Source organism: Malus domestica, chromosome 05 (genome assembly GCF_042453785.1).
Source record: "Malus domestica chromosome 05, GDT2T_hap1".
Taxonomy (NCBI): domain Eukaryota; kingdom Viridiplantae; phylum Streptophyta; class Magnoliopsida; order Rosales; family Rosaceae; genus Malus; species Malus domestica.
The window spans coordinates 29,204,153-29,275,017 of record NC_091665.1 but is presented as its reverse complement, the minus strand read 5'-3'; the positions used below and the strand labels follow the sequence as shown (position 1 = coordinate 29,275,017).

The 70,865-nt window shown below is 38.4% G+C and overlaps 7 protein-coding genes and 1 long non-coding RNA gene across 9 annotated transcripts; 2 read left to right on the top strand and 6 right to left on the bottom strand.

The window, feature by feature from the left end:
- Window positions 1-8,662: 8,662 nt before the first annotated feature.
- Window positions 8,663-11,054, bottom strand: LOC103435867 (cytochrome P450 CYP82J17-like). The gene is made up of 2 exons (XM_070822541.1): window positions 10,002-11,054; window positions 8,663-9,431 (listed from the first exon to the last, which is right to left on the bottom strand). The coding sequence occupies exons 1-2, from the start codon at window positions 10,947-10,949 to the stop codon at window positions 8,805-8,807; spliced, it is 1,575 nt and encodes a 524-aa protein (XP_070678642.1). The 5' UTR covers window positions 10,950-11,054; the 3' UTR covers window positions 8,663-8,804.
- A 6,419-nt stretch (window positions 11,055-17,473) lies between these two features.
- On the bottom strand, window positions 17,474-20,063 carry LOC103435868 (cytochrome P450 CYP82J17-like). The gene is made up of 2 exons (XM_008374293.4): window positions 18,869-20,063; window positions 17,474-18,223 (listed from the first exon to the last, which is right to left on the bottom strand). The coding sequence occupies exons 1-2, from the start codon at window positions 19,814-19,816 to the stop codon at window positions 17,597-17,599; spliced, it is 1,575 nt and encodes a 524-aa protein (XP_008372515.3). The 5' UTR covers window positions 19,817-20,063; the 3' UTR covers window positions 17,474-17,596.
- A 297-nt stretch (window positions 20,064-20,360) lies between these two features.
- LOC103435987 (nicotine N-demethylase CYP82E3-like) lies at window positions 20,361-21,594 on the bottom strand. The gene is made up of 2 exons (XM_008374414.3): window positions 21,581-21,594; window positions 20,361-20,964 (listed from the first exon to the last, which is right to left on the bottom strand). Exons 1-2 carry the CDS (start codon window positions 21,592-21,594, stop codon window positions 20,361-20,363), a joined length of 618 nt encoding a protein of 205 aa, XP_008372636.3.
- A 21,625-nt stretch (window positions 21,595-43,219) lies between these two features.
- Window positions 43,220-45,503, bottom strand: LOC103435869 (dimethylnonatriene synthase-like). Its single transcript, XM_008374294.4, has 2 exons — window positions 44,464-45,503; window positions 43,220-44,115 (listed from the first exon to the last, which is right to left on the bottom strand). Exons 1-2 carry the CDS (start codon window positions 45,448-45,450, stop codon window positions 43,483-43,485), a joined length of 1,620 nt encoding a protein of 539 aa, XP_008372516.3. The 5' UTR covers window positions 45,451-45,503; the 3' UTR covers window positions 43,220-43,482.
- Window positions 45,504-49,992: 4,489 nt separating this feature from the next.
- LOC103435871 (uncharacterized) lies at window positions 49,993-53,353 on the top strand. Its single transcript, XR_011581461.1, has 7 exons — window positions 49,993-50,267; window positions 51,098-51,137; window positions 51,227-51,271; window positions 51,892-51,966; window positions 52,120-52,234; window positions 52,401-52,760; window positions 53,054-53,353. It is a non-coding gene; the product is annotated as an uncharacterized lncRNA (long non-coding RNA).
- Window positions 53,236-54,614, bottom strand: LOC103435870 (uncharacterized). The gene is made up of 3 exons (XM_008374295.4): window positions 54,036-54,614; window positions 53,644-53,777; window positions 53,236-53,500 (listed from the first exon to the last, which is right to left on the bottom strand). The coding sequence occupies exons 1-3, from the start codon at window positions 54,317-54,319 to the stop codon at window positions 53,448-53,450; spliced, it is 471 nt and encodes a 156-aa protein (XP_008372517.3). The 5' UTR covers window positions 54,320-54,614; the 3' UTR covers window positions 53,236-53,447.
- Window positions 54,615-60,140: 5,526 nt separating this feature from the next.
- Window positions 60,141-63,729, top strand: LOC103435873 (GTP cyclohydrolase 1). The gene is made up of 2 exons (XM_008374302.4): window positions 60,141-61,126; window positions 62,192-63,729. Exons 1-2 carry the CDS (start codon window positions 60,913-60,915, stop codon window positions 63,358-63,360), a joined length of 1,383 nt encoding a protein of 460 aa, XP_008372524.3. The 5' UTR covers window positions 60,141-60,912; the 3' UTR covers window positions 63,361-63,729.
- A 66-nt stretch (window positions 63,730-63,795) lies between these two features.
- On the bottom strand, window positions 63,796-66,983 carry LOC103435872 (uncharacterized). Of its 2 annotated transcripts, none has more exons than XM_008374300.4 (9): window positions 66,694-66,983; window positions 66,523-66,592; window positions 66,041-66,259; window positions 65,515-65,696; window positions 65,243-65,417; window positions 64,938-65,149; window positions 64,705-64,830; window positions 64,526-64,620; window positions 63,796-64,417 (listed from the first exon to the last, which is right to left on the bottom strand). In XM_008374300.4, exons 1-9 carry the CDS (start codon window positions 66,812-66,814, stop codon window positions 64,022-64,024), a joined length of 1,596 nt encoding a protein of 531 aa, XP_008372522.3. In that variant the 5' UTR covers window positions 66,815-66,983; the 3' UTR covers window positions 63,796-64,021. The 2 variants fall into 2 exon arrangements, with proteins under 2 accessions (XP_008372522.3, XP_008372523.3); XM_008374301.4 differs by having other exon boundaries at window positions 64,526-64,617.
- Window positions 66,984-70,865: the final 3,882 nt, after the last annotated feature.

The following is a 70,865-nucleotide window of genomic DNA, read 5'->3' as shown; positions in this document are numbered from 1 at the left end:
GGGTTCTAGAGCCTGAAGACAAGGCTGCTAGTCTGGCGAAGTTCACGGACCGTCGGCGCCGGGTTCGGTCATGGTGATTATATTTGTAAGAGTATAAGCATGCTGAACTGGCTCCAAACTATACGGACACAAGTACTCAAAAGAGATATATGTCTTGATGGTGAATGTGGTTCGGCCATCAGAATGCCGAACTCTAAAACTTACTTGTGAATATCCAATCATAAAACAACTCGACGTTCAATGCGCCGAGCCCAGTAATGTGTAACACCTCACTTCGCCGAGAAGGCTAATGCGATGACCTCTGCCAATAGGGATTTGAAAATCCTTCTCGACCGAAACTTGGATAATTAATCATTAGCCTTGACGCAGTGCTGTTTATCCAAACTGAAAGTGCTCTGTGGTCAGCTGATTCTATGACAACAGTGTTGTTTATCCAAACTGAAGGTGTTCGCCGGTTGCCTTCACAGTGCTGTTTATCCAAAATGAAGATGTGTCAACCAAAAAGAAAATAAAAATCTCAAGGTTGTTGAGAGGTTTTGCGTAGAGCGAGAGTTTGTGTAAGGCAGTTTGTGTGTTGAGTTGGAGAGCCTTAGAATGATGCAACCCCTTTTTATTTATAGCAGCCAATCTTATCATGGCCGAACCATAACTATACTCAGATTAGGATTCCTTAACCTAATCCACCAGGTCTCGACCAATCCTGCCTCCATTAGGGCTTTGAACCAACCTCTTTATCCAGCCACATTCACCTCTTAAATCTCAGCATCCTCATCCTATTAAGACTTTTTGTTATACTAGGATTCGAATTCGACTTACCCCATCAATCCGCCTCATACTAGGACTCGGCCGGACTTAACCAAGCAGCCCATAATAACTAAAATTCGCGATGATTCTAGAAACATACTGCCAGGTCGAGAATAACTCCTAACTCGGCCCACACCAATATTTTGGGCCCAAATAGTTTGTCAATTTGAATTTAGCTAAATTGGTTAGAGCAAAATGGTTATTGTCGCACACAAATTCAAATATCTTTCCAAGTACCTTTAAATGAATTCAATGTGGAATATGATTTGTATTTTTTTTTGTTTTTTATTTTAACACTACCGCCCATCTAAGTTCACCTGAATTTCTATCTACACATTTGTTACCAAATTGTCATTAAACGCCAACACACCACACCCACCATTTTGACAGTTTTCCAGTTTGGGTCTGATTCAATTCATCTGGTTCTTTTGGAGGCTTTGCGTTGATGGAACTTCGAAATATTGCAGCTTTGATTTGAGCGAGGAGGCTTCTAGTTTATTCCTTTGGCTAGAAAATTGATTGTGGGTTTTTGTGTTTTGCAAGTTGGTATATGATTCTTCTGAGAAAATTATCTAGGTAGAACCAAATGGGATCCATCAGTGATAAAACATCTAACTTTTGTTTTAACAAAGCAACTTGAAGTAATCACCCCCGGAGTATATCATAGCGTTGATTGTTGGACTTATATAGCCCTATGGTTTAGTTGATTGTTGGAATGTTGCTGCAAGGCGGACATGCACACATAGCTATTCCATTTTCAATTTCAGGTTTTTATTTTCCCGGTCGGATGTTGTTGCTTAAGAATAAGATAGGGTTTTCTATTTCTTTCCGTTAATTTAAAGATATGTCTTCCCTAGCCAGTCTTGTGCTACGGTTGTCTCCTTGCTTTTTCTGTAAGGTTTTTATCTCATCTCTCAAAGTTGTCAACGGCGTTTTACCAGCGTATAATTTAGCTGGATGAATGGATCTTCTTTCCATGTCCTCTGGTGTGAATTGTTATTCTAGCGAAGAAACCGCTTACCAAGACTTTTGATATGAAAGACTTAGGTGAAGCATCTTTTGTTTTAGGCATTGAGATAACAAGAGACAGGAAAAGAAAGCTTCTGGGGCTGTCACAAAAGTCTTTCATAGACAAAGTTTTGAAGAGATTTAACATGCAAGGCTGCTCAAAAGGTGAAGTGCCAATAGGACAGGGTGACAGACTTAACAAAGATCAATGCCCTAATAACAATTTAGAAAGGCAAAGCATGAAAAATAAACCTTATGCATCACTTGTGGGGAGCTTAATGTATTTTCAAGTGTGCACTAGGCCTAATATAGCCTTTTCAATTAGTGTGTTGGAGAGATTTCAGTCTAATCCCAGTGAACAACATTGGGTGGTAGCTAAGAAAGTGATGAGGTTCCTTTGGATATACAGATTTTGATTTTGCAGGGTGTCTAGATGATCGAAGATCTACTAGTGGCTATATATTTTTCTTGGAAGGAGAAGCAGTATCATGAAGAAGTGCCAAGCAAAAGACACTAGCTACATCTACAATGCAAGCATAATATATAGCATGTTTTGAAGCTATGGAGCAAGGAATGCTGTTGAAAAACATTATATCTTTTTTAAGTATTGGTTTGGTACTAAGGTGCTTTTATAAAAAGTGGGTATCAAAAAAGTTAAGCTCAAAAAGGTGTTTGGTAAATACTTGAAAACAGCTTATTTTCACAGTTTTGGGTGAAAAAAGCTGAAAACGTGAAGCAGCAAAAATGAGCTTATTCCCACAACACATCAGAAGTAATTTTTTTTCAAAGCACAACAATACCAAACCATGCTCCTTTTTTTAACTTTTTCAAGATTTTGCTTAACATACTTGTTAATGTTATCTAAATACTTAAGTGTTGTATTCCAAGAACAACTCAGCACTTTTATATACATACTTGTTAATGTTATCTAAATTCTTTGACTAGCAGATTACCTTAATTGATCTACTGTGAGAACAATTCAGCAATGTTGTATTCCAAGAACAACAAAAGGTCATCTGCGACTCGATTAATGGATGTAAAGTATCTGTCAGTCAAAGATAATGTAAGAGCTGGGGTTGTATCTATTGAACATATTGATAAAACCTTGATGATAGCTGATCCTCTTACAAAGCCATTAGCAGTAGGAGTTTTCAAAGAACATGTGGCAAAAATAGGAATCCTTGAATCTCTTAAGTCAGCGGAAACGTGGGCGTAAAAGATAGTATGTTTTTCAAGCTCTTTCAGTTTGTTGTTTCATGTTTAAGTTCTCTTTATAAATGAATATGTATGAACATATGTCAGTAATGTTGATTCAAAGAATGCTGGTTTTGGTCTGTGGTATTTGGCTCATTTATATACACATATACATATATATATATATATATACACACACACATATACATATATATGCAAACGTGTATTATAAATGTCAAGGGAGCGAATGACTGAGTACCAATAAGGTTGATAAATAAGGGCATGATAAAAACTCTCATTTTCCAGAATGTATGTGTATAGCATTATGTGATGGACAAAGAAAATTGTGATTTTAGAGTGCTTGTGCTAAAAGGAAGTACAAGATTTTCTGAAGTTCGATTTTACAAGTCAATCATGACAAATGTGTTAGGAAATGATTAATTATGTATTAACTCATGTGATCACTAAGGAACTGAACCTTATTATGAGTTGGTGGTAATTTTTTTTTTGTTGGTCAAATGATTGATTTTGTTAATTAGATTAGATGTTAGATGGTGGTAATTGAATGTAATTAGTAAAGTCTAAAGTGGGAGAATGTTGGAACTTAGTTTGGACTCTACCAATTTTAAATAAGTTAATTATCCTATATGATATAAGAGTTCAGTTAAGAGTTAGTGACTGTATTAATTCTATCTCCTTTAAAGTGGGATCTTAAGGAATACGTGATGGAAACGTGGAACAACCCATGATTGCAAGTTAAGCACGATACTTGCAGTTACTGAAACTGCTATCCTTAATGGATGGATGCAGTTATACGAGTGAGTATGTACATATATACTTGGTCCCTGCTTAAGGAATGTACGAGTTCCATTTGTGACAATTCTAGACCCATTACTAGTAGTGAAAGTAAGGCTTTCCATTGAGCAGAAGATCGAGTGTTAGAGAAACTTGAACCCTTGCAATAGCTTCTTCAGGTACAAACCAAACATAAACGCAGCACCATAATATTGTACTTTTACGATTGCATGGATCTGAAACCTTTGTAGTATTAACTCTAGGTCTTAATAGTTTTACACCCATTCCTTCAGTCATGTCCACCGACAAGTCTAATGGTGTAGCCAATTCAAACCCTTGAAGCAATCTTCCAATTGTCAATTGCATATCTTGCAACGCAAATTTAAAACCTGGACATGACCGTCTTCCAGACCAAAATGGAATAAACTAGATCGAAATGCTGGCCAGAAGCATCAATGCTTACTTGGGTTGTAAGAAACCTATCTGGACAAAACACATCAGGATGTAACCACACACTTGGGTCTCTATGCAATTTCCACAAATTCACAAGCAATTGTGTGTTAAAGTCCCACATCGGTGGGGATAAAGGAAACCAATGGATTTAAATAGGATTACCCCACTCTAATTAATATAGAGGCCTTTTGTGGTAAAACTCCACACCTGACGGATTGGGCATGTGTTAAAATTGGGGACAATATCGGTGTCGTTAGAATGGGGCCTCCCGGGTCTGTTGACTAAAAAATTTCAACATGGTATCAGAGCCCATGGTTATGGACCCGTGCAAACCAAAGGTTGTCACAATGAAATGTGGGCTTGGAAACAAGCTTGGACTCTTAACATAAAGTTGGCCTCTGAGTTCTAAGAGTCATTTCCTGAAAAAGATTGAAAACAAGTTTGGACTCCATTGGAGCCGATTTCTGAGTTTCAATTGCCGATGTGTGGATCAACAAGCTTGGACTCTTAACATAGAGTCGGCCTCTGAGTTCTAAGAGTCATTTCTTGAAAAATATTGAAAACAAGTTTGGACTCCATTGGAGCCGATCTTTGAGTTTCAATTGCCGATGTATGGATTTTCACGTGTGAATCAATAAATAGGGTTACACATGAGAGGGCTGTGTGCTTGTCACAAGGAAGTGAAGTGTTGGCTTGGAAACAAGTTTGGACTCTTAATATAGAGTTGGCCTTTAAGTTCTAAGAGTCATTTCCTGAAAAATATTGAAAACAATTTTGGACTTTATTAGAGTTGATCTCTGAGTTTCTGTGAGATCTCACATCGCCCGGGGGAAAGGAGGTGATGTGCCTTATATGTACATACCCACCTCCCTATAGTAAGACGCGTTTTGGGTGGAAACCCAAGAACAAATCCGTGAGGGCGTGGCTCAAAGCAAACAATATCTTGCTATGCAGACTGGGATGTGACAATTTGGTATTAGAGCCACTTCTCGACCGGAAGTGTGCTGAAAAGGGTGTTGAGCCCCAAAAGGGGGTGGATTGTGAGATCACACATCGCCCAGGGGAAGGGAGGTGATGTCCCTTATATGTACATGGCCACCTCCCTATAGTAAGATGCGTTTTGGGTGGAAACCCAAGAACAAATCTGTGAGGGCGTGGCCCAAAACGGACAATATCTTGATGTGTGGACTAGGATATGATAGTTTCAATTGTCGATGTGTGGATCCCCACGTGTGAACCACTAAATGGGGTTACACGTGAGGGAGATAGAGTGTTAAAGTAAACAAGTTTGGACTTCATTGGAGTCGATCTCTGAATTTCAATTGCGATGTGTGGATCTCCACATGTGAACCACTAAATGGGGTTACACGTGAGGGAGAGTCTTAAAGTCCCACATCGGTGGGGATAAAGGAAACCAATAGGTTTAAATAGGATTACCCCATTCTAACTAATACTGAGGCTTTTTGTGATAAAACCACACACCTGACGAAATTGGCAAATGGTAAAGTTGGGGACAATATCGATGTCGTTAAAGTGGGCCCCCAGCCTGTTGATCCAAAAAATTTCAACATTGTGTGCCCTTTGGAATGTGAAAGTCGTAGACATTGAAGTCTTCAATTGCTTCGTGCACAACTGAGAGTGGTGCTGGGGGATAAAGGTTGAAGTGTTTCTTTGACTATGGCCAACCCATTTGTAGACTTTGTGGTCTCTTTCTTCTTGAGTACTCTTCAAAACATGCTTATGGTTTTTTTTTTTTTTTTTTTTTTTTTTTTTTGGAAAGAACGCTAGCTTAGTGGTTAGATGTTAGATTAGTAAGGTGACGAGATTCGAACCCAAGCAGAGATGCAATGGTATAACTCTTTTCCACCACTGTGATACAAGGCCATTTGCCATGCTTATGGTTTAATAGTAAAAAAAGGGTCCATGTTAAGCTGATTGATATGGTTTTTGAACCAGCTAACATTAGATTATGCAAAATGAAAGAGATGATAATTGTGAACAATTAACAAAGTGTTGAAATTTTCCTATGACCCTATAAATTTATAAAGATGGAGATTTTTGCATTCTTATAATTGGAGTATGTATTATAGGGTAAAAGATAGTGTCGAATTATCAAAGAGACAGGCTAAAGGCTCACTTCCAACAACACCGATATTATCCCCAACTTGGTAATTACCACCCGCACAACCCTTCAGGTGTGGGGTTTTATCACAAAATGTCTCGGTGTTAGTTAGAGTGAGACCCTACACGTGGGGTTAAAGTACTCACCATTATCGCGCGATAGGCAAATGACCTACCATCCACGTGCGGGGCTAGGGGGACCCATCATCCACTCAGGGGGCCAAGGGACCCACCCATCATGTGGCAGTACATTACGAGCCCGCTTCCTGGCTTTGATAACATGTCTAATTATCAGAGAGATGGGCCAAAGACCCACTTCTAACAACACCAAAACTGTCCTCAACTTGGTAATTACCACCTACACAATCCGTCAGGTGTGAGGTTTTATCACAAAAGGCCTCAGTGTTAATTAGAGTGGGATTAAGATATTTAAACTATTACTTTTTGTTTTTCTACCACCAATGTGGGATTCATAATACCCTTGTGTGAAATGAAAAAAAAACAACTAAAATGGACTATATGTCTTGTCCTCTGTTGATGAATTTGGGTATAACTCGTTAAATTGGACAACAATCCAAGTATCCAACACATTGTGGCTAAAATATCTCGGGTAGAAGGATGAGATTCTATGGAACTGGACTAGAATAATCCTTTCTTCTTCCTTTTCCAAGACAAAGACTCCAGTCCAAGTCACCAAATGAAGGTATGGACTTAACTTTATGTTTGGATGAGGGTTTTTTTGACTTAGTAACTAAACATACACTACAAGAAGACTACCAATAAAGTACTCAAACACTACAAACTTTATTACTACAACATTACAAATGTATTAGAAGACTCTAAACAAGGGACTTTCAAAATGACACTTTCTAATGAGTCATTTGAAAATTCTATCATATGTATTACACATTTAGTCACTTGCAAGTTTCTTCATCTATTTTTTTTGGTGGATTCTTTAAAAGTTTAGTCTAATTTTTTTTGTGCATTTTTTTGCACATTTGAAAATTCTCTTATACATATACGGTATACATCATACACACACACACACACACACACACACACACACACACACACACACACAGAGATGATAACAATGAGTTCATCAATTGACCTAGGTGTTCGCGTTTTTTTTAAGAGCAAGGTATAAATTTTGATTAGTTTTTTGTTTTTTTTTATTAGTTTGAGCAGCAGAAGTGCATACCAAACAAGATTTTGGCTTTAAAAATTTTAAATCAAAATATGAATTTTAGAACGAAAAAAAATCAGAATTATGAATTGTGTTTTCAAGTAAGTTATCGAACGAGCCTTCATAGATCCATGAGATCTCTTTGGATATGTGTGGATGTTTCCATAACTCCATTTTTTGGTGAAAAGGTAAAATTTGTGCTTGGATCGATTTACGAATATAAGTACTCGACGTTTTGCCGTTGGGTATGCAAATTTGTGGTACATGGACCTACGACAAGGAGATACTTTGCTTATCTAACACGTAATAGAAGAAAATTGAGCAAAATTACCTTTATTTTCTTTAGATGTGCATTTGTACAGATTATGCAAGCTCTGTATCTTGTTGGGTCCTATTGGGGGCACTGAATTTCAATGTAAATAAGATCCTACTAATAATTTGTTATCGGTTCTAATGAGTTCGGTTACAATGTTAAAATGATGAGATTGTTCATTGTTACATGGGCTTGGTCCTCCAAGGCCTGTTAGAGCTCTCTTCAACCTGCTCATATCTAGATCAATTGATTTCGTGAGTTGGGTTACAATGTTAAAATGATGAGATTGTTCATTGTTCTGGATTTTCTGTTATATAAGACCTTCCAAACATTTATTTGTGTGCCAAAACCTTTTTGTTACAAATTCTTCTAAAGTATGGAAAGAGAAATTCGTATGTGTGCCAAAACTTTTAAAGTGTGTTTCATTGTTATTCCAAATATGAATTTGTCCATTATTATGAATGAAAATTCCCCTTTCACAATTAAAAAAAAGTGATATTCATAAATTATACTCGTGATGCATTACATTACAGCCATATAAAAAATAAGGAACTTTAACGAAAAGCTTCCGGTACTGTTCACTTTAACGAAAAACCACATTTTTTCACTAAAATGTCAATCATGGTATTATTCACTTTACCCTTTATTTTGTTCTTATCGTTAAAATTCAAAGTTTTCAAGCCATTTTCATTAGTTTTCCTTAAAAAATAAGGGAAAAAATAAGGATCAAAACACTAATTTTTTTCTTCATCTCATATACTACCAAATTACTACTATTAACAAAAGAGTTTTATAGAGGCAGTTGCGTGTACCCTACTATGGGACCTATATTCATTGATGGTTTTCACATGATAAGATATAAATATCACTCGCAAACAGACACAACGTTAAGAGTCTACAATTACATAGCATACAATCACAATCCAATGCCTATCTTTCATAGAATTGACTGGGCAAGCGTGGAGTTAGCACAACTTCAAGTGAAGTTGCCTTTGGCATAGTAATACCTAGTCCTTCAGCCATGTCCACAGGCATGTCCAATGGAGTGGCCAATTCAAACCCTTGAATCAATCTACCAAGAGTCAAGTGGATAACTTGCATTGCGAATGTGAGACCTGGACAAGATCTTCTTCCAGATCCAAATGGAATGAACTCAAAATGTTGACCAGAGACATCAGTGCTTGCTTGGGTTGTAAGAAACCTATCTGGGCAAAACACTTCAGGGTCTGACCACACAGATGGGTCTCTATGCAATTTCCACAAATTCGCAAATAAACGTGTGCCCTTTGGAATGTGAAAGCCACAAACTTGGCAATCTTCAATTGCTTCATGTGGGACTGAGAGTGGGGCTGGAGGGTATAGACGTAAGGTTTCCTTGACAATGGCTTGGAGGTAAGTTAGGTCTTTGATATCAGTGTCTTCAACCCATCTCTCTGTGCCAACTTGTAGGTTTATCTTTTCTTGTGCATGCTTCAAAATATGCCTATTGTTTAATAATAAAGAGAGGATCCACGTCAAGCTGGTCGCTGTGGTGTCTGAGCCTGCTAAGATCAGATTCTGCAACATAAAAAACTATAAGTGGTGAACAACAGAACGGAGTGTTCCAGCTTGCAAACATGCATGCACTTCTAGTTAGGGATCATAATAAGAAAAACGCTTGGATCTTTATATCTCACGAGTCATTCTTTCCGACAGATAATTACAATTTAACAAGTGTGCATAAACTTTTTTTTTTTGTAGTTTTAGTGAATTACTTTTGTACATGTGTGAGACTGTAATTTGTAAATAAGAAAGAAATTATTTATACATAAGAAACTAAACAATATACTCCTAACAAAGTAAATTGGGTGGAGACTTTTTTTTAATAAGCTTGTTATGAGTAGCTTGCTTGCTATTTGTGCTTAACTCACATTTTTTTTTTGTCAAACTTAACTCACACTTACTAGACAAGAGTACTATACACCAGTCACTAAAAAAAGGATAAAAAAATTACTGAAAAAACACTAACTTGTAGGTACGGGAAAATGACTTCTTACATGTTAGAGCTGAGTAATGTTCTAATGAATTTACCAACGTATGCTAAAGAGATCTAGATCTAGAGATAAAGTCTCAATTAAAAGAACATACCTGCGATGTTGCCTTGATGATAGTTTCACGACTATGACCAAGCACAGTATTGTCCTCAATCACAGAAAGCATGACATCAATGAAGTCAAGCTTGTCCCTTGAGTCAATTTCCTCCCTTGCATTCTTATGTTCTTCAATCCAACTTGCCATTAGAGAATCAAAATCCTTCCCGATACGCTTCATATTCTTCACTTGCCCCATTAGATCAATCCAATCCGGAAACCCAATTACATCAGAAACAACTGGTTTCCCAGCCACACACATAAACTCCTTCACCATTTCCCGAATCCTCTTATTTTCTCCCTCATTATCTGAGTCATTTCCCACTTTACCCCAATCAAAATATCTCTTCCCAGCAATCATTTGAGTAATTACATTCAAAGTCAGGTGCTCAATCCACTCGCTAATCACCACCTTGCTTTGACCATTTTCCCCTTTTGTTTTGCAAATTTCGTACAACCCTTTGATAAAAGAATCAACCTCAGAGATTTGGACATGTTTTAGTGTCTGAAGCCTGCGGCTAGAGAGCAACTCAACGATGGCCATTTTTCTCATGTTACGCCAATACGTGCCGTATTGTGAGAACCCTAAAGCTGCATAATTGTAACCAAGGTACCTTCCTTGTGCCGACTTTGATCTCGTTGCGAAAGCAATGTCGTTTTTGGTGAAGCATTCCTTGACTGCATCATAGTTGCTGATCACAAGTGCAGGGTGCTTGCCAAGCTGTATGGTGAAGATTGGACCGTACTTGTCAGCCATGGATGCTAGGGTTCTGCAAAGTGGGTTTTCGCCTCCAAGTTTGTGGAGGTGTCCTATGATTGGAAGGGCACCTGATGGTTGTGGGGCTAGCATGCCCTTGGTTTTGTGACTTTGGATTTTTACCCTCCATAGATACAGAACAAAGAGTAAAATCCCTACAATTGCTAGAAGATGAGAAGGAAAATCCATAACGTGCCGCTGCTGGCTATGGTGACAATTAGTGCTCAAAATATATTGTGCATAAAAGTTGAACTTTCAATTTATTCATGGTTTGTAGATGGGGAAATCGTTGTATCATCATCACACAAGTTAAAATGATACAAGTCTATTGTTGGCCCCATTAATTAAGCATTCAAATGTTTTTGTATTGACTAAAGTTTCTAGTACTCATCTACTACGCAAGATATTTGATTTGAGTATATGGACATTTTCAATCCGTGTGGGTTGAAAATTCAGCAGAAGTTTGTTTTTTCCCCAAAAAACTTTGGAGTCGTTAGAATCAGTAATGGATCCAAGAAATATTATTTGAGTGGTTAGTAAGAATAGCACGCTCAACATGCAAATTTTTTTGAACAGAATAACATGCCAATTGACATTCCATTAAGTTTTGGTAGGTCTAAAGTCATTTGTCAAGTCATATTGCACTTTTATCGACATATGTCAATAAATTCTGAGCAAACATGTCAATTAATTTCAATAGCTTCCTAGCGAACATGACAACCTATGTTGACTGGGCTAATCGATAGATGTCTATAGGAACGCATACAAAGGTATACGACTAACAACTACGTTGCCGAGCAGTTAGAAAACAGCTTCTCATATTTTAAAAAAGGGCACCCAGTTTTTCCATAGAAGATTCCCTTGCCCAAGTGAATCCGCCCCTGGTTAGAATTATAATCTTCGACGCAAATCCTTCCACGCAACTGGAAATTTCTTTTCAATGCATAATTAAATATTTACCATGAATAGAAAAGTGAGTAGGTGGAGTGACCTACAGAAAACTTCAACTTTTACATTTGTGAATGATTAAGGGTTGATTCATGGAGAAGCAACCTATTTAAAACCATTATAATTTGTTTTACCACTTCTGCCTTTTGATGCATGACTTTTGCTGGGTATCACGTAATGAATTTGGATTGAACTCGTTATTAATGAAAGACGGATTTAAGATCTTCTATTTACAAGTGAATATAAACACCACTAGATCGTAGTATATCGCTTTATATATATTGTAATGCAAGATTTGGAATTCTGACATTCAAATGGGATTGTGTCGTTGCATGAGACATCCATGATTACGTACCATATGTTGGAAAATTTAAAATATTATTATAATATTAAATTTATTAATTGAATTGAAATTAGAAGTTGAGCCTTTTGGTAGAAATATGTCTCTTCATGAATAGTCACAAATTATCTAAAGAGGCATCTCAAATTCTATACATAAGGAAGCTCCCCATAATCTTAAACAACTTTTCATTATACATACATATATTGCATTAAATATTAGAGGGTCTCATGGAGTCATACGAGAGAATATTCAACACAACCGTGATTCATTGGAGGCTTATGATTTGAAGTGCTACTATTACAAGGACATGATTGTTGTATTTTGGGAGACAAGCCCCGATCAACTATGAACACCGCAGTGGGACATAAACTTATCTTAAGGACAGAGTGTCCAACACTTACCTCGACCGTATTTTCAGGTTTTTCTAATCTATTATGTTATGTTCATTTAAAATTGGTTATTCATGTGCATGCATTACTTTGATATGTAATTGCATGATTTTTTTTAATTTTTTATTATTATTTATTTTTGATATAATTTAATATAGTAATTAGGCCCTAATTTTTCCAACCCCATATGCGGTGCCATCACAATTCGCAACCTATCCATGTTCATAGAATTCAAAGCAGTATCCGCCAGAAAGTCTAATGGTGTTGCCAATTCAAACCCTTGAAGCAATCTTCCAACTGTCAAGTGCATAACTTGCAAGCAAATGTAAAACCTGGACATGACCGTCTTTTAGACCAAAATGCAATAAACTCGAAATGCTGACCAGAAGCATCAATGCTGGCTTGGGTTGTAAGAAACCTATATGGACAAAACACATCAAGGTCTAACCACACACTTGGGTCTCTATGCAATTTCACAAATTCACAAGCAATTGTGCCCTTTGGAATGAGAAAGTCGTAGACATTGCGGTCTTCAATTGCTTCGTGCGGAATTGAGAAAGGTGATGAGGGATAAAATGAAGTGTTTGTTTGACTATGGCTTGGACGTAAACCAAGTTTTTGATATCAGTATCTTTAACCCATGTCTCCTTGCCGACTTTGTGGTCTATCTCTTCTTGGACACGCTTCAAAACATGCTCATGGTTTAATAGTAAGGAGAGTGTCCATGTTAAGCTGATTGATATGGTTCCTGAACCAGCAAAATGACTCTAGTCCAAGTCAAAGACAGACTCTAATCCAAGTCACCAAATAAAGGTATGGACTTACCTTATGTTTGGATGAGGAACTTTGACTTAGTAACTAAAACTACACTACAAGAAGACTACCAATGAAATACTCAAACACCACAAACTTTATTACTACAACATTACAATTGTATTAGAAGACACTAAACAAGGGACTTTTAAAATGACACCTTTCCAAGGAGTTATTTGAAAATTCTCTGGTATGCTTGAACATTTAGTCACTTTCAAGTCTCTTCATCTAATTTTTTTGGTGCATTCTTGAGAAATTTAGTCCAATTTTTTGGTACATTTGAAGAGAGAGAGAGAGAGAGAGAGAGAGAGAGAGAGAGAGAGAGAGGTTCCTAGTTCTACGATTTTATAAATTTAAAAAAATATGAATTTACGAAAATGCTCTAGAGGTGAGGGTATTGTAATAGATTTCGAATACTTGGCTTGAATCCTCTAATCAGCTTCTTTGTCTTCTTTTCTTCAAGCAAAGATTGAGAAAATAGGTAAAGTTTGGTAAACCAGCCACATACTTAGCAACTATATCCATGCCTTGCTCGATAGTAGCGAACTCCGCCTCAAGTTCGTCTCGAAAAGACTTGGGAATGTATTGCTCGTAAAATGCCGTCTGAAAACACTCCCAAGTAATGGATCCCCCGGCTGCCACTAACTCAGCCACCCACGGATCAGTAGAACCATGGAATGAATGAGGCTTGTGAGTGCGAAACTCTCTATACAAAGACTTCCCACTAGTAGAAGTCGCACGAATGTGAGCTTGCATAAGCTGAGCCAAATCCTCAATAGTCCAAAAAACACCATTGGGTCCACCATAGTCGTGGCTAGCCTTCTGATTAGTACTAAGAGCTACGTCATCATTAGGAACATTATCCCTAATCGATTGGGTAAAACCATGTGGAGTTGTCATTGTACGTCTGAAGAATAAAAGAATTTAGCGTAAGCGAATAAATAAGACTCAGGACGAACCCACACTACTTACGTAAAGGTCTAACTACCCATAACCTACCCAAGGTTTCCTCACTCTAAGGTAAAGGTATAGACATATAATACCTAAGCTCTGATACCACCAAAAGTTGTCATGCCTCAATCCCGACATACGTCCAGGATCGACACGTGACGTTAGACTGTAGGGGGATGCCAAGAAATACAAATTGAAATACTAAACTGAAAATAACAATAATTACATCAGTTTAAGGTAAAGTATAAAGGTAATCTAACACTCTAAGCTCTCTGAACTTTGTCTGCTACCCCAAAGCTCCTTATATCTAATAATACATGCACAATCGCCCGTACACCATCGGAATGGTGCACCGGGCAAACAACAACCCGGATAAGCTACGAAGCTCGTGTGAGGGACAATAATTCGACGTGTGTGATATTAAAAACCAACCATCGATTCGGTTTATAAATGTCAAATCTAAAATCATATTTTATAATATCATAATCAAGTCATTGAATATCCTGAAAGAATCACCCAGACATCCAACGGCTTGTCTGAAACAAGTCACAAAAGCTCACAACCATAAACTCATACAACACAATGAAAAGTAGGGATATAGCAACACAGTTCGGCTGAAGCCTACATCTCTGAAGCTATCTCAATCCAAACTCAATCCGAAGAATCAACAAAGCAATTAACCGAGTTCCGGACCTCTCAACAGAACCATAATACCAAACGGGATTCCGGACCACTCAACAAAATCCAACCAAGATACTATTCCGGACCATTCAACGGAATCGCGGAGTAGAAGGGATTTTGAACATCTCAACGGAATCCAAGTTAATACGATTCCGGACCACTCAACGGAATCGCAGAGTACAATGCATATCTAACCACTTAATGAAATCCAAGCTGGTTATGATTCCAGACCATTCAACGAAATCATGGATCACGAGGGATTTCGAACCACTCAACTGGATCCAGATAGAGTAGGGAACTGGACCACTTAACTAAACCCCACTGGAAACCCAGTTCCGGATCATTCATGGAACCGAGTGGAAGGCCAACAACCATAATGTACAATGACTTAAAGAAACGAGACAAGGCACAAGTTACTCAATTTACAAAAGCTCAACAAAACAAGAAATGGAACAAAGCACAAGGTACACAAATACTAAATTTGGAACAAATCAATGAAGTGGGAAATGAAACAATATCGAAGCAAAAAATCCCCATCACAATGGGTTAACGGTCCACTACTAGCCCTCACATTTTATCACAACATGCCAATCATACAAATCAAACCATATCTCAAATATACACGTTAAATCTCATTTCATAAACATAAATAGATGGCTAAGTATTAAAAATAACAATTCAATAGAAAACATATTTATAAAACCAAGTCATATCCACACAGGATAACAATTACGAAAATAGGGTAATCACCAATATCACATATATTAAAGTCACTCACTTGGAGTCTGCGCTAACGCACCCTAGCACAAAAATTGAGACGGCTTGCACTATCGTAGCCTAAAACAAAGTACAAGTCCACATTTAGATTTCCTTCGATAATTCACATACTCAAGAACTCCCATATGTCCCCCACAACAACATTTAATGAGAATCAAACTGTCGTTCAAAGGTAGGGTCCATGATTCTACGTTACTTGCTCCGTAAGATCCAACCACTATATTTTTAATTCGTAAGTTCCTAAGGTCCTTAAATATTACGTACTATAATGTATCAAAGTTTGGTAACAATCCAACGGTTGGATCATTGATTGCTATAATGTTTGAGTGGTGGACCTTAACGAAATTTTGCCGGATTCTGCAGATTTTGCAGATTTTCTGGGCAATCTTTAGAACTCCATATCTCACTTGTGTCTCCCCCAAATTCGATCCATAATATACCAAAACGAAGCTAGAGAAGTTTAGAACAAGATTATACTCGCTTGAAGCCTAAATGGTGGTCAGAGGTGGCCAGAAAATGGCCTGAAATATGGCTGTCCGTGGGAAAACTGGTAACTCGCCGGAATTTCTAGGCAAACTTTAATCGTCCATAACTTTGTCAATACTAAACAAAATTGAGTGATTCAAAAACAAAAATCATAGCTTGGAACGAGAGGAATAGTTTGGCCGGAAAATGGTCTGGAAGGTTACGGGTTCGCTGGAAACTGGGCAAACTTTAAATCGTTATAACTTTCTCATTTTCAACCAAATCACACGATCTAAACATGAAAATTCATCTACATATCATGAGGAGTCGATTTATACCTGTTTTGAGTCCAAAAGATGGCTGAAAATTATTTGAATCACGCCTAGAAGTCTTGGCCGAAAACCTTGTTCTTCGAACTCATGTTTCAGGTTCATTTTCAAGGAAAAAAAAATCACAACGAAGTTTATGGTGGTGAGGACATGCAGATAATGGTGGTTTTGGTGTTCAACAAGCCAAAATTTTGGTGATGATGGTGGTTTGTTTCACAGGAAGAAAGGGAGAGCCGAGAGAGAGTGAGAGAACTCTAAAGATAGAAGAGAGAATGATAGAGAAAATGGAGAGAGAGAGTTCTAGAATTTTTAGGTGCCCACGTGGCACTCACCCAATGATTAAACAAAAATATCACATGTCCAATTAATTATCAATTTACCAAAATATCTTCGACATTAAAAACCTCATAAAATCTTTGTTATAATTCTAAATCACATTTTGTTTGCGCCCACGCGTCATATCGATGAGTACTATCCAAATATATAAAGATAAGTGGAAAAATACGTAGGGGTCAAATACGTCGTAAATATAAAAACGTCGCAATTAAGAATACAAAATATGGAATACGTAATTTTAAACAGTGAAATCCGGAAACAGGATTTCACATGGTGGGTCCTATTGTGGCACAAAATTTCAATGTACATAAGATCTTGGTAATAATTTGTTATCGGCTCTAATGAGTTGGGTTACAATGTTAAGACGTTTCAAACATTTATTTGTGTGCCAAAACCTTTTTGTTACAAATTCTTCGAAAGTATGGGAAGAGAAATTCGTATGTGTGCCAAAACCTTTAAAGTGTGTTTCATTGTTATTCCGATATGTATTTGTCCATTGTTCTGAATGAAAATCCCTTTTTCACAATAAAAAAAAAATGTGATATTCATAAATTATACTAGTGATGTATCACATTATAGCCATATAAAAAATAAGTAAAAAATTAGGATCAAAACACTAAACTTTTTTAGTCATCTCATATACTACCAAATTACTACTTTTAACAAAAGAGTTTTATAGAGGTGTACCCTACACGGGGCTTTTTTTTATTAATGGTTTTCACATGATAAGATACAAATACCATTTACAAACAGGCACAACATTAAGAGTCTACAATTACATAGCATATAATCACAACCCAATGCCTATCTTTCATACAATTCAATGGGCAAGCGTGGAGTTAGCACAACTTCAAGTGAAGTTGCCTTTGGCAAAGTAACGCCTAGTCCTTCAGTCATGTCTACAGGCATGTCCAATGGAGTAGCCAATTCAAATCCTTGAATCAATCTACCAAGAGTCAAGTGGATAACTTGCATTGCGAATGTGAGACCTGGACAAGATCTTCTTCCAGACCCAAATGGAATGAACTCAAAATGGTTACCAGAGGCATCAATGCTTGCTTGGGTTGTAAGAAACCTATCTGGGTAAAACATTTCAGGGTCTGACCACATAGTTGGGTCTCTGTGCAATTTCCACAAATTGACAAATAAACGTGTGCCCTTTGGAATGTGAAAGCCACAAACTTGGCAGTCTTCCATTGCTTCATGTGGGACTGAGAGTGGACCTGGAGGATATAGACGTAGGGTTTCCTTGACAATGGCTTGGAGGAAAGTTAGGTTTTCGATATCAGTGTCTTCAACCCATCTCTCTGTGCCAACTTTTAGGTTTATCTCTTCTTGTGCATGCTTCAAAACATGCCTGTTGTTTAATAATAAAGAGATGATCCACTTCAAGCTGATTGCTGTGGTATCTGAGCCAGCTATGATCAGATTCTGCAACATAAAAAATTATAAATGGTGAACAGCAAAATGGAGTGCCCCAATTTTCAAACATGTACTTCCAGTTAGGGATCATAACGAGGAAAATGCTTGTTTCTTTATAAGTCACGAGTCATTCTTTCTCATATATAATTACAATCTGACAAGTGTGCATAAGTTTTTTACTTTTTGATTTTAGTGAATTATTTGTGTACATGTGTCAATTCTAATGATTTTGCTTCTTTTGTTAGCAGGAGCAAGACGAGTAAGAGTTGCTTATACAGCACTCGGATTTGGTGTGGGAGGTTTAATTTTTAGTAATTTTTGATGATTTGTTGTTTGTATTGCATAATCTATCTGGTGTGATTAGAGTACAAGTGAATTGGAGTTGTTATATGGTTGCAGCAAATTCGCAGTTAATTAACTTTGCAAGTGAAGTATACTTATATGAGTATTCTCATTTCCGCCTCTTGTTCTGTTAAATAAGCTTAATTTCTTCCTATATGCAGATGATAAGATATTTAGATTGACATTCAATTGGTTTTGAAGTTTGTATTGATTTTGACTTGGATAAACTTTGAGCCTCTGTTTAGCAAATTTACCAACATAATCCTAAAGAGATGTGGATCTGGAGATAAAGTCTCAGTTAGAAGAAGATACCTGCGATGTTGCCTTGATGATGGTTTCACGAGTATGACCAAGCACAGTATTGTCCTCAATCACAGAAAGCATGACATCAATGAAGTCGAGCTTGTCCCTTGAGTCGATCTCCTTCCTTGCATTATTATGTTCTTCAATCCAACTTGCCGTTAGAGCATCCAACTCCTTCCCTATACGCTTCATATTCTTCACTTGCCCCAGAAAATCAATCCAATCCGGATACCCAATCATATCAGAAATGACTGGCATCCCAGACACAAGCATAAACTCCTTCACGATTTCCCGAATCCTCTTATTCTCTCCCTCATTATCTGAGTCATTTCCCACTTTACCCCAATCAAAATACCTCTTCCCAGCAATCATTTGAGTAATTACACTCAAAGTCAGGTGCTCAATCCACTCGCTAATCACCACCTTGCTTTGACCATTTTCCCCCTTTGTTTTGCAAATTTCGTACAACCCCTTGATAAAAGAATCAACCTCGGAGATTTGGACATGTTTTAATGTCTGAAGCCTGCGGCTAGATAGCAACTCAGCGATGACCATTTTTCTCATGTTACGCCAGTACGTGCCGTATGGTGAGAACCCGAAACCTGCATAATTGTAACCAAGGTACCTGCCATGTGCCGACTTTGGTCTCGCTGCGAAAACGATGTCGTTTTTAGTGAAGCATTCCTTGACTGCATCATGGTTGCTGATCACAAGTGCAGGGTGCTTGCCAAGCCGTATGGTGAAGATTGGACCGTACTTGTCAGCCATGGATGCTAGGGTTCTGCAAAGTGGGTTTTTGCCTCCAAGTTTGTGGAGGTGTCCTATGATTGGCAGGGCACCTGATGGTTGTGGGGTCAAGACGCCCTTGGTTTTGTGACTTTGGATTTTAACCCTCCATAGATACAGAACAAAGAGTAAAATCCCTGCAATTGCCAGAAGATGAGAAGGAAAATCCATGATGTGCCGCTGCTGGCTATGGTGACAAGAAGGTGCTCAAAATATGTTGTGCATAAAAGTTGAACTTTCAATTTGTTCATGGTTTGTTGATGGTGAAATCGTTGTATCATCACACAAGTTTAAATGTGATAACTCTGTTGTTGGCCCCACTAAGCATTCAAATGTTTTTGTATTGGCTTAAGTTTCTCTTACCCATCTTCAACAAGATATTTGATTTTGACTATATTGGCGTTTTTCAATCCATGTGGTTTGAAAATTCAGTAGATGACTGCTTTTTCCACAACTGCTAGAAAAAGTAGTTTCTATAGCATCCAATTAATATCCTTTTTTATTCTTCTTAAATGCTATTAAAGTGTTTCTATAGCATCAATTACTAATACGACATTAAGAGTCAACAAAAGAGTTTTATGAAACGGTTGCGTATATCTTACCTTGGGACCCACATTCATTGATGGTTTTCACATGAAAAGATACAAATATCGTTCGCAAACTAATACGACATTAAGAGTCAACAATTACATGGCATATAATCACAACCCAATGCCTATCTTTCATAGAATTCAATGGGCAAGCGTGGAGTTAGCACAACTTCAAGTGAAGTTGCCTTTGGCAAAGTAACGCCTAGTCCTTCAGTCATGTCCACAGACATGTCCAATGGAGTAGCCAATTCAAATCCTTGAATCAATCTACCAAGATTCAAGTGGATAACTTGCATTGCAAATGTGAGACCTGGACAAGATCTTCTTCCAGACCCAAATGGAATGAACTCAAAATGCTGACCAGAGGCATCAAACCTATCTGGAGAAAACACTTCGGGCTCTGACCACACAGTTGGGTCTCTGTGCAATTTCCACAAATTGACAAATAAACGTGTGCCCTTTGGAATGTGAAGGCCACAAACTTGGCAATCTTCCATTGCTTCATGTGGGACTGAGAATGGACCTGGAGGATATAGACGTAGGGTTTCCTTGACAATGGCTTGGAGATAAGTCAGGTTTTCGATATCAGTGTCTTCAACCCATCTCTCTCTGCCAACTTTTAGGTTTATCTCTTCTTGTGCATGCTTCAAAGCATGCTTCTTATTTAATAGTAAAGAGATGATCCACTTCAAGCTGGTTGCTGTGGTATCGGAGCCAGCTACGATCATTCTGCAACATAAAAAACTATAATGGTAAACAGCATAATGGAGAGCTACGATCAATCACAACTCTAATGATTTTGTTTCTTTTTGTTGTTTGAATTTCTGAAGTTTGTGTATGCTGTGTGGTTTAGCGTACAAGTGATTGCATTTTCTTTATGATTTTGATTTTCTTGTTTGGTTTGTAGCGAATTGGAGCCGGCTTGTACAAGGAAATTGGAGTTGTTATCTGTTGCAGCAAATTCACAGATAACTTTGCAAGTATATTCATATTAGTATCTCATTTCCGCCTCTTGTTCTGTTTAATAGGCTTTCTAATTCCTTCCTGTATGCAGATGATAAGATATTTAGATTGACATTCAAATGGTTTTGAAGTTTGTATTGGTTTTTACTTGGATTAACTTTGAGCCTTTTGTTTAGGTCTCCATTTTCTACTTGTTCGTTATTTTGGAATTTCTTCTTTCTTTCAAATTAAGTTGTAGTTAAACAACTCTGTTTTATGGACAGAGTTTCTGTTTTATTGACAGAGTTTGGTTTATTCTAAAGAGGGTCCAATCCGCAATCTTTGTACTAGAAATGTGGGAAATAGTATATTCTCTTGAATATATATTGGTTGGAACACTTACTGAGTACCATTCATGTCGTCAAAAGTTTAAACAAACTTTGCTCAAATAAAGAAAGCCGAAGATACACAGATAGAGATTTTTGACTTTTAGGAAGCATCTGCTCCAATAGAAGAATAGATTCTTATACATAGGCCACATGTTGACTGTATTCACCCTGTTGGCCGATTTCCCCATGTGGCCAAATTTCCTATTATTTAAAAAAAATTAACGAAAAGTTCAAAAAATCTTTCATTTTAATGAAAAGTCATTTTTAAAGGTATAGTGAATAGTACTAGAGAAATGTATAAATGTGGTTTTCAGTTAAAAGTGAACAGTACGGGGAGTGTTTTGGTAAAACTCCCATTATTTTATTGGTTTAAGTTTTGAACAATTTCATTTATTTAGACTAGTTGTTTGGTGTTTGTTTTAATTTTTGGATATTGAATTTATTGATATTATTTCTCGAATAATTAATTGAATGAATAAAATTTTAAATTTCTTTATACTTGTGACTAATTCAATTAATTTATTTCTAGGTATGACTAGTGAGGAAGTTAGTTGTCTAGCAGATAATGCAACCACACACACTATGTTGTGTGACCATATGTATTCTACTAACTTCATGCCTAAAATATCACCTCTGACAACCCTTTCAAACCCATCGAACCTAATTTAGGAATACAGTACTGCCATCATAATGTTGGTCGGTGCTATTGAATTGACCATTCAAGAGGCTCTTTATTCTCCACGTTTTGGAAGAACGATGTTGAGCTTTAAAGACATTCGAGATAATAATTATCCTGGAGTTTGAGTTTCTTTGCATAACTTCCTACGAATTTGGCCAGAACTATATTTTAAGGAAGATATAGCGTATTTTCAATGGATTGTACACTACAATCATTCGCTTCGTAGAAAGCTACTATGTGGCTGACCTTACATTTGGAATTGTACTTGAAACTTTGCTTTGTCATAATCATTTGAGACATCGTGATGTAGGGCATTATTAGCACATGTGATTGCGTAAATTCTAGTTAGGTTGGATTTATGGTTACCCATAGGACAACTGGTGATAAGCCATGCTTATCCACCCATTCCGGACCTGACAATCGACAACTCATTAAATTCTTAAAAGAAACATTTATATACACACATTAATTTGTGATTATACAAAAGAATGACTCATTAAAGTCCTATAATTAGGATCCATAGATAGTAAATTGAACACTATATTTTTCATGCAAGTGGCCCTTTACCACATTGGTGGAGAATGGTGTTGCTTTTACACCACGACATGAGTTTGAACCCCATCGGCCCCCTAAACTAACATATAATCTAACAAATCTATTGTTTGACAAAAAAAAAAAAAAAAAAAAAAAACACTATTTTTCACACTGTCAAATTTTCATGTCGCAGAATCTAATCTTAGCTGGAACGGAAGCCACATCAACCACATTGACATGGATCCTGTGTTTGTTACTAAACAACAGGGATGTTTTAAAGCTCGCCAAAGAAGAGCTAGACTTACAAGTTTGCAGGGAGAGATGGGTTAAAGACACTGATATCAAAAGCCTAATTTACCTCCAAGCTATTGTTAAGGAAACTCTGCGCCTATATCGATCAGCCCCACTCTCAGTTCAGCATGAGGCAATGGAAGACTGCCAAGTTTCTGACTTTCACATTCCCAAGGGCACACGCTTATTTGTGAACTTGTGGAAATTGTACAGGGACCAACTGTGTGGTTAGACCCTAAAGTATTTTCCACATATAGGTTTCTTACAACCCAAGCGAGCATTGATGCCTCTGGTCAGCATTTTGAGTTCATTACATTTGGGTCTGGAAGAAGATCTTGTCCAGGTCTCACATTCGCAATGCAAGTTATCCACTTGACATTTGGTACATTGATTTAAGGGTTTGAATTGGCACCGGACATGCCTATGGACATGACTGAAGGACTAGGCATTGCTAGGCGAAAGGCGACTTATTCACTTGAAGTTATGCTAATCCCACGCCTGCCCTCTCAGTTCTATGAAGGATAGGAAACGAATTGTGTGATTGTATGTTGTGATACGATTTGCCTATGATTGTATTAAGACATATGATTTCTTTAATTGCTGTAATTGTATTTAATATTAGTCAATGGTGTATTTTAGGTTAACAGGATTAATTAAGATAGGATCTAGATTGTATCTGTGTAAAATAATCCTTGTTAAATAGGATCTCTTTGTACCATTCAGATTCTGTGAAACTCGTATGCTATGTAATTGTGGACTCTTAATGTTATGTTTGTTTGTGAATGGTAATTGTATCTTCTCATGAACAAGTCATTGTGGAACTCATACCCATCAATGACTTGTTCATGAGAAGATACAATTACCATCCGTCAATTGTTCCACAAATTCCTTATTGATTTATTAGATGACTTTAGTGATAAACCACTTTTTAGATTGGGTTCTGAGCAAGGTAATTGAGTCCTACTTATATCGTTTAAACCTGCATCTTCAAGTAACCTGGAAAGAGATTTAAGAATCTTCTTAGGTTATCTTCAACTCAAGTGTCTAAAATCTCAAAATTTAGCCCTGCATTTCAACTATGCATCTATACATATGAGATTAGTCAGTTTTTCTCTCCAACAGTAAGGGACTTATAATTCCCACCCCAACTTTATAATTTGTTAAGTTTTGTATTTCGTTGATTTTTTTTTTGGCTAATAATTTGAGAATCATTTTTTGTATAATCTATCTTGTTTTATTTTTACGAGTATTTTAATGTAAAAAAATATCAAATTTCGAAAGAAAATTGTTGAGAAAATTTATGGATTAGTAGTCAACAAATGGATGGGTATTTATAGAGATTTGGAGGAGTTTTGATATTGAATCTGATTTCAACTGATTGATAATATTATTTTGACCTTGGATTTAAACTTGAGCTATTGGATTTTTAGGAAAACTAATGAAAAATGCTTGAAAATTTTGAGTTTTAACGATAAGGATAAAATAAAGGATAAAATGAATAGTACCAGCATTAACTTTTTAATGTAAAAATGTGATTTTTCGTTAAAGTAAACAATACCGAATTTTTTTTATTAAAGTTCTTTAAATTTTACCTTAAAATTGATTAAATTAGATTTAAGCAACACGCTAGACCAAAACCCAAAGCACATCCCATAATTGGATGGCACCGGCTCTATAATCTGGACCACAGAAGGGCCGAGTTTTGTGCACTCGCCCGCATACAATCTGTCTACTTGGATGCCTCTCTTGTGCAGGGCTCGCATGGGCTGTCTTCACGTGGGTTTGCCTGCAAGCTGGGACCCTCGCCCACTTTTTTCCATGGGTTCCAAAACCTAAAATACAGCCTTTAGAGAGGTTTTGGGCCCACTCTCTCTGGAGACAGCCTTATGACGTATTTACGTAGCAGTAACGAAAATAAGAGAAATTGAATTGAGAAAGAATTGAATTGAGAAGGAGTTGGAATGAGAAGAAGTCAGAATCAGATTCTTATTGAAACTGTTTAATTAAATGTTCTGGAATTGGAATAGAATTCCATAAAACTGTTCACTAATTCAGCAGAATCGGAATATAAACATGTATGATTACTAAAATGCCCTTGTCCCAAATCAAATATTTTATATACTTTCATAGGTTTATAAAGGATAGTCTTGGAAATAGAAAAAGTAAGTGAGGGCATAAGGGGAACAAAAGTATCATTTCGATTACCCAAACAATCAAGAATTGGATTACCACGTATATCTAGGGAATCTAATTCCACCAACACAAGGAATTGAATTCCAAAATTTGTACGGGTCCCACTGCTTTTTTGATTCTTCCATGTTTAGTAAACACTGTAATACTCCATAATCGGAATTCAATTTCATATTCTCATTCCGATTATGGATATGTAAACACACCCTTAGAGAAGAGAGGATATATAGGCTCCTATGAATATAGAGAGTGAGAACTTGAGAAAAAAAGCCACGTGCAAAGGACATTTATAGCATCACCAGAATTACGGTAATAATTTACAACTAAAGTTTGTTTTTTATAAGATGTTAAAAACTATTGAAAATGTGACTTTAGTTCTTGATATTCAATTTTTTCCATATAAAATCTAACATAATTTTTTTTCTCGAGTAAACCTAGTGACTAAACTCTACATAAGCAAATTCCTTTATTATGTTTGACTTTACACATTATACGTCTTTTGGATGCCTAAAATACCGTTATTTGAATGTTTGATGTAGACAATTAATTTTAAGGAAAGCTAATGAAAATTGTTTTAAAACTTTAAATTTTAACCAAAAATATTCTAACAACTTTATTTAGGTTTTTGATGGGAAATAACTTTATTATTTAATAATAAGAACAAATGAGAAGGACTTCAAAACTTTACATTCTAACCAAAAACACTATAATAAATTTAAGGCCAAATTTTTTTTCTTGGTCCCTATGGTGACATGGCACTTTCAATGTGACCCTTGTGGTGAAAAAGTTATTAATTAAACCCCCGTGGTGAGCCTTATTAGTAATTGAGGTCCAAATCCAAACTTCCGTTAGTGTTCCGTTAAATAAATGTGACTATCACGTGGATGAGTCAAATTCATCATTTCAATTCAAATTACATCATTTCAATTCAAATTACATTCTATTCCATGGACATCTAGCATGACTTAGGTATATTTTCTTTCTGGGTGAGTTATAACATGCACTTATTTTTCTTGTGAATTGACATCTAATTCCAGTGTACAAAGCAAATTAAAACAAAGGGGAGATAATTTACATTAACCATTCACAAAAGAAAAAATAACTTCATCATTTCTCATACCATAATGTAATTTGCACACTAATGACAAAAGCATATATCCAACCCATAAAAAAATTAAAAAAATTAAAAAATTAAAAAATAAAAAAGAACAAAGACAAAAGTATGTCTTCCACAATATATTGTGGTTCATCATAAAAAAGTCATTAAAAATGTTTTCCACAAAATAAACAAATAATCTAGTTTTTCACAAAACAAAATCAATTCCTTTCGCTTCATCATTTTTTTTTTTTGCAAGGTATTGTGCTTTTTCATATGTTGATTTTGCATGTTGTGCATTGGGGCCATTCCAGAAGGTCTCCAAGGATTTTTACCATTTGATGATATTGCAAAGGTCATTCCAGGACGTCTCCAAGGTGCATTGAAAGGTTGTGTACTGCGAGACTACGACCTGCATCAAACCATACTATGAATTAAAGACAAAATTGAAAGGCATATATGCAGACTAGTACAAATTGATAGAAGAATTAAAATTCAAATTAGACTAAGTCTCTAACTCATGATCAAAGACATGTTGGCCTTGGAAAAAAAAAACAATAGTTTATTAAATGTATTAGGATTTCCAAGCGAAATCATACCTAAGAAATTAGACGCGACTTCACATTCACCTCTTCTCCCAGCCATTGACATGGTTTTATAGATTTAGTTTCATTGCGTTTAAGATTTTTTTTTTTTTTGTAAAATTTAATTTCAGTTAAACCCTAAGTCATACTAGATGTCCACCGCATACAATGTAATTTGAATTGAAATGACGAATTTAACCCCTCCATGTAATAGTTACATGAGTTTTAACAGAAGAATAACGAAAGTTTGGATTGGACTTCAATTGGTAACAAGGCTCACTATGAGGGTTTAATTAACAACTTTTTCACCACGAGGGTTACATTAAAAATGTCGTGTCACCACGGGAACCATGAAAAAAATTTCTGAATCCACTTCAAAATTTTAAATTTTAACTAAAATTATTTTTTCGGGTTCTTTGTCATCTTTGAAAAAAAAAATTAGTGGTCCTCTCTCCTCTTTTCCTCTTCATATGTACCCACCTCTCTCTCTCTCTCTCTCTCTCTCTCTCTCTCTCTCTCTCTCTCTCTCTCTCTCTCTCTCTCTCTCTCTCTCTCTCTCATCTGCATCTTCGTCCAATTCTCACTCCTCTCTCGTATTTCACCATTTCCAACTTTTATTTCTCTCTCCTTACTTTTTCTTTTTAAATTCTCTCTTCACTCTCCTTTCACCTTTCCCAACCACTCCATATATATTTATCTAGGGAAATTTTACAGAGATTAAAATTTTAAATTATATTTTGTAAATTAGGTGATATGTTTGTTGATTATTGAATTATTACCTAAGTGTTGATTAATTTTTTAGTGCTGACACATTATTTAGTTTAAAATTTTAGTCCTCCTAACATATCACCTATGTATCTATATCTTGAATTATTTTTTTATGAAATTTTATTTATGACAAACACTTAATTGTTTGTTAATTTTTTTTAAATAGTACAATTTTGTAACTTATTCTTACACAAATAGTGCCATCATTTCTAGAAATAGTGTCACTGTCTAAAAATATTGACCATTGTTTCTAAAAATAATGACACTACTTCTAGAAATAGTAACTGTTTAGAATGGTGACAGTGCTTTTAAAAATAATGTTCCTATTTTTTAAAAAGGAATTGTTATTGGCACTCCAAAATTTTCATTCTACACTCCAAACTTTCTATATATAAAAAGAAAAATACACTTGTGAGGAGTGTAGAATGAGATTTTTGGAGTGCTAATAACATTTTCTATTAGAAATAGTGATCATTGTTTCTAGAAATTTATTATGTTTAAGAAAAAAATCTTATAAATAAAATTTATTAAGTGTTTTGTATTAAAAAGTTCTTGATAATAATTTTGTTGAATTTTTCCATCTGACAAATAATCATATTATTATGTCTTGAAAAAGAGGACTAATTTTTAAATGTTATACTGTTTAGGCCCAAAAATATTGTTTGGGCCGAGTTAGATCTTTCTCGGCCCAGAAGTCGTGTACAGGTGTCACTGGAGATATTTAGCCTATGGGCCGCACGGTCGAAGTTAGCCATATCCTATCAGAAAGTGAAATGTGGACAAATCCTGTTGTGAGAGTGAGTCTCGACGGGATTAGGATGCTATGTTCGAAGTCCTAGTAGGAGTAGGATTGGCCGAGATAAAATTGGATCATGAGAAGGAGTTTTAATCCGGGAGTGATTGTGACACACCCCGATCCTAGAATCAAGGCGTGCTGGCCGTCACGCCTTGATTCTAGGATCGGGGTGTGTCAGATTGGGATTCAATATAGGTTGGCTACTATAAATAGGGAGGGAAGACATCGAAATTAATCTCTCAAACTCACCACACAACTGCCCTGCGCAAATTCTCTCAACAACCTTGAGATTTTTTCTTTTCTCTTTTCGCCGACACACCTTCAGTTTGGACAAACAGCACTATGAAGGCAATCGGCGAACATCTTCAGTTTGGATAAACAGCACTGTTGTCGTAGAATCAATCGACCACGAAGCACCTTCAATTTGGATAAATAGCACTGCGTCGAGGCTGACTGGTTATCTATCCAAGGCTCCGTCGAGAAGGATTTCTGAATCCTTATTGGTTGAGGTCATCTCGTTAGCCTTCTCGACGAAGTGATGTGTTACAATTTATTGGGCTCAGTACATTGCACGCCGAGTTATTTTATGATTGGATACTCACAAGTGGGATTTAGAGTTCGGCATTCCGACGGCCGAACCACGTTTACTGTTAAGACTTATATCCGCTTTGAGTATTTGTGCCCTTACACTTTGGTGTCGATTCGACGTGAGTTTACTCTGACGAATACCATCATTGTGACCGAATTCGACGACGACGATTTGTGAATTTTGTAAGAATAGTAGCCTTGTCTTCAGGTTCAAGAACCCAAGAGGTTGAGATGTGTTCCTTCCTCGGTCGCAATCGCAAGACGCAGAAGTCAACCGCGCACCCAACGTAACATCAACACATTTTACTCCTCAACTGAACTCGACCGATGAGTTGGCACGCCCCGCATTCAACCGAAGGACATAGTTAGCTTATAGATTACTCGGCATGCGTACCACATAGGCTTGGTAGTTTTTAGGGTCAACATTTTGGCACGCCCAGTGGGACCCAGTGCTAAAACTAAGAAGTTCATGCCAATTGAGACACGATCGGTTAAAAAGAAAACAGCTATGGGAAAATTAACAATCGATTTGCCAATTCAGAACATAGGATAAAATGTATCATAGGCACAGAATCCCCTTAGCGCCATGACACCTGAGTCCACAAGCGTGACTCGTCGAGAAAATGAAGTTGGTTTTGGCGGTCAGCTTTGCAGTCTAGAAATCCCTAACAAAAACACATGCGTTCTCAATGAAGGGATAGTGGAAGACTGTGATGAGGATGATGATGAAGGCTCTGATCCACCAACAAGATCGTTTCTTCGAAGACTACTTGACAAACAGTCTCGAATGGTTGAACAGACATTTAGTTGAGGAATCGATAAACTGCACGACTTGATACGCAGTACCAGTGAGACACAAACCAGATTGCTTGAAATACTGGTTAGCAAGGTCTGCGACGACAGGTCCTTCGATTTTTCCCTACAATTGCTGCCAAGAAATAATGTCTTACCAATAGTACAGGCTGAGCCAATCCCTGCTCGGCTCAAGCCAATTGACTTAGAAAAAATAGGAGGATCAAGTAGCAGATCAGATGGATCCGATCAGAGAGTGGAAGCAACATCCGTCGATATGACCGAGGTTTAACGGCTGATTGATTCGGCCATGAAAAAGGGGCCGAAGTTCCCTAAATTCATCCACCCATATCCATCTTATGTGGAAAGGTTCGAATATCCTAAAGGTTTCAAAATTCCAAATTTTAGCCTTTTCGTTGGAGAATGGAGAATCGTCTTTATCTTCGTTAGAACATGTGGCTCGTTTCACCGCACAATGCGGAGATGTTAACAATGATTTTCACAAGCTGCGGTTGTTCAACTTTTCATTGACAAGCTCAGCATTTACCTAGTATATCAACCTCCCACCTAATTCCATCTAAAGCTGGGAAGAGTTGGTCGAAAAATTTCACGAGCAATTTTATCGGCCAGGGATGGAAATGTCAGTTTCCTCATTGGCGAGGATGGCTCAAGCATCTGATGAGTCACCAATGGATTATCTTACCAGATTTAAATCGGCTAGGAATTGGTGCCGAGTACCTCTCCCTGAAGTCGAGTTTGTTAAACTTGCTTTGAACAGACTCGATGTAGAATACAAAAAGAAATTTTTTGGGGCAAACTTTCAAGATATGTATGAATTAGCTCAGCATGTCGAGCAATATGATTATTTGCTCCGAAAAAAGAAGATATCGAAATCCCCATCCCGAGGGATGATTTACAAAAATCCCACTGTCAGTTATGCATCAACTGAAGGCGAAGAGTCTCAATACGTCAGCGTGGACGCGGCCAAGATAGTAATAGATAAACCATACGTTTGCATGGCATTAACTCAAATTAATTCCAAGGAGGTCAAAACCCGTTCGACCACTAAAGAAACAGCGAAGACATCAAAAGTTTATACCTTTGATATCACAAAGGCCGAAGCAATTTTTGATCAATTGCTATCAGCACAGATCATTAAACTTCGGCCAGGGCATAACATTCCCAAGGCCGAAGAACTTAAAGGAAAGACATATTGCAAATATCATAACTCGACCAAGCATGCCACAAACAATTGTGTCATATTTCGTGATGATATCCAGAGCTGGATTGACAAAGGAAGTTAAAGTTTCCTGAAAAACGCATGACGGTTGATACGGATCCATTCCCTTCGGCAACAGTTGGCATGGTAGATGCCCGTTTGCCCAAGAACAAAGGGAAAGAGAAGGTCGAGTTTGCCCCAGTACAACACATCCTAAAGTAAAGCTCCCAGCCTTGACTCAAGATCGACCTATTTTCCAACGCGCCACCTACCGAGCTCTCAGGATCGGCCATAGTTGAACCCATGTCGAACTATAGCGAAAAAGAAAATGGCGGGCCGATAGTACAACACATCCTAAAGAAAGGCTCTCAACCTCGACTCAAGATCGACCTGTTTTCCAATGAGCCACCTACCTAACTCTCAGGACCGGCCATAGTCGAGTCCATGTCAAACTCCAACGAAGAAGAAAATGGCAGGCCGATAGTTTTGTGTAGCAATTGTAAGGCACGAGTTGTATTAACCGAGCCCAAGAAGAAACTGCTTCAGATGTAGATGCCGACTTCACGACACCAATCGGCGATTACAGTGGAACCGTTAAAGGAACCTGGTGAAGGCCAGCGTCAGAAAGTATTCGATAGGCTCAGCCCAAGGAAACAGACAGATGGTCTTACATTGGTCAGACGACGCCTTGATTTTGACGCACCGTTTAATAACGAGGATTATTATTCACGTAATTACAATAGCTCGAGCTCATCAGCAAATCCAAAAACCTTTAGGCCATCTAAACCACGTGACCAACGTTGGTACAGCTACAATTCTCCTACTGGCATGTATACTGCACTTTCCAAATCTCAGAAATGTCGACGTCAACATATAGATTGCTTGGCTCGACGGCAAGCGACCCAGCTTGTTTCAGCCAATGAATGGCAGCCGAAAGAGACGATCAGAAGAGGAGATGATCGGCCAACCCCAACAATCATGGCTGAATTACAAGGGTAGAAGGAAACCAATCGTGACTTCAAAATTACCATTGAAGAGTCTGAGAAGCGCATCAAACTCCTTCTTCGGCCCAGGGAGATGAAAACTCATTTCGAGCAATTTAAGAAAGAGGCCGAAAGCCAACTGCCCCCGTAATCTTTGAAAAAACCATTAATCAGAGCTCGACAGAATCTGCAACCCCCCATTCCTCGGTGAATCATTGGAATATATGAAAGAATTTCACAAGAAATATTCCTCCAACGATTTGTATGGTTTGCCCAAAGCATGCCAAAAAGCTCTTGACCTGGCATTAACCTGCCCCGATGCTGAGCAAATCATCCAAAAAACCACTGATCCAGTAATGAAAGCCAGATTCCAGCACATTCGAGAGGCTAGGGTTCTCGGCTTCGAGGTTGACCCATACACGGACATTGACACAGCCGAACTCCCTTTTTCTCTTGAAAACCTTCAACACATTCGATATCACTTTGAAGTTTTTTCGACCGTATCCTTGTTCGGTTTAACGAACGATGAGAAAGATTGGGTGGCATGTCTGGATCTTACCTGGATACAAGGAATGCCCGGGTCGCCTATGAGGAATGAGCTCGTAAAATGCGGCAGGAGCAGAGTCCGACACCAGATGCATGCAAGCCCGACGACGACAGTCAAAAGGACACAGAGTCGGATTGTGTGGCACAAGCACACGAATATGTTGAGACACACAACGATCAGGCCGTGAATGCTCCAACACACGATGCTCTAGTCCTCACCAACCCGAAAAATGACGACCAGGATCTCATGGGCCACTCAGTCCTTGAAAATATGGAAATCAGCATGGTGCATGTTCTACCTGCCGAATTTCAGCTAACTACACACCAACCAAGTTCCTTGGACGGTGATGTGGTCGCCAAGGAAGCAAAACAAGTGGATTTCGTCACTACCACTGAAGATGAGTCAACAAATGGCGACGATAAACTTAAAACAGCCTTAGACTTCTTGTTTCCCCGTTCTTCCTCGACTAATCTTCAGCATTTAAAACCGTTGTATGTCACGGCCCATATTGAAGGCTACCCAATCTCTAAAATTTTCATCGATTGCGGAGCAACAGTCAATATCATGCATGTATCTGTCATGAAAGCATTACGACGATCCAATGACGAACTCATTCTTTCACGAATAACCATGAGTAGCTTTGTCGGTGACAAGTCTCAGACCAAATGAGTACTCCTTCTAGAGGTCAACATTGCAGGTCGCAATCACATGATCACATTTTTTATCGTCGACTCCAAGACCGAATATAATGCTCTGCTTGGTAGGGATTGAATTCATCAAACGAATTGCATTCATTCTTCGTTATATCAAGTTCTCATTTTTTGGGATGGTAAATCTGTTGTGGTACACCTGACCGATACTCAGCCGTTTGAAACCAACATGATTCAGGCCCGCTATTATGATGATCACGTCCGCTATAATACTCTACAGGGTTTTAATGAAGATGGACGGCCGACTCAGATCTCAGTCCAGAAAGCCATCGAGGTAGGCACCGAGACTGTCCACCAAGATTCGACAAGACTTGGTTTGGCCAATTTACTCCTCACCACTGATGATTGACAACAAAAGGGAGAGACGTCGGGCTGCAGTTTCATCCACGATGGAACGCTTGCTGGCCCATTGGTATGCTATTTCCAAGCATCCACATTCGGGCATCAACTTAATCGATTTTGACCGAAGAAGATAACGGCTTGGTACTATTGTTGGACAAAGTTCAGGCCGCACCGACCGAGCTCAACGACCGCCGACCCCAAGTTAAGGATCCTCTAGAGGAAATAAATGTTGGAACGGCCGACGATCCTCGATCGTTATTTATTAGTGCATTATTACCCCCATGCCATGAAAGTTGAACTCCATCAATTACTTCACGAGTTTAAAGATTGTTTTGCTTGGAGTTATCATGAGATGCCGTGTCTCGATCAGACCCTTGTTGAACATGAATTACGTATCAAACTTGGTTGCAAGCCTTTTCGACAACCTCCTCGACGATTCTTGATTGAAGTACAGATCGACATAAAACATGAAATTGTTTGACTGTTAAATGTCGCGTTTATCCGAACTGCTCGATACGTCGAATGGTTAGCGAATATTGTACCGGTGCTAAAGAAAAATGAGGCCCCACGCATTTGCATTGATTTTCGAAATTTGAACCTAGCAACACCCAAGGATGCATATCCCATGCCAATTTCAGATTTACTAATCGACGTCGCGGTTAACCATGACATGTTGTCATTCGTGGATGGACTTGCCGGTTATCACCAGATATTTATTGTCGAGGCCGATGTTTATAAAACTATTTTTCGCTGCCCGGAGGCACTTGGAACCTACGAATGGGTAGTCGTGCCATTCGCTCTCAAAAACACTGGTGCCACATATCAACACACAATGAACACCATTTCTCATGACCTGATCGGCACGACCATAGAAGTGTATATTGATGACGTCGTGGTCAAATCGAAAAGTCACCAAACGCATATTGATGATCTTCGGCAAGCCTTCATTCGCATGCGTCGACATAACCATAAAATGAACCCAGCCAAATACGCATTTGGTGTGTCGACCGGTAATTTCTTAGGTTTTCTTATCCACCATCGCGGCATCGAGGTAAATGCGAACAAAGCTCGGGCGATTATTGACGTCCCACCCCTGACGACCAAAAAACAACTCCAGTCCTTGCTCGGGAAAATAAATTTTCTTCGCCGCTTCGTAGCAAATTCCGCTGGCAAAATGGCGGCATTCTTTACACTTTTGAAACTTAAGGACTCAAATAAGTTTGAGTGGCGTGAAGAACATCGAGCGGCTATCACGCAAATCAAGGTTGCTCTTGTAACTCCACCCGTCCTCATAACGCCTCGACGTGATAAAAACCCCTTAAGCTATACATTTCAGCGGCCGAAGAATCCATCGGTTGCCTCCTCACATAAGATACTGATGCTGGGCGAGAACAAGCTATTTTCTATCTCAGCCGAAACCTCAGCCCTCCAGAAATCAATTATTCACCCTCAAAAAACTTTGCTTGGCTTTGTTCTTCGCCGCATCAAAACTCTGACACTATATGCTCCCATCCGTTACTCAGGTCATCGCCCAGACAGATGTCATTCGATATATGCTTACTCAGCCAAAAGTTAAAGGTCGAATCGGGAAACGGACACTGGCACTATCTGAGTTTAGTTTGCAGTATGTCCCATAAAAAGTCGTCAAAGGACAAGTGCTTGCTGATTTCTTAGCCCATCATCCCTTTCCATATGGGCTTAGAGGCAACAACGTTGAAATCGGAATGGTGTGAGCCCGTGATAATTATTGGACGATGTATTTCGATGGTTCTAGTACGTCGACATCGACTGGCGTGGGGATCGTACTGCAGTTCCCACACCAACACCGTTGGTTCTTTTCTCTCAAGTTGGATTTCAATTGTACCAATAATCAGGCCGAATACGAAGCCCTTGTTATCGGCCTTAGCGTACTTCATGATTTGCACGCTGCTCGTGTCCTCATTTTCGGTGATTCAGAACTTGTGATCAACCAACTCAATAGAACTTTTCGGTGCATGAGTTGCACTCTGGTGCCCTATTACATGGTTGCCAGTTACTTGGCCAAGTCATTCGACGGTATCACGTTCAATCATATTTCTCGTGTTCGGAACACCATCGCAGACAAACTCGCCCAAATAGCCTCTGGAGCACAACTCCTGGGGGGCAAGTTTGGCCGAATGATACCCGTTTTACGGCAATCGTATCCGGCTTTGGTTAATCAACAAGTCCTACAACACGACCAAGCCATCCGTACACGAGTAATGTCTTTGCCTTCATTGTTGGAACATGAAGATCCTGTAGATGTTTGCACGGTCGAGACGCTACTAAACGACTGGAGAAGGCCAATTATGCAATACCTTGATAATCCTAGAGGCAAAACGACCGAAAGACAAGGGTCCATGCCACAAACTATGTCTCGTACCAGAATGAGTTGTATCGAAAAGGCGATGATGGTTTATTACTGTTATGCCTCGGCCCGCAAGAAGCTGCTCAAGTAATCACAAAGGTACACAAAAGAATTTACGGAGCCTATCAATCAAGACGCAAGATGCGTTGGCTACTTCGCCGGCATGGTTACTTCTGGCCAAGCATATTGAAAGATTGCATTGAGTATGCACAAAGATGCGTCCAGTGTCAAATTCATGGACCCATCCAAAGAGCCCCGGTCGAATTACTTCATTCGGTCACCAAACCTTGGCCATTCAAAGGATGGGCAATGGACGTGATCGGTAAGATTACGCCATCTTCTGGAGCAGCGAAACATGCATGGATACTCGTGGCAACTGATTATTTCATTAAGTGGGTCTAAGCAAAATCATTCGCCAAATTAACATCCAAAGAGGTTTGCGATTTCGTGAAGGAACACATTGTGACTAGATTCGGCGTACCAGAAACGATCATAACTGATAATGGCACAGTCTTCAAAGCCGAAAAGTTCAAAGAGTATACGGCGAGCTTAAAAATTCGGCTTGAGCAGTCCACACCATACTATCCATAAGCGAATGGGCAAGTCGAAACAAGTAATAAGGTTTTGATCGGCATTCTCAAAAAAATTATAAAAGAAAGACCTGGCATGTGGCATTTAAAATTGAATGAAGCCTTATAGGCATACCAGACTTCACCCCGGTTGGCAACGGGGACCACCCCATATGCGTTAACTTATGGACATGATGCGATGTTATCGGTCGAGCTAAGTGTAAATTCTTTACGCGTGATCGAGCAGAGTAGTTTGTCCAACGTCGAATACAACCAAGCCATGTTACAAGAGATTTGGAAGAAAATCGGCTTGACGCTTACAATCTTCTAGTGGCACAAAAGAAAATTACCGAGCGAGGTTATAATTAAAGAGTCAAACAAAAAACTTTTAACGAAGGAGAGTTAGTTTGGCAAATTATGTTACCCGTGGGAATTAAAGACCCCAGGTTCGGCAAATGGTCGCCAAATTGGGAAGGACCGTTTGTCGTCCATAAAGTTCTCAGTAATGGGGCGTACCACCTTAGAGATCGAACCAGTATTATTCATAAGTTGCCAATCAATGGAAAGTTCGTAAAAAAATATTACCCAGTCACATGGGAGATGCAAGAATAAAAGCTTGTTTCATTTAATTGATAAGTCGGTTTACAGTCAAACAATTCAAGGGTGATGAAGGAAGAAGAGTTCCAAGGAGGGCCTTCAGCTCCAACCACCTCACCTCGCCCATTATAACCTCAGCCTGCCAGTACTTCTTGTCCATCTTCAGCTACTCGACTCGCTTCGCGTTTGTCGCGTATTCGGTTAAACAAGATTTGCAGCCCAACTCAAAGTCCCTCGCAAGATCAGAAACAATGGCCGACCTTCGTTTTTCCAGTTCAGCTATTTAACGGTTGAGGTCAGCCAGGGCCTCCTTTTTCACCTTTAAAGTGTTGATCTTCGGACGAAGAGCGTCTCGAACTGCCATTGCAGCTTTCAAGTCATCGTCAGCTCGAATAACGTTTTTGAAAATACTGAAAGATTCCCGAACTCGCTCCAAGGCAGATGACGCCTAAACGATAGCTCCGGCGCTCAATTGACCATCACTTCCAAGGTCGTTTAGGCATACACCCAACAAATCAAGACTTTTACGTTCGAAGACTTGTGAAGCGGAGAGAGACAAAACTTCTTGCAACCGAACAAAAGTAGCTGATTCGGCAAGTTCAGTCGTAGCTGCCGAAAGACCAGCCGCTCCAGAAGTGCTTGAAAGAAAAGCATCGAACTCGACTTCCCATGAAGGCTGCACATGAAAACAGTTTTAAGCGCAAGGAAAATCACAAAAGAATATAGCAAGAAGGTTTTTATTTTAAACCTGACGAGATGAGACTTCGGCCATGTCTTCGGGTTCATTGCTCGAACCTAAAGAACTTAATGGCTGAGCCCAATGTTTTAGACTACTTTTTAATTCACACTGCTGATGAAGGTTATCTACGTTCGATGGCCATTGAGTTGGCCAGGAAATATAGATAACACCTTTCGGCGCATAAAATCTTCGATGAAAGGAATAACTGGGTACCTGACATTTAATATTTTCTCGGTTCAGACATGTTATAACTAGTTGACAATGGAAAGTAATCGAGCCTTACAAAAGTTGAGGTCACTTTTTGAAGAGGGATGCCAAGGTCTTGGCCCTGAGGGTGAATTGGAGTTTCTGAAGTCACTTCAGGCTCGACCATAGGCTTCTTTCCGCGATCGATCGCCGGAGGATCAACCTGATCGGCTACCTCAACCACGGGGGAGGATCAACGGGAGAAGCTTGGGTTGGTCGAGAGCGACTCGCCAACGGAGTCTCGTCGCTCTCATCATCCTAAACAAAAATGTTAATAATTGTTTGTTACTGAATAAGCAAAAGGATTTGACAGCATAATCGTACCTCTTCTAAGATGACAATCGAATGCTTTGGATTCTTGGAGAGATCATTCCCAAGCGAAGGAGTCGTCGCCCCCAGAACGGGTACTCCTGTTGACCCTGGAGCTGCAGCCAAGTCAACCAAGGGTGCAACAACCAGCTCAACCACTACCCTAGGGACCTCAGGTGTTGGTTGAGCTTGGGTTGCCGGGCTAGCCGGTGAAGGCCGATTATCCGCCGAAGTTTGAGCAACGAGAGTAGGAGGAGAGGCACTTAGGGTGGTCGTCCCAGTGGTGTGGTTGAAGATAACATGAATCTCCTGAGCTCCTTTCTTCGCCAATTTCTTGACGTATTTCGGAGGATGGGGAGTTTCACCTATCGTCTCAGTAACCGATTGAAGTCGTTTGCTCAGCAGGTTTTGTACGGTGGTTTTGATCTTCTTGGATGAAGGGGCCAGTTTTTTCTTGACCACTGCCGGGGCGACCACGTCCGTCTGTTTTAGTACTCGACCACCTAAGAAAGTGAAGTCCCGTTAGTAGAATTACCCAAATGTCTAAAAGAAAAATATAGGTAGAAACAGGGGTACACCTTGGGGCGCCTCTTTAGATTGAGGGGCGGAGGATTTCTTGGGCCGGTCACCAAAAATTTTGTTGACTACTTCCTCGACCGAAGTGCCAAAAAAGTCATACGTATATTTTTCCCACCAGTCGCTGAAAATATCAATGCCGAGAGATTCAGGAGAATTTGGTTGAAGACGAAATTTCCTACATCGTTCCTGAAATTATTTCTCGGCGTCCCCACACTCCTTTTCTGAAGAACCAGATAAGCGTCATCGGGTCAAAAGGGAGCAAGAAGAAAGTAAAGGCAATGGGCAACCTTGGAGGTAACCAAGCTGCCAGGCGGCAAAGTGGGGGTGATAAACTTCCCAACTTGCTCAATGAGCATCACAACCAAGGGGAAGGTCGCGAGTTAGCACGAACGACCCCAATTTTGATGAAAAGCGGCATCCTCGCTGTCATTCCAAGTCGATGTGGGAAGCCTGGTGGAGCGAGGATATTCTTGACGATGACATATTAAAAATTCGGCATTAGAAAGGACATTCAGGCTGAAGAGGTGTTTGAAGACTTATTTGGCTCGGTGATGAGGCACTGGTCGGGAGGCCAATTGAAGGCCGAATGCTACAGTAAACTGGAGGTCGGAGACTTCTGGCTAAAGCGTGGAGAAGTAAACCTACAGCCAGAGTTGGAACACCCAGAGAGGTCCATTCTGGTATGGGTCAACTTTGTTGAGGGTCGCCTCTGCTAAGCAGCGAATGAGGTTGGCAAGAATGGCGGGGATGAGCGCAAGAGAGTGGCCACTAGCTAGGGTTTCCGCCACCAGCATATTCTCGACCAAGCATTTATTCGACTTAGTACAACAAATGAATTTATTGTACCAGTAAAACAGGAAGGCCTCGTGTTCCCCCTTTCGAAGACTCGTATTTCCTCGACCAGCAAAGTGGAAGATGAGGGTGTTGTAGTTCAGAAAATTCTTATGCAATTTCTGAACATCGGTTTTTTAAGGCTCTTGACCTTCTTGGCTCAACATCTCGACAGCTCGATCGTCAAATAATGTCTTGAGGTCAAGGTTGGAGGGGCATCCAATAAGGGTGGCATCAACCGGGATGCCAGAAGGAGAAGTCTCAATGATAGCCGAGATGTCGAGGATGGTAAGGGTCATATGACCGAATGGAATAACCAGGGTGTTGGTAGCCAAGCACTAGAGACTAAGAGCTGCCATAAGGAGCTCTTTATCCATTGCAATCTCCATGGTCGAGAACTTGATAGCGTCGTAGATACCAAGAGTTTTCCATTCTTCACCGAAGAACCTTTCCATCCGAACGACCCAGGCCACCCAATTTGCATTAAGCGAAGGCAATGATCCTTGAGGTTTTGTTTGGCACCACTTCGACCAATCAAATCCTTACAGCAAACCTACCAAACAGTATTTTTTGAACAGGTTGGTGATGGATGATGGCAACGTATCCTTGAAGAGTGAGCCCAGAACTTGGTGAGTAGTGTTTAACTCACCCTCGAAACGCAGAGTCTTGACAGCGTGCTGATCGATGAAATCCTTGCACTTGTTGCACTCATAAAAGAGTTGTAAGACAAAGGAGGCCATTGAGGAAAGGTTAGAAATTTCTGAGATGAAAATGTCAAAATTCCTATTTTTGAAGGTTTTTAAAAGAAAACATAACGTCAAGAAAATTTTAAAGGTTTGAAAGAGCGTAAGGTACAAATTGAAGAGATCTAGGTATTTATAAGCATTTGGGAACGGAAGGCTAAACGGTTGATTTTCAAAATCAAGGGTAAAATCTAGCGGGAAAGATACTAATCATTGTATAGGTTCAGAAAATCAAGGCGAGATGATCGAGGTTTTCGCTGATTAAGGACGCACAATGGCGTGTTACGGCGGTTTTAATGCAAGAGAGACGTTTCGGCGGTCACATGGTTTCAAGTATCATGATTAAAGGCTGTTAGGGTAACCAGGGGGTTGACACGCAGCATGATGGTTTGAAAATCGAGATTGTGGGATCACGTCTCATAAGTGCGCTTGGTGGCAGTTCCCGAGAGTCGGTTTCACTTCTTCAAGGTCGAGGCTCGAACCAAGGAGTATAGGTTGACGACCTCAAAAGCGAGAGGGTAATGTTTGGGCCCAAAAATATTGTTTGGGCCGAGTTAGATCTTTCTCGGCCCAGTGTTGGATAGGCTAGGTTTAGATTCTCTCTCGGCTCAGAAGTCATGTACTGGTGTCACTGGGAGATATTTGGCCGATGGGCCGCACGGTCAAAGTTGGCCATATCCTATCGAAAAGTGAAATGTGGACGAATCCTGTTGTGAAAGGGAGTCTCGACGGGATTAGGATGTTATGTTCGAAGTCCTAGTAGGAGTATGATTAGCTGAGATAAAATTGGATCATGAGAAGGAATTTTAATCTGGGAGTGATTGGGATTTAATACAGGTTGGCTGCTATAAATAGGGAGGGAAGACATCGAAATAAATCTCTCCAACTTACCACACAACTGCCCTGTGCAAATTCTCTCAACAACCTTGTGATTTTTTCTTTTCTCTTTTCGCCGACACATCTTCAGTTTGGACAAACAGCACTGTGAAGGCAACCGGCGAATATCTTCAGTTGGGATAAACAGCATTGTTGCCGTAGAATCAGCCGACCACGGAGGACCTTCAGTTTGGATAAACAGCATTGCGTCGAGGCCAACTGGTTATTTATCCAAGGCTCGGTCGAGAAGGATTTCCGAATCCTTATTAGTCAGGGTCATCTCGTTAGCCTTCTCGTCGAAGTGAGGTGTTACAGTTTATTGGGCTCGGCACATTGCACGCTGAGTTATTTTATGATTAGATACACACAAGTGGGATTTAGAGTTCGGCATTCCAAGGTCAAACCACGTTTACTGTTAAGATTTATATCCACTTTGAGTATTTGTGCCTTTACACTTTGGTGTCGATTCGGCGTGAGTTTACTCTGATGAATACCATCACTGTAATCGAATCCGACGATGGCGATTTGTGAACTTCGTAAGAATAGTAGCCTTGTCTTCAGGTTCAAGAACCCAAGAGGCCGAGATGTGTTCCTTCCTCGGTCGCAATCACAAGACGCAGAAGTCAACCACGCACCTAACGCAACATCAACACATTTTACTCCTCGGCCGAACTCAGCCGACGAGTTGGCACGCCCCGCATTCAACCGAAGGACGTAGTTAGCTCATAGATTACTCGGACTGCGCGCCACGTAGGCTTGGTAGTTTTTAGGATCAACATACATAATAAAAAATAAAAAAATAAAAGGTAAGAGAGGAATGAGTGACACGAGTGTGACAAAATGGAGAGATGGCGATGATGGGTGAAAGATGAGAAAAATATGATGGTAATGTGTGAAAAAAGGAGAGAGATGATGGCGATGTGTGAAAGAGGAGAGAGATATGATGGTGATAGGTGAAAGATGAGAGAGATACGATGGTATGGATAAAGAGAGGGAATACGAGCGAGGGGGGGACCTGGATTGTCTACCCTTCCCTCTCCCTTCCTATAAAATGTTGACGTGACTTAACCGTGATCCGTGACCACAAAAATAGGAGAGTATGAGAAGGGACGCGCTGGTCATGCGTCAACTCCTTTTTCATTTTTTTTTTTCATTCTTACTATATTAATTTTTGTTTTCATTTTTATTAAAGCTCAAAACCATTTCATTAAAGTTCAAACCCCTTTCATTAGATAAAGTTATAAGGTTGTTTTTTATCACGACATGTGATAGTAAACCCATTCCATCTATATCTTTGAGTTAGCCTAGGGTGCGTAGGGTATTTAGTTACATATTTCAGTTAACTTATAGGTAAGGATTCCATTTCCTTCCAAAGTAACTTAAAAATGGAGCATGCCTCAAACAATTGGTTCTATAAATGTTAAATATTTGTATTTTCTACATTTTTTTTATCAAACGATAAATTTTGTTGAATTAGAAATTAGATTAGCCACTAACGAGTTTTGAACTCATGCCGTCTAGTAAGAGCTCAACTCATTTCCACCACTATGGTAAATGGCCACTTGCTATTTCCTATAATCGTAGGATAAGTGCCTTAGTGAAAATATTAGGGTTAATTGAATGTAAAATAAGAATATTGTTGCTCCCAATCAAGTAGTATTTGATAAAAGCTAAAGTTTTATTATGAAATAATTGACTGCATTGGAAATTGCTCAACTCTTTAGGTTAGAGTTAAGTGGTAAGACATGCGTAAAAAAATGAAGGAGAAGACGTGAAAAAAGACACCATTTTCAGAACAGCAGACCCGCAGCCTTCATGATATATACTTCAATCTTGCTGCTGCTAATCATCAAATCACATTATTACTTCAGTTGAATGACTAATCCATGCACTCCCGCATCATGATATCAACCCAAAGTAATTCAAAGGCGTTGGTAAAGCTGAAGAGGAAGGCGTGGAGTAAGCAAAACCTCCAGCGGATTTGCTTTAGGCAGGGCAAGTCCCAATCCTTCCTTCATATCCACTGGCCCATCACCAACTCTGTTCATGTTAAATCCCTGAATCAAACGAGCCAGAACCAATTGCACCACATGCAAACCTAGTGTCATACCAGGGCACGACCTTCTACCTGCACTAAACGGAACGTACTCGAAATTACATTGACCTTTGAAATCCACGTCAGCATGGGTGGTCATGAACCTCTCAGGTTGAAACTCACAAGGGTTGGCCCACATGCGTGGGTCCCGCTGCAACTTCCAAATGTTGACTATTAAACGAGTGCCTTTGGGGACGAAGTAGCCACCGAGATGACAGTCCTCCATGGCCTCACGGAGGCCTGTGACTGGGCCAGGTGGGTATAAGCGTAGGGTTTCCTTGAGAATGGCTTGGAGGTATTTGAGGTTTGTGAGATCTGATTCTTGAACCCATCGGTCCCTTCCTACATGGATGTCCAACTCTTCCTGTGCAGATTTTAGGGCTTTTTGGTGGTTGAGGAGCAAGGAGATCGCCCATGTTAGTGTCACAGAAGTGCTTTCTGTGCCAGTTAACATTAGCACCTGCAGAAAAGGAAGGAAAATAAAAAACAAAATTAATCCAATTTTTCCAATCCCAGGTGATATGATATATATAATTGAACCTTATTTATGTTTAACAAATAACCTATATATTATGTGTTACATCGAATAATTTGTCACTTAGGTTACATTTGTCGTCAAATGTAACACACTTGTATTAAGTGTAATATATAGGTGTAATTGAGTGTAATATATAGTGTATTTGGGTGCATCATTTTGTATTTATGGTTAGGTATTAAAATATGAAAGTGTGTTAGATTCTAGTGGACTCATAACACCATGCCAAATATATAGTTTGTGCCATATGTATACTACACCAAATAAACTTACCAGTGCTGTTGCTTTGATGACATTATCACGGCAATGGCCAGAAATTTCATCCTCCTTAAAGTTGGATATCAGAACATCCATCAAGTCACTCTCCACCCTATTAGTCTTGCTTTCCAATCTTCTTTGTTGATGTTCTTCGAGCCATTTCTCAAGCACGTAGTCCAATTCCTTAAAACATTTCTTCATAGAACTCACGTGACCAAACAAACTGTCCAGCCACCCAAAACATGGCATAGCATCCGACCAGACAAAAACTCCAAAGAGATGCAAAGCCTCTTTTAATGCCCTTTCAAAACGCCAAACGTCACTGTTTTTCTCGTTATATTGGCCAGCCGTGAATCTTTTCCCGGCGATCAACTTCACGTTTATGTTGAACGTCAAGTGCTCTAATAACTCAGTCATATGCACTGATGACGATGACGTGGAACTTGGACCCACATTATCCTTTGTGCAAAGTAAGTGCAAAGTTTTGATGAAGGAACCGACTTCTGAGGCTCTGATGTGGCTTAGGGTTTTAACTCTTTGGCTCGAGAGAAGCTCCAGGGTGGCAAGTTTCCGAACGTCGCGCCAGTAGCTTCCGTACGGTGCGAGGGAGAAAATGGCATTGTCGTAACCCAAGTACTTGCCGCCGGCTGTACTCGGTCGTGTGGCGAAAACTCTGTCGTTTTTTGTGAACAATTCTTGGACTTGTTCCCATGCGCTGAGAAGAAGCAGTTCGTGCTGGCCAAGCTTGAGTGAGTAGATGGGTCCGTGTTGATCAGCCATGGCTCCGAGGATAAGTGCAACTGGGTTTTCGCCACGTAGCAGAGGGAGGTGACCTACGAAGGGCCATGCTCCCGAGGGTTGAGGGACTTTAGGCAACGTGGTATTTTTGTTGATGGTGTTCTTCTTAGTGTTTGCTATTGCTATGATCCTCAAGACACCATAGAGAATTAGAGAAGCTAAAATTGTATGAATGATTTGGAATGGAGAAATGATCGAATCCATGGTGGTGAGAGAGAGCTGAATGGTGGTAAGATTGTGTGTAGGATATGGTAGATTTTGGGATGTGTATTTATAGGATTGAGGAAGGTCATTCATTTGACTGTTCAAATGGACAGACAAAATTGAAGGAAATTGAGTTTCGTACAAATATCGTGCTTGGCAATTGAAATCCACACGTGTTTCATGAATGATTTACGTAAAAAATAATAAATGTTATTTGATTCAAAATAATTTTATATTTTACACAAAACTATAAGTCAATTATTTGCACATAAAATAATAATACATGCAAATAATTTATATAGGTAAACATTTGCATATCATATATTTATAATTGTATAGTTAACTCTTGAAATAACACAGTTTTTCACTCCCGCAAATAGTGCATTACTATTTGAATTTTAAAATGTTAGATTGCTTTAAAAAGAAGGCTAGATGGAAATAATGATTTCACGGGAAGGATTTATTTTATTTTATTTTATTTTTTTGAAATTATGCATGTTAATACTTAACGAAATTCATCATTATTTTTTGTAAAAATAAGATTCTTTAATTTAAACGCCCACACACAATTTGTGAGAAAAAAATTTTATTTTTGTTTTTGAAATAGAAGGAGAGAGGAAGAGAGTGATAGAGAATGTGGAAGTAGGAAGTTTTTATTTATTTATTTTTTTTAATTTATTTTTTTAATTAGAGATATGTTAGGATTACATGTAGGTGAAAGTTTGAAAAAAAAAACAGCAAAATTTGGTTGTGTGAAATTACCTTTATGCCCCATATTTCTTATTTATGTTCTGTTTTAATTAGAGGGTTAAACTGGTAATTTCATAGAGTTTTGGTTGACAATGAGTATTTTATTAATTAGTAGAGATATTAATTAAAATAATTAGGGTATTTTAGATAATTTATAATAATAGATTACTTATTTCCCACAAGTTAACAAATTTTAATTTTGAGTTTTATTTGGATGTTTAAAGATATGAGTTTAAGTTTAAGAAACAAGAGTTACATGGCCTATCTCTTTTATTTATTTATTTATTATTTTTTGAATAAACCATAGTATCTATACTAAGGTGGTGGGGAACTAGCTAAGCCTCACCAATAAGCTAGCAATATTGTGATTTAAATTCGCATTTGACGAAAATCAAACTATAACCTTTCACATAAAAGTAGCGTAAACTCTTTTATTTATATTTTTGCGTTTACTCCCTACTCATCAATATGCATTATCCTCACGTTTTTTCTAGTTTTTTATGCTTGTCACGCTGCAAACTTTTAATTTCAGAGACAAATAAGTATAATTAATTATTAGCCCCAACATGTTGTACCTAGTCGAACGATATGACACACGTATGAATCGAAAGATCATGAGTGGTGCTAGCTTCGATTTAAACCTTATATTTAAGGTAATGTTATACACAAACATATTTTCACTTCTCATATAATTTTTATTATTTTTTATCATTTGATATTCTCTTATTCATGAAAACCCTAAATTAAGAAGGGTGTTTGAAACTACCACTCCTATCGAAAACTAGCGTACAACATTCTTTATCGTTATTAACTTTTTTCTTCTAATGATTCTTTCTTAATCCAACTGCCATATTTTTTAATATATGAACCACAATATTTTTTTCCAAGAAGACTGGTGTTGCGAAAGAGAGCTGACAGGTGGTAAGATTGTGTGTAGGATATAGCTGACAGGTGGTTGATAGATCATTCATTTGACTTTTCAAATGGACATACAAAATTGAAGGAAAATGAACCTCGCACAAAGGTCCAATAGACACTTACCTACGAAAAAAGAAATGTAGCTAGTTGAATGATATGACACATGCATGAATCCAAAGCTCGTGAGTAACGCTAGCTTCGAGTCAGGTTTTATATTTAAGGTAATGCTATACATGAATTTATTTTCATCTTTTTCATATTTTTTGTTAATTTTTATTTTTAAATTTACTTTAATTAATTCAATCCAACAATAATAAATTAAAAAAGATTTGAGAGGTAAAAAGTGACGTGGACAGCACCACCCATTGTATGAGGATTTCAAGTCATGTTAAGATATCGTGTTTAAAACTACCATCCCTAACGAAAACTAGTGTACAACATTCTTTGTTGTTATTATTATTATTTTTTTCCTTCCAATGATTCTTTCTCATTTCAACTGCCAGAGTTTACCTTTACATATGAAGCACTATATTCATGTAAATGTTTCACAGTGCCCCAGCCCGGCCGACCGTATTTTTTTAAATTACATTCCAAGAACCCTAATGTGTTTTGCTTTTAGAAATATAGATTTAACATTAATAGTGAAAGCAAACGAAACTCATCCACAGGTGTTCCGGTGAGAGTATCTCTTTTTAACTTAAGTTCGACCCCAATCGACCGCTTACGTAACTTAAACCTAACTCCATCCCTATTCAGCCTCACTGGTTTGGCAAACCAAGGACGTGCGGATATGTACAAGTACGATCAACGTGGGAGAAAAGGGGGACTGATGTTATATGTTCCAAATTATTGACCACATATTTATGCATGATTGGATTTGTTAGGCTTTGCCGCGGTCCCCCACCCCAAACCAAAACACTCCCACCACCAAAAAACAGGAATTGTTACTTAGAAACTGATACAATGACAATACTCCGATGAAGGCCCCCACCCCAAAAAGGATAAGGATTGTCTGCTCTTCCACTTCTGGTGTCTTTCTTTACCCTTATGTTTTGTGTTGTTACGGTTAAACCATTTTAATGTTTTATATTGTTTTTTTTTATATAATCAAACAAAAATGAATAGTAATATAAAATGTTGACGTGCCTTAACCGTGACCACACAAATAGGAGGGTACGAGAGGGCATCAGAAGTAGAAAGGCAGACAATCCTTGTCTCCCCAAAAAACCCCCACCACCACCACCCAAAAAAGTAATTATCACGTGGAAACTGATACAATGAACCACACCACAAAAAAAAAAAGAATTATTACGTGAAAACTAATACAATGACAATACTTTGAAGAAGGTGGGTAGGGATGAAGTTAGTAATTTTTTCCAGTGAGGGCAACCGAAAAATAACTAAGAAAATTTTATTATAGTATGTCTTATACTCAAACGATAATAGGGACCATTTTGAATGATAATGTATTACAATTTCAATGTTACAAAAATTTTAGTGTTGTTTGTACCATACTTAGGGCCTCCGTATTTAGATCTTGTATAAATAATCGGGGGACTCAAATGTAATTATGTAATAAATGAAGGGGCCAATATGTAATAAGCGAGGAGTTCTTATTCCATAAAAGGGCCTCCTCACCCTCACAAACCTCAAGCTCTCTCTCCCTCACAATCCTCTCACAAACAGAGACATACAATATCAGTGTGGATGTAGCCCAAACATTGGGGTGAACCACGATACATCTTGTGTTCTTTACTTTCTTGCAGATTCACGGTCGGATTTACGTTGTTCCAAGACCCCTCCAGTTTTGTGCATCAACAAGTGTAGTAGTGGAAAGTGACAAAGTGATGAGAAAAATATTAATACATGATACGCAGGAAAGGGGTTTTTCAGTTTGAATAACAAAACAAGAGCACTTTTACACATATAATATAGGGGTGTGATATCCACACACCCCTTTTTACTTCTCTCACCCCTTTTTAGTTTTCAGCCGTCTTATCGGATGAATTGAAGAAGATCAACGGATATAAATTAACAAGGGGTGTGCGAGAAGTAAAAATGGGTGTGTGGATAGCACACCCCATAATATATGATATGGAGTATAAGGTATGAATGTATATTAGATATTATATACATATATTTTCTTCAAAAAATAACACATGTATATTTATATAACTATAATATGCAATTTAACAAACGAATGACTTGAGTGAGGGTATCTGTCCCCATGAGCTTTCATGTCTGTCCATGAAGGTGGGTGCAACATTTACATTAATGTCGCGACATCCTGACACATGGCAACTTTGATCTTTCAAACCTATGGTGTATTACGAAGAAAAAAAAATATACACATTATAACACTAATACACATCATAACATTAGTGAATTTACAGCACGTAACAATTCAATAGTAACATGGAAAATATATTCCATAGTCAAGCCATGACATGAAAATTTAAACCCAAATTGGAAGGCTCAATGGTGTATCGCGCCAAGGAAGCTAAAATGCTTTTGTGAATCTTCTTAGTCCTCAAAATTGTGGACTATCGCGACAAATCCACCAGCTGGTCCATTTTTAAAAGAAAACACACAATCAAATTCTAGCTTCATTTTAAGACGATCGATTTTCATTTCATAGAGGAAAAAACATTACAAAGAGGAGCACATGCTCAGTCCATTAGAATGAAAAGACAACCACTAGGAGCGCATCAACAATAAACATTGGAGGAGAATCTTACCGAAGACACGGACTAACAGCCGTGAAAAGACATCCCCAGCAAAAAAAATCCCATTACAATGTCCCACAACAATTCCAGCTTCATTTTTACAGCTTTAAAACGAGTGGATGAGAGGGGTTTTGGTCGGCTCATGTGCAGGGCGCTATGCTCAGGGTGAAACTCTGTCGGTAGATTATCATTTGTGTTTTTTCTCCTAGTTGGGTTGGACCGCTTTGGTTGAATTGGATTCAAAGAGATGGGTTGCAAGGCCCGGTCAACGAAATGGGCTCAATCCAAAGTCCAATTTCAACTTCCCGGAAAACAGAATCTGAAGTTCTCAACGGCGGAATAATTGACAGTTGGGGGAACTCAGACTTGGAAATCTGCCAGGAAAGAAAACATGGCTGCCAATTTCTGGACTTCGTCCCACTAGTATGCTCCTTTCGATCCCGAAATTGTTTCCCATGTTTCTGATTTTGTTGTTTGTTTCGATTTTCGTAGGTTTAAATGTGTTTTCCAACGTGGGTTTTTGTTATTTGTTGATTATATCTGTGGTGGATGCTGAATTGTTACGTTTTTGTTGAACTTTCTTGGTTTCGATTGAGCTTCTTATGCCCTTGCATTTAAGAACTTCATTAGGTATGAGTCGGCAGCTGCATTGAATTTCGCATGCTAATCGATACAAAAGAACTAAAATTTGATAGTTCAGCTGTAGTTAATCAGAGCGTTGGGATGGATGTACAGATTCTTGTTTGATCATGATATAACAATTCAGCGAATGGTACTATGCATTACCGAACGTGCTTGATTGCGGATTATTGTTTGGGTTAATGCACAGAAAGAAATGTAACTTTTAGCAGGATTATCAAGAATTCCTAAATGATGAAATGTAACCTTTGGAGCCTTTTCACTGGATCGAAACGACAGAAGAAACAAATTGTTGTTCTGTCATGCGGTTGTGTGAGTTGGTTCTCTGCTAAATGATCATTTCCCCTAGAAGTTGTCATATGGTTCTTGGCTACTTACCATCTTATAAAGTTGGTTTGGGCATCTTCTTTGTTGAAGTGATGCTTTTTTTGTATCCTTATACCATATTGTTATTATTTTCACGTAATTGAACTCTTAGGAATAGAGCTTCTGATACAAGATTAATGGATGTTGCTCAAATGCACGTGCATAATACTGCTGATCACTATGTTTTTCATATCTGCTTTACTGTAAATTAATCGTTTTTTGCTCTTTTCCTTTTTCCTTACTTTCAGATATATCAAGATTGGCACAACTTGTAAAAGTGAGACAGAGGTCGGGCTAATTTCCTCATCTGCTTATGTTCTGGAAAATCCTTAATTCACTTCTGCCTATCTATCTGATTTCCTATTTACTGGTTTCAGGGTTGTAGCTACCGCAGTTACATATATGAGACGTGTGTACACCAAGTACGTTAACTAATTGTCATATTGTACGAGAAATGCTCAGTCACTAGCCATAAGTTCATGGCTTATTGCTTATTTGTGGTTGTTCTCTTTTGATAGTCCTGAGGCTGTTAAACTTAACCCCCAAATCCTTCCTTTCATAACTGAGTTCATATCTGTCAAGTTAATAATTTCTTTAGCTAAGCTACGTTTTTTTTTTCTGTCTCTGAACTGATTTATCTCAATAGCTAAGCTAACCTACGCATATCCTCGACTCATTGATTGTCAATCATGATTGAACGTGCCTGTTGTTTGTTTGTTTTCATCTGCATATTGTTCACCCCACTTATTTATCAGATGTTGTTTAGATGAGTGTCTGAACTTATCAACTTTGTAGTACTTAATTCCCCCCAAAAGTTCAGTGCCATGTATGCATGCGTATGGGTGTTCAATCTTTATTGTACGGATTGCATTGTTCTGATTGTTGTATTCTGGGTTCACAACGCAATTTTGTCTCAATTCACTGCACAGTTATTGTTGGCATTCCTTTCTTTGGTCTTGCCGTTTAGTAATTTATCATCGCAGCACTTTGAATTTTAGTTGTGATTTTTCTTTCCAAGCATAACGTTTCATTATTGCTTCAGGAAGAGTATGTATGATCCACGTCTCGTAGCTCCAACCTGCCTGTGCCTGGCATCTAAAGCGGAAGAAAGCACAAGGCAAGCTAAACTTCTAGTATTTTATATAAAAAAAGATTTGTAAGTAATTGTTCCTGGAAATAATAGATGCCTTTCTCCAATTTTTGTTATGATTTACTTGTCGTTCTATTTATATTGAAGCACTGACGGCAATCTGCCACATTTCTTTTACAGATTTAGATGATAAGTATAGATATGAGGTCAAAGACATACTTGAAATGGAAATGAAGATTTTAGAAGCTCTCAACTATTATCTGGTTGTATACCATCCTTATCGTTCGTTGTCTCAGTACGTACTTTTTCTGTCAGTTTTGATGAGCGGATGCTTGCAAAGATGAATCTCTCTTTACCTGCTAGTGCTTAGTTCCCACCTTGATAACGCTCTAACTACAGTAATTTTCTCTTTAATTTCCCTCGATTATTACTTAAAACCGTTTCACTCCATTTCTTTCCAGGTTGCTTCAAGATGCAGGCTTAAACGATACATATTCTATACATCATCTCCAGAAACCCACAACCCGTAGCCTTGTTATTTGGGGGCTGTTTCTTTAGGGCTCCGCTTGTTGTCGAGGGGTTTTCATATAGAAATGCCTCTTTGGTGTTTCTGATAAGCGTCGCACTCTGTAGAACTTAAACGTGAGGTAACCTTGACATTTTTTATATACAGGGGAGTTGTAAATGATACGTACAAGATGGGCCTTGCACTTGTACATCCTCCATACCTGATTGCTTTAGCTTGCATATGCATCGCTAGCGTACTTAGAGATAAAGATACCGCAGCATGGTTTGAAGAGCTTCGTGTGGACTTGAATGTGGTGAGTCTTCCGGATGTTTCTGCATCGTTTCCTTATGATTATGCATAAAAAGAGAAAAAAGACCTTTGATCTGTTTAAGGCGCAACCCTAATTGGGTTCATCATTTGATTGCATTTAGCATATCTCCTACGCTCGAGGGATCGGTTTATAAATCAGGTTTCTCTGACCAAATAGAGTTGTTGCATCTGCATTTAGCATATCATCGTAGTCTAGAGTTGGTAATAACAAATAAGTGTAGCGTGCTCTCTTTCTGTTCGTACGCTGGGAATTAATTGTAACGCATATTTTGACAGGTGAAAAACATATCAACGGAGATATTAGATTTCTACGAAAACCACCGCATGATCCCGGAGGAAAGGTTTAATGCTGCACTCAACAAGCTAGCCTACAAACCATAGATGGCCGGACAAGCCTTCCCGCTGGCACAGCCAGTCAATGTACGAAGAACTCTATCAATGGATCTTTCACGGTAACCTTCTGGGAGAACAATAGTGTCATATAAATCAGAAAGCTTCCTTTCGATGAACATTGGAGTCACATTAGGGTTTTCTCTGGCATAATTGCTACATTTTTCTACAAAAATTACTTCAACATTTCATCGTTGCCAATATTTCAGAAAAAAAAAAAAGAAGAAGAAAAATCGCCACTTACAAGTCAGAGACTCGTAGACAAAGGAAACTTATGATTTCACTCTTGACTCTGTTTATCTTTTGCCTTCTTCTTCTTGGCCTGCTGCTTCTCTGTTATTACATACACCAAGCACACAATGATATTATACAAGTCAATGTTCTTGAGATGCCGCGCACAAGAACAAGTTGCGCGGAAATAATTTTCCTCAAGTGAAGTGAAAGAGTAGAGAAGAGAGAGACTGAGAAAAGAGTACCTAGTTTCCTCTTAGCTTCAGATTTTGCAAAAAACTCCTTCCACTCGTCTGTTAAGACGAAAATCGGTTCATCATCCTCTTCCTCTTCCAACACACCATCACCGATTTCACCATGCGTCTGCTCCGGCAATGTCCTGTTAACAAAATGATCAGAAACCAAATCTTGAATTGCCGAATCGAGGACAATTGCTTGCATCCGGCACGTGTGGACCTAAATTGGAGTTTCTTGAGGTGTAAAAACGCCATATGCATTCATCTCACATTGTTAATTCCATTGAAGAAAAAAAAAATGGCGGAATTAAGCTATTCTCTAAGAATTGCAGCAATTAACTAGAACTAGAGGGACCAAAACCATACTTAGACCTTGAAGCAAAGAAGCTGAAGCTACTTACAGAGAGGTAGGATCGTCGTAGTGCGCTTCTTTGAACTCAGAAGGTTCCGAATTCATATGGGTTGGGAAAGGAATGGCGGCGGCAGCTGGGGGTTCTGGGTTTTGAGGAAAAGACGCAAAATTGGGGCGGAGATGGTGGAAGTGGTGGTTATGGTGGCGGCGGTGTAGGTGGTGATGGAGAGGGCAGAGGAATAAAGGGTGGCGGTGGTGATGGTGGTGGAGGTGGTGGTGGGGATGGTGAAGCAAGCATGGCCTCCATGGCCTGCATCCATGTGGAGGATCCATGGGTTTTGTTGGAAGACTGATCAGCGATGGGCAGCTGGATGGTGTGAATTCAAGTTTCAAGATCCGAACTAGATATGGGTTGAAAGTTGAAACAATACGGTGGCCAAATGGGCTGGGTCCGGCCGATCTGGTCCAACTCGATCATTCTTAATCCAAGTGTAAATGGGCTTTTATTGATTAGTGGGTTACCATAAGCCACTTCTATAAACCTTCCAAGTGAGAATAGAAACATGAAACCGCAATAAGAATCGTAGTTCAGTTAATTAAGAGCAATCACTTTTTTATTCAGAGAAATACTTACATTATATTTGGATGAAGAAATTTAAGATTATTAAAGAATTTTAAAATGACAAAAATTGAATACATAATTTGTTATTTAAACTCTCAATCATATAAATTGGAAAATAACACTTATTTACATTAAATTTAAACTTAGGAATTGGAGGTCCCAAATTTCAAGTTTTTTTATCCATGTGGAAATTCTAAGTTTCTATGTTTATGAATCCAAACAAAGGAATTAGCGCATGTCAATTTATAAATCTGATTTTTATCAAAATTTCAAGTTTATTTCTCTCATTCAAACATAGTCATTGTGAAGTCGTAACCACTAATAAAAGACGTGTGAAGAGTCGTATATAGGGTTGAACGTCTCACTCTATAATCTATATGTGTTTATCGTGCATTCAAGGTTGCAAATGACTCTTCCGACGCAATATCGCTTTCATAAGAAAAAGCACGAACCCCATTTGAAATTGGAGTACGATGGGGAGATTCGGTTGGTAAGGTTAATAATCATTACTATCTTTGATATTCAACCTCAGTTACTTCAAAAATAGTTAAGAGATATTCTACGAAAAGACTTCGAACTTAACACTTCTTTCAGCATTGATGAGATAAATATCACATGACCAAATTTCAGTTGCTAAACATATGAGATTCTTTAAACATCCGTGATTTCTTAATAATAGTGCTAATTAATCATAATAAAATATAAACGTTATGCCATCTCGTTTGAATGTGCTTTTTAAAATAACTGAAAGCGCTTTTGATGAAAATGTTTTTGGAACCAATCTTTAGTAAAAATGCAAGTAAATTATGGAAAAGCACTTAAAGTGCTTCTTGGAAGAAACACATAATTGGTGCTTCTCGTAGAAAGCATTTTTAAGTGCTTTTAGAACCAAAAAATATTTTCTCTAAAAGTACTTTCAATCATTTTAAAAATACATTCAAACGAGCCATAACATCACTCTTGTACCAAGATCGTACCATATTTAACATTTTATGAAATCTCTGACAACCACTAAAGGATAGAATTAACTTTATATACATTGCATTTACCTCTTAAATTCCGTACCATACTTTTTTAAATGTGACATTGCTTTCAAAATAACAACAAAACAAATTTGGTGAAAATAAAGACAAAAAAAACTTTGATAACCAATAGGTTATGACAAAATAGAATAAACTTTTGGAAAATACGCAACTTCTTCCTGGAAACATTTTTTGTTGCATATAAACAAGAGTTTGAACTGTATGCATAAATTTTACGTTCATGATCTAAAAAGAGCTATTTCTATATGTGTTAGACTGAGTTTGTTTAAGATTGCTTCTAGAAAAACCTAAAAGTGATTTGTGGATTGTTTGTAGTACTGGCTTGACGGCAGTTTATGTCAAATATGTCATTTAGGGGGCGTTTGTTGCGCCGGACTATCTCGGACTGGACTAGCTTCAAGGACTAAGCTGGACTGGCTTAGACTAGACTAAGCTGGACTGGCTTAGACTAGACTAAGCTGGACTAACTTAGTGAAGCGTTTGGTGCAGTGTTGGACTAAGAAACTAGATAATAACAAATTCTAATATTATATTATTTAATATATAAATTATTAATATTTTATTATGATCTAAGTGACCGGAGATGACGGGGAGTCCATCGGGAGTGGTTGTTGAGCATGACGAGGACGAGAGAAGATAGTCTTAGCTAGTCCCATGGTTATTGGGGGGTCTCGTTAAGACCTCTTAGTGAAGGGTTTTGTCCATGCTAGTCCCCTTTAGTCTCATTAATGTTAGTCCCAGCATGGAACAAACACAGTATTGGACTAACAGCTAGTCCAGTCTAGTCCAGTCCCACTTAGTGAGGGCAAACAAACGTTGTTGGAAATGCTCTAACAAAGTAAGGTACTATTCATCCATCATCATTTTTATTCTTTGACCCATGTCACTTGAAATAATTGAGATACAGGGATTCCATATAATATCCATGAATCTATGGAGGGATTTGCAAATGCCACAGGATTTAGCCTGAGTTAGTTAGAAATGTAGTACAAAATATTTTGTGGAGGAGTTTGAAATCACTATATACAATGCATTGAAAGAGATTCACAAATAACTCATTTCAGCTCCGTCTTCATAATGTTTTGTAGTGCGATTCAAATTCATTTTTATAATGTTTTGTAATTCCTTTCTAACTAAATTGTTTTAATTTCATTTGTATTAATATATCCTCATCTAAACATATTGTAGTTCGCTTTAGAGTCGGATTAGTGAACCTAAGAGTTCACCCGACTCGTCAATGAAAGAAGTGGATTTGAGAGGACCATGGTAAATCACAATAATATTTATGTCACATGTGTATTAATCTCCCTTATTATTCTTTTTATTTTTTTATTGGAGAAGTATTTGAACTTGAAAATATATATGTATATATCATATGGGGGTGCATCTGTAACACTATAAAAAAACACATATCTTTTTAGTCAAACATAATCAAATATCTAGTATCAAGTTTTGAAGTTGTGTAAAAAAAATGGTGTCACGAATATCTCATGTTGAAGGATAAAAGTCTAACTTAAATGTTGAAAAATCTTGGACACTTCCAGCCATTGAGAATTGATTTCGAGTTAGATGCATCCATCCATTGCTTAGTCCAAATAATGAAAGATAATTTTTTTTGACCCTTTACAATAATCTTTATATACTTTTTTTGGCTTGACAGGGGGCATAGGCCTGAAGAAAAAAAAAAAAAAGGAAGATTACAATAGAATACCACGAGGCCATGAAACCTCATCTATATCTACAATTAGCAGTCGATGACAAGGAGGAGCTTGCTCAAAAAAACACTGGATCCAAACTACATGACAAACCCAAACAAGCCATATCATCAACAAAATTCTTTTCATGATAGATATGATGAATTTTACAAGACCAACTTTGGTGCATAAGGGCACGATAACTCAATACTAAACTTTCCAGAAGATGATTATCCACTTTTGCATTTGAAGTCAATTGAACTGCAAGAGTAGAATTCGATTCTACCATAATCTTTTTAATCTCATTATTCCATGCAAGTTGCAGCCCAATAAGAACACCCCAAACTTCAGCACATAGAATCTCACCTCGACCAAGATTGGCACAAAAAACCAGAAACCCATGCCCTTTACAAATTTATGAGAATCCTCTAGAATAAAGTTTATTGAAAATATGACTTTAGCCCCTAAAACTTAATTTTCTATACATAAAACCCGACATAAGTTTTTTTCTTGAATAAAACCCATTGACTAGATTCCACATCAGCAAATTTATTAATTATATTTGACTTCACATATTAAAAACAAATCAGATGCCTAAAACCTATTTGATTTTTTTTTATAAACCCTATTTGAACGTTTGATGTACATAATTATTGCCATACGGATGGATGGTAAGGGAGAATTAATGATTTTACAACAAAAAAACATTAATGTTATAAATTCATTGTCTAATAAATAATAACATAAAACATGTCTAATATATGTTATTATACATGCTTAATTAAGTCAATAAAATTATATTTTACATATTAATGTAGGTAAATTATTTCACACACACATGCGCACGCGCGCGCGCACACACACACATATATATATGCCTGATATATTTTAAATTCATGCAAAATAATTTACCTACAAAAAAAACATTTGATTCAAATAGTGCACCTACTATTAAAATTTTAAAATGTTACATTGCTTAAAAAAAAAAGAAAAATAATATACCCAGTATGTGAGATCCCACATCTTCCAGGAGGAGTGGATCCTCTATGCCATATATATACATGCCCACCTCTAATTAGCAAGAGGCTTTTTGGGAGCTCACTAGTTTCGGTTCCATCGAAACTCCGAAGTTAAGTGAGTTTGCACGGGAGCAATCCTAGGATGGGTGATCCACTAAGAGGTTCTCGCATGAGTTCCTAGAAACAAAACCGTGAGGGCATGGTCAGGGCCAAAAGCGGACAATATCGTGCTACGGCGGAGTATAGCCCGGGATGTGGTGGCGCTTGGGTTGGGATGTGACAATTTGGTATCAGAGCCACTCCCTGGTCGGAAGTGTGCCGACGAGGACGTCGGGCTCCTAAGGGGGGTGAATTGTGAGATCCCACATCGCCCAGGGGAGTGGATCATCTATGTCTTATATGTACTAATTAGCACGAGACCTTTCAGGAGCTCATTGGCCTTGGATTCCATCGGAACTTTGAAGTTAAGCGAGTTTGCGTGAGAGCAATCCTAAGATGGGTGACCTGCTGAGAAGTTGTCGTGTGAGTTCCCAAAAACAAAACCGTGAGGGCGTGGTCGGGACCCAAAGCGGACAATATAGTGCTACGGCGAGGTGTAGCCCGGGATGTGGTGGAGTTCAGGTAGGGATGTGACACAGTATATGTAAAATACATGAAAAATAATTTACCTACATAATAACAAACCCATATAAGCAAAATACATGCAAACTATTTTACCTTATAAATTCTTTGTTTAAGTTTTAAAAGAAACAATGTTTCTACTAGTTTTTTTTTTTTCAAAAATAAAGTACCTATTGTTTAATTTTTACGAAAATTGTGTAATTAAAAAAAAAATTTACATTTTTTTTTATGAAAATAATGTAACTATTGTTTAGTTTTTACAAGAAACAATGTATCCACTAGTTTATTTTTACCTTTTTTTTTTAAATTTTCACTAGTTAATATATCTACTTTTTCAATAGAATGTATATTTAACTAATTAGACTTGGATTAGGCGATTTCACATAAAAGAAGAAAAGAACTTCTTCTCTTTTTTTAAAAAAAAAAAATTAAAAGCAAAAAAGACTTAAACTAAATGAATGTTGTTGACAAACAAAACCGTAATAGCCATATTAATATTGGTGGCATGGTGTTGTAAATAAATTTAAATGTATGGACATCTTTTATCTTACATGGCATCAAATTCAAAATTTGAATTTTATTTAGATATTTTAACATAGGTGGGTTTATGTTTAGAGTCCAACAGTTGTAAGAGACTAAATCTAAAGCACCCTATATAAACCTTTGCCAACCACCAATATCTTATCAAAAGAAAAAATAGAATAAACTTTATATGCATACATTGCTATCCAACAAAAGAAAAAAAAAATGACATTGTCGTTGCCATTGCCATCGTTGAAACACTAACGAGAGAAATTTTTGTGCACCATACTATATATTGTTTATATTTTTTCTCTCTCTCATCACATAGCTATGTTTTTCTTCTTAAGATAATGAAAACTAAAACTATCGTTAGGTGGTGGTAAGTTACTATATTAATCATAAAATATATAAATTAGTAACACCATAATGCTGACTTATGGTCGTGCTAAAAAACTTCTCGTGTTAAATAAAAATAGAGTACAAACGTCATATAGAATACAAGGAAAATAATACTATGAAGACCAAATTTTTAAACCAAATAATATGGTTGTTGATATTAAATTATTATTTAAATATTAATTAACATGTTTGTTTTCTATTTGTATATAAACACGAAAGAGCAAAAACCAAAGTAGAGATCCGAGATCTGCGGTTGGTGGGAGTGGTAATGTCTTCTTTGGTGGTGGTGGGTTGGTGAAAGGTACTATTCCATACCAATAGGCCAATAGGCAAACACCGTATCTGCGTTTCTGCGTTCTTTGCTTTTGGTGCTCTGACTTGTATGAGCGTCAAATGTTCTAATCACACACCTATCTCTCTCTCTTTATGGCCTATATATACACATATATATCTGCATTGACAGAAGAGAACTGAGCAGACACAACCGAACCGACCCAGGTCCTTCGGTCCCGTACAAAAAAACAGAGAGCCCCAAACCCCAAATCACAGCCCCTCTCTCTTCTCCCCTCATGTGGGCAATTGGGTCGGGTCCCACATTCTGATGAGAGATTCCCAAATCCTCAGAGACGAAGATCCACACATTCCTACATAAGACCCAGCCCTACGTTTCCTTCTCCCATCCCCTTAAGCCTTTAGCATCCTCCCTTTATACCTCCACTCCTCTCTGTTTTTTCTGCTTCTCTATCCTTGTTTTTGAACTCAATAGTTTGATTTTTTGTTAATTTCTTCATCTGGGTACCTCGGATTATTGGTTTTTCTCTCTTTGGTCCATCTGGGTAGCTCTGGTTTTGAGTGTTTTCATTGATTCATCGCTGTTTTTTTGAAAGATTTGATTTTTATTTTCTTCATCTGGCCACCTTCGATTTCGATTGATTTCGCTTTGTGCTTTGGGGATTTGGAATTTGGGATCTGGGTCGGTGCTGTTTTTGGATTTGGAGGTCTGTCAATGGGCGCTTTGGATGAGGGGCATTTCTGCTCGGAGCTTGAGAATGGAGTGAAGCTGGGTTGCATTGAGCTGAGTTTCGAGGAAGAACCCGAAACCATAGCTATTGAGGATGCTGTCAAAGTTCTCATGCAGGGCTTGGGGGAGGATGTTAACAGAGAAGGCTTGAAGAAGACGCCTTTTCGGGTTGCGAAGGCCCTCAGAGAAGGAACAAGGGGTAATTACTCTCCTAACTTTTGTTTGACAAAGACGATTTTTAAACTTTTGTTCAGTTCTTTTATTTAAGTTGTTTTTTCCCGTCTTAGATTTTCTGATTTTTGTTGTGTTATTGTGTGGGCCATTGTTCTGAATTTTCGTTCTTTCATTAGTTTTTGTAGTACCTTTGAATTGTTGAGGGTTTTGGGTAGTTGGTAGCATTTGGATTTAGTTGTCAATCTTTGTTCAATAATGTGGAATTTTCATGTTAGTACCAAACTAGTCGTGTTCCAAGTATTGGGACTCCATATGAAAGAGGATCCTGTCACGAAAACGGCTGTCATTGCAATCATGGTGGGCCTATATTGGTAGGAAGTGGTTTTACTTAACTTTTGACGTTGTGTGTTAACTGTTTCAAGCTTTTGACACTATTCCCATGGATCAAGTTCCTGGATTAACCTTATTCTGGAAATTGTTAGCAACGATACAAAATGCTTCCTGCTTGCAGCCGCCTTCCGCAACTTATTGACCTCGAAAACTCTGACCTCAGATTTCAGGATGGCAATTGTATGCATTTTTCTGACTTGCAGTACACGGATCATCTTCTTTTGGAACTTCAAAAACATAAGACTTTTCTTTTGGAATGCTAACTCTGTAATTTATTGGAAGCTAGATGCTGAGCTTATTTTCCCTCCTATTTTTTATTCCTTTTAATCATCTTTTTTTCTCTATACGCGTAGTCTAAGTTTATCCATCATGGCTACCAAAAACATCTAGAATTGCTTCTGTTTCTAGGTTGTTATGGGTGAGGAATTGTGCTCTAACTCTTTATGAGGCTAAGTTCTTCGTTGGCATATATGTATGTGTGTGCGTGTGTGTTATCTCCAAGTTAAGAAGTTGTTCCCAATTGCCGTTTCAGATTGATTCTTTATGCAGCATGAAGCATGTTTCCTGATTCATTCACCTGCTTTTAATATGATATGGATGATATTGGTGGTGCTGATTTCTTTTAAAATATTCACTTAAAAGTGAAGCTAAAAGTGAAGCTATCCCAAGTACTGATTCGGAAACCTTAATTATTTCCCAGGTTACAGACAAAAGGTTAAGGACATTGTGCAAGGTGCTTTATTTCCTGAAGCTGGTCTGGACAATGCAGTTGGTCATGCTGGAGGAGCTGGTGGACTTGTAGTCGTTCGAGATCTTGACCTCTTCTCGTATTGTGAATCTTGTATGCTACCGTTCCAGGTTAAATGTCATGTGGGTTATGTCCCTTCTGGTCAACGGGTTGTAGGCTTAAGCAAGCTCTCTCGAGTAGCTGATGTGTTTGCAAAACGTCTCCAAGATCCCCAGCGTCTAGCGGATGAAGTGTGTTCAGCTTTGCAGCATGGAATCAAACCAGCAGGTGTTGCAGTCGTACTCCAATGTTTGCACGTCCATTTCCCAAATCTGGAATCAGTTTTTCTTGACTCGAACCACCAAGGATGGGTAGAGTTACTGGTCAGCTCAGGTTCAGGAGTCTTTGAAAATGAAAATGCCAATATTTGGGCTGATTTTTGGAGTCTGCTGAGATTCAGAGGCATAAATGTGGAGAAAACTCGCGTGACAGACACTAGTGATCACCATTGGTGTCCATCTCGATCTTCTGTAGGTGCAATTGCTACCTTCAAGATGGAATCTGTCAATCCGGGAATGGTCACTGCGGTAGCTTCAATTCTTAGGTCGCTGGGTGAAGACCCATTAAGGAAGGAGCTTGTAGGAACACCTGCTCGTTTTGTGAAGTGGTTGATGAACTTCCAAAATAGTAACTTCAATATGAAGCTGAATGGCTTTGTTTCTGACAATGGAGATAGCTTCAAGGGAAAGCACATCCATTCCGAGCTGAACTTGTCATTCTGGTCACAGTGTGAGCATCATCTACTTCCTTTCTACGGTGTTGTACATATAGGATTTATGTGCACCGAAGGATCCAATCCCATTGGAAAATCTCTTTTGCAATCGATCGTGTGTTTTTACGGCTTTAAGCTCCAAGTACAAGAAAGACTCACACGACAGATAGCAGAGATGATATCACCACTGTTAGGTGGAGATGTGATTGTGGTTGTGGAGGCTAGCCACACCTGTATGATCTCTAGAGGAATCGAGAAGTTTGGAAGCAGTACAGCAACAATTGCTGTACTGGGTCGATTTTCAACTGACCCCGCTGCAAGAGCCAAGTTTATGCAGAGCATTCCAAACACCTCCGTTTCAGGACGATGATCCTAGTTCATCAACAAATTTTATGAAGATATCTATTTTTCTCACGCTATTTCTTTGCGAGGCATTTGATTAGCCATCGTACCAGCTTGACCGTGATAAGTTGAAGATCAAGGATGTCCTCCGAGTAAATCTCGGTAGTCTTGCCCATTTTTGGTGTTGGCGGGTGTTGAAGTTTTGATTCGAGGACTCCAAAGTTTTGGTCTTTTATCTTCTTCTACTGTCTGTAGCATAAGCCCTTGCAAGATTCCAAGGCCTGTCGTTGTTTCAAAGATTATGTTTTCTCGGTGCTTTTTTGTGTTTGTTCCTTTTCTGGAATACGAAGGAAGAATGCTGAATACGAATAATACGTTCAACAGCTTTTCAGATTGATTCTATTTACTCATCAACAGAAACACCATTACTATTTGGAGCAAATGTATTTCGAGTGTATGAATCTTCGGAAAATATGCGTAAATAGAACTTTGAGTAATCTTAATACAAGACAGAGAATGAACAACATTATCAACAAGGGCGGTCGCTGCAAGCGAAACAGATTGAAAGTGAAAATAAATTACAAAACCATATAAACATGAGCACTTAACAGGCGCATATACACAGAAGTGTCGGAACAACGTGATTATACCGTGTAGGAGTGAATTATAAGACACTGAAACAAATTAACTTATTCGTCTAACCACAAGTGTCGGATTTTACTCCATTCGATCCTGTCGTCTAACCACAAGTGTCGGATTTTACTCCAGTCGATCCGGATATTCTGAAGTTTCGTTTTACTATTACGAAGTTCTACTCCCGGCAAGGGGCTATTGTCGATATGCTCTTCCACCGAAGGATCATGCTGAATATGCTCTTGGAGCGAAGTGGATGAAGGCGGTGAGGGGGGTGATGGGTTATTGTGAATGTGTGCTTGCGGTGAAGGGACATGGCAATGTTGAATATGCGCTTGAGGCGAAGGGCAGTAGCCGTGCTGAAGAATATTAGCAGGAGCATACATGATCGTTATAGCGATGCTGAGGAATATTAGGAGGAGCATACATGATAACAGTGACAAAGTTTCGACCTGCATGTAATTAACCACAATCAGCAAACCAACAAGGTACGGGAAAGATTTGGGAAAGATGACAGCAAACAGATGACAGATTCCATCAGTGTTTGCAAAAGTACTGACCTTTCTTTTACGAGGAAGATTTTTCTCGGCATGCTCAAGCGAATAGCGTATCATGTCAACTATTGTCAACTGAGTTACTGCATCACTGCTTTCTTCTAGCACAAAGAGAAACATCAAACTTTCTAAAAACTAATTAATATGAAAACCATAACGGAGAAGAGGATAACTTCAAGGGTCACCTGGGATGTCAAAAATTTGAGTTGTAGGAGGAATACCAAGCAGTTCTCCCAAATGGACACGAACACGAGCACGTTCATCAAGTGAAAGTAAATCACCATGTGTAGCAACAAGAAGGGGTTTATCATCTGGAAGAAAAATGGAGAGGTAGTGACTAAACACCTTAAATTCAATCTTCCAACACTTCCCTTCGACTATTGAAATAAAGAGTCATAAAACCTCAACATCCAAATACCTTTAAATGCCAAGTATCGAGATTTGAAAGCTGAGGCGATCATTTCAGTATATTGTGTCTCTGCATCTTCATTGCTTTCCATTGATTTCAGAACTGAAAGGCCATTAACAACAAATATGACAAAATTAACGTTCTTGATCTCACTGGACAGATAACCATCATCACAATCTTTGTACATCATTGTGTTCCTCAAACTTGGACCGTCTGAATCCCTGAGAGTCAATTGAGATCACTTTAAGTGAACGGAAAGTAAACAAATTCGTAAAGCCAAAATGAGACGGATGTACAGACTTGGAAATGCAGACCTTACAACAAGCTCCCCATGACGAACACCATGTTCCATCCAATGCTTCAGTATTTTTATGTTTTCAGGTGAATTATCAGACAAACTACGAGTATCATAAAGGCAAAAAGAACTCGAACATCTTGGCATCATATATTCATGCAGGAAAAAGGTTCCATCTCCAAGAGATGAATTATCTGGCACAATGAAACAATCCAGGTTAAGCTGTGGAACATACATAACTAAGTTCATTTTCAAATAAGCGTCTTTCATGATTCACAACTGAAGCCATACATGATACTTGGGCTCTTTCCGAGGCAAACTTGTCATCTTCAAACACCTTCGAGATTCTATTTACAAGACTGCTCTTTCCAGATCCTTTTGGACCAACCAATAAAAGTGTTGTTGTATTTGGCACATCATAGTCCCTCGGTTTCACAGCACCTACTCTATCAATCCACGCACCGGGGGTGTAGCTGTTAAATCCATGAGACCACATCACTTCAAGCAACCACATAACCAATCTAGCCAATATAAACAATAAAAAGTCCTAAACACAGAAGATTACCTATATCGTTAAGTCCTAAAATGATACCAAAAAAAGGCCTTAATTTCTGAAAATTCTACATCAATCTCAACGAGTTACTGTTCAACCATACTGACCACAAATAGAAAAAGAGCGTATCTTTGACACACATTACAAATAACATGCGTATAGCCCGAGGAATTTCAGGACAAAACATCTTGCGAAGTACTGGAATCGTTCTGATAAGCACATAAATCTTAAATCGAAAGGTCTCGTACTAAACAAATATTGTACCTCAAGATTTTGCTCTTGGCTTCTTCCAAATCTTTGCTTCGAATCCGCAAGTCATCATAACTCTGCAAAATCTTCCTATAAACATTTTCCATCCTCTGATCGGCTTCAAAATCCAAAGAAGCGGAAGAAATTTGACTTCCCACTCCGCAAAATTTTCGAAAACCCGGCCCAGTTTGTTCATCCACTGCATCATCCTCCATATTCATGCTCACACCATTTCTGCCCCATTGAAAAACCAGAACCCACTTTAAAGTTTCAAACTTTCACAAACAGACATAAATTTGATCAGACTTCTACAAACCCAGTTTCTGTTTTCGCGTTCATAACGCTACAAACAAGAAACTGAAAAATGATTTCCGAGAATCTAGTCCTATAGTTCAAAACCAATTTTGATCATTTCTGTTTCATCATATTTTCTCAGGAACGAAACAGGAAGTAAGAAAACGAGAGAACTAATGGGAGTGTGGGAATCCATGAGGTACCTTAGAAGTTGTGATGAGAGTTGGGAGGAATCTTCGCTGAGTGAGGAGTCTTCTTCTTGTTCCCCAGTAACTGTATTTTTACCATTAGAGAAATAGTCGGTTATTAACTTTACTTACCCAAATCACATGTGAAAAAGCCATATATGGCTTATGGATGAGCTGATAACTCACCTCCGCCATCGCCACCCATGTCAGCTCGCTGCGAGTTGCAGTCTTCAGAGAGAGAGAGAGAGAGAGAGAGAGAGGGAGGAGAGGGAGAAGGAATAAAGGTCTCGTTTGTTTTAGGTTCCATCCATGACTACTACTTCCCCATCTAAAATCCGTAATGAAAATGTCAAATTAACTAAGGAAGGTGTAAACTCAATTTCTTTAATTTTTTTTTCCATTCTGAATTATTCAACCTTTTATTTCTTCATTACTGACAAATGAACAAGCTCAAAAAGTAACTAAATTAGCAGAATGTTTTAAAGGAAGGAAGATTTGATAGTTAAGAAACCAGGTTGATAAAGACGGCGCGCCTGCCACGTGTTGGGCATGACACCGTTGATTGATGCTTTCCTTTTAATTAATCTTTTTTTTCATCATAACAGTCAAATTGCAAACGTAAGGGTGCGCACGATCCGGTTCGGCCATTTCTTTTAACCTTCATAAATGTAGTGAGAGAGAGAGAACTCGAGAGGCTTTAGAGAGAGAAGTAAAGAACGGAAAACTTCAACGTATTAATTTCTTAACAATTAAGCAAGTACATTCAATAGTATTTATACACTTCTTAATACTTCTAACAACCTAACTAACTAATTGACTCTCTAATCTTCATACAAGTGGCATAATCTCAACCACATAACCTATCTCTATCATCCTCCCTTAATCGCATGCTTGGAAGATCCAAGCATGAGATTGGTACAATGAACACAAAACAATGGAGCACTGAGTCATTTGGTTAAAATATCAGCAAACTGCTCATTTGAAGACACAAACTGCACCAGAAGCTTGTTTATGGCTACTCTCTCCCGAAGAAAATGCACATCAACCTTGATGTGTTTGGTCCGTTGATGTTGTACTGGATTGAAGGACAGTGCTATAGCTAAAAGGTTATCACAAAACAGCACAAGAGGTGCAAATATGGGAAATTGAAGAAAAACAAGAATTTGTTGAATCCAGTCAAGCTCTGCTGCTGAAGAAGATCGATACTCAACCTTAGTTGAGGATCTTGATACGGTTTGTTGCTTCTTGGAAGACCAGGAAATGGGGTTATTCCCTAAGAACATAACCAATCCAAATGTAGAGCGTCGATCATTAGGATCATTTACCCAATCTGCATCACTAAAAGCATGTAATGCCAAATCTCCTTGTGAGTAAGAAACACCAACATCCATGGTTCCTTTCAAATATCTCAAAATTCTCTTTACTGCAATGAAATGAGAAACCATGGAATTCTGCATGAACTGGCACACTTGATGCACAAAAAAGGCAATATCGGGCCTTGTGAATGTAAGATACTGTAAGGCACCAACCACACTTCTATATAATGTTGGATTAGAATGGGGCTCACCATCATCCTTTAGTAACATGTTGTAGGGGAGGCAGGGTGTATCACATGCCTTGGATTCAATCATTTCTGTTTTAACAAGTAACTCATGGACATACTTTTGTTGTGACAGAAACAAGCCATTGGTAGTCTTAGAAATCTGAATCCCCAAAAAGAAGTGAAGAAAACCTAAGTCCTTGATATCAAATTCAAAAGTTAAATCAGTGATCACTTGTTATATCTCAGTGGTTACACTCCATGTGATGATGATATCATTAACATATAACAATAATATCACAATATTGGATCCAACAGTTTTCACAAATAAGGAAGAATTAGAGTAAGTGTTATGAAATCCCAATTTAGGCAGAAAAGTAGTAAACCTATCATTTCATGCCCTTTGGGCCTGCTTCAATCCATAAAGAGATTTGTGCAATTTACACACTAATAAGGGATTATGTGGATCTTCAAAGCCAGGTGGCTAAGCCATGTACATTTCCTCTTGGAGAATGTCATGTAGCAAGGTATTCTTAACATCAAGTTGCCTAAGGGACCAATTGAAATATGCAGCAAGTTCTAGAACAATCCTCACCGTGGTGGGTTTAACAACAGGACTAAAAGTGTCACTATAATCAATACCAGGTTCTTGACTAAATCCTTTAGCAACCAATCTGGCGACCCATCTGAATGTCTCTTTGTTTTGAAAACCCATTTGCACCCCACTAGGTTCTTATTAACTGGTAATGGAACCAAACTCCATGTACCTTGATAATGTAATGCACTAATTTACTCCTACATGGCTTGAAACCAAACTGAACTCTTAAGAGCTGATTTGTATGCTGATGGTTCACAAAGAGACAAATCAACATCCTTAGAAGTAGCAAGTGTGGATAAAAAACACCTTTTTCTTACTGATACCGCTCTCACTTCTAATTTGCATAGGATGAAGATTGAGTGGTGGTATGGAATAAACCACTTGAAGTGTATCAGGACTATGGTCAAGTACCACAGGGATATGATTAACAAAAACTGCACCAGTAATGGACTGAGGAGGCTGCTGTGTATCTAAGAATAGTGATGGTGATAGAGATATGTGTGGAGAAAATGCAACAGATGATGACTGGAGTGATAACTTGGAGAAGGAGACAATGAAGAAGGTATTGAATTTGTATTAGTGTCTTGGGGTAGTATAGTGACTACATTTTGAGATGTAGCTATAGGGGGAGAAGGTTGAACATCAAAATTCACAAAACATGATGATGTGGGATTGGTATGTGCTAATAAATCTTTGTAAGGGAATTCTTGTTCACTGAACACAACATGCCTAGAAATAAGAACTTGTGCTGAGAAACTGCATAACAAATGAACCTCTTATATCTGGATGCATAACCCAAAAATATAGATTTTGTTGTCTTGGGTTGAAGTTTGGTAGTGTTATATGGTCTGAGAAGAGGGTAACAAGCACATCCAAAAGTTCTTAAATGTTGAATCATTGGAATTGCACCATACAGGTCTTCAAATGGAGATTTATTGGATAAAATGGGAGTAGGCATCCTATTAATAAGGTAAATGGTTGTTTGACATGCAAAAGACCAAAACTTAGGAGGCATTTGAGCTGTTTGGAGTAGCGTAACTGAGGTTTCAATGACATGTCTGTGTTTTCGTTTAGCCATGCCATTTTGTTCTAGAGTGTAAGGGCAGGATTTTTGATGTGAGATGCCTTTTTGTAGAAGAAATGACTGAAAGGATTTACTTATGTACTCACCACCACCATCACTTTGCAATATTCTTATTGTTGTAGAAAATTTAGTGAGAACATAAGCATAGAAACCAATAAAAGTAGCACAAAGGTCTAATTTATTGATCAAAATGAAGATCTAAGAATACTTGGTACATTCATCAATAAAGGTAACATAATACCTATATCCATCCACAGATACACAAGGTGCAGGACCCCAAAGATCAATGTGCACGACTTCAAAAGGAATGACAGATTTATTGACACTTGGTGAAAAGGGAAGTTTGCAAAATTTACCCTCTAGACAGCTTTGACACATTATAGAACTAGAATTTTTAGTAAATGTAATATTGAATTTATGCAGCATGAGAGACACAATAGAATTAGAAGGATGTCCTAGTCTATTGTGCCAGGTAATGGAGTTAACAAGCTGACCAAAAAAAGCTTTATTGGAAACCATGCCTTGAGAAGCTGCAGGACAAGCATTGGCAAGGGAAGAGGTTGAGTAAAGTCCATTACTGCGCGGTCCTTTGTAGAATATCCTTTCTATGGCCTTGTCCTGGATCCAAAAACAGAAGGCATCAAATATAAGCCAACAGCTATTGTCCAAGCAAATTTTATGCATTGATAAAAGATTCTGTGATAATTGGGGTACATATAATACAGAATTCAGTTTGATAGGATGTATGGAGGGCTTGATAACAGTGTTACCAATGTGTGATACATGCAAACATTCACCATTTGCAGTCTGAATGACTTCATTGGTGGGATAAAGAGAAGCCAGAGATAAGTTTGAGAGATATGTAGTCATATGATTTGTTGTGCCTGAATCCGCGATCCACACTTGTGAAGTAGATGGAGAAGCATGTGAAGGATTTGGTTGTGATACCATAGTATAGTAGGCATGCAATGGAGCTTGTGATTGAAACTATTGTCCAATGAACTTTGATCGAACCCCTTGTTGTGGATAGGCATCAACCGGAGAGTATTGATATCCTTGTTGTGAATATGAAGACATCGGGGAGTAAGTTGAATTAGCTCTAGCACCAATATAATTAGGACCCTTCTCATTGTAGA

What these genes read in the sequence shown, in the direction of transcription:
- LOC103435873 (XM_008374302.4), top strand. Translation starts at nt 60,913, where the DNA reads ATGGGCGCTTTGGATGAGGGGCATTTCTGCTCGGAGCTTGAGAATGGA. An exon ending in CCTCAGAGAAGGAACAAGGG is followed by an intron (nt 61,127 to 62,191) that starts GTAATTACTCTC and finishes ATTATTTCCCAG; the next exon opens with GTTACAGACAAAAGGTTAAG.
- LOC103435869 (XM_008374294.4), bottom strand. Translation starts at nt 45,450, where the DNA reads ATGGATTCGATCATTTCTCCATTCCAAATCATTCATACAATTTTAGCT. An exon ending in TCATCAAAGCAACAGCACTG is followed by an intron (nt 44,116 to 44,463) that starts GTAAGTTTATTT and finishes CCTTTTCTGCAG; the next exon opens with GTGCTAATGTTAACTGGCAC.
- LOC103435867 (XM_070822541.1), bottom strand. Translation starts at nt 10,949, where the DNA reads ATGGATTTTCCTTCTCATCTTCTAGCAATTGTAGGGATTTTACTCTTT. An exon ending in TCATCAAGGCAACATCGCAG is followed by an intron (nt 9,432 to 10,001) that starts GTATGTTCTTTT and finishes TTTATGTTGCAG; the next exon opens with AATCTGATCTTAGCAGGCTC.
- LOC103435870 (XM_008374295.4), bottom strand. Translation starts at nt 54,319, where the DNA reads ATGGATCCTCCACATGGATGCAGGCCATGGAGGCCATGCTTGCTTCAC. An exon ending in TACGACGATCCTACCTCTCT is followed by an intron (nt 53,778 to 54,035) that starts GTAAGTAGCTTC and finishes TTTTGTTAACAG; the next exon opens with GACATTGCCGGAGCAGACGC. An exon ending in TGAAGCTAAGAGGAAACTAG is followed by an intron (nt 53,501 to 53,643) that starts GTACTCTTTTCT and finishes ATGTAATAACAG; the next exon opens with AGAAGCAGCAGGCCAAGAAG.
- LOC103435868 (XM_008374293.4), bottom strand. Translation starts at nt 19,816, where the DNA reads ATGGATTTTCCTTCTCATCTTCTGGCAATTGCAGGGATTTTACTCTTT. An exon ending in TCATCAAGGCAACATCGCAG is followed by an intron (nt 18,224 to 18,868) that starts GTATCTTCTTCT and finishes TTTATGTTGCAG; the next exon opens with AATCTGATCATAGCTGGCTC.
- LOC103435872 (XM_008374300.4), bottom strand. Translation starts at nt 66,814, where the DNA reads ATGGAACCTAAAACAAACGAGACCTTTATTCCTTCTCCCTCTCCTCCC. An exon ending in TCGATACTTGGCATTTAAAG is followed by an intron (nt 64,831 to 64,937) that starts GTATTTGGATGT and finishes TTTTTCTTCCAG; the next exon opens with ATGATAAACCCCTTCTTGTT. An exon ending in ATCTTCCTCGTAAAAGAAAG is followed by an intron (nt 64,418 to 64,525) that starts GTCAGTACTTTT and finishes AATTACATGCAG; the next exon opens with GTCGAAACTTTGTCACTGTT.